Source organism: Lissotriton helveticus, chromosome 3_1 (assembly GCF_964261635.1).
Source record: "Lissotriton helveticus chromosome 3_1, aLisHel1.1, whole genome shotgun sequence".
Taxonomy (NCBI): domain Eukaryota; kingdom Metazoa; phylum Chordata; class Amphibia; order Caudata; family Salamandridae; genus Lissotriton; species Lissotriton helveticus.
This window is the reverse complement of record NC_136061.1, coordinates 894,394,162-894,466,250: the sequence shown is the minus strand read 5'-3', so window position 1 is coordinate 894,466,250 and position 72,089 is coordinate 894,394,162. Positions and strand designations below refer to the sequence as shown.

Sequence of the window (72,089 nt, the reverse complement as noted above, 5' to 3'; positions counted from 1 at the left end):
CAAAATATTTCTTCCCCTTTTTAAAATTGATGCTGTTTCAAATGTCGTTACAAAAAACCCCATGTTATTTTTGTATGTGATTTTTAATGTTGCTAAATGTTTAGCCCTTTAGCTGTTACTAATGCTAGACTGTTTGGTTTGCTTTAAGTTAGTATTTTATAAGACTGTAGACAAATGTTAATTTGAATTCATCTGAATTAGTTAGACAAAATTGTAGAGTATTTTTTAGAAAGTAGATCGTAAGGCTTCTGTGAACAGCTAGGCTCTGACCTTCAAGAGATAAGCATGCATTCCACAAAGCTTTCTCTCCTCTCCGGAGCTTTTTGTGAGGGAGGGGTTGAATACGAGAGCAGAGACATCCCTGTTTGTTAATGTTGGCCATAATTCAATTCTTTTCCGCAGAAAGATGTTGACATGACGGGAGGGGTTAAGACGCTCCTGATCACAGTGGCCCAGAAAGCTTCCTTGACTTAAGATAAGGGATGCTTGTAATATGAACAGGCTCTCTCTTAGAAATGTAAACAGAAAATTGGCAGGCGCTTCGCTCCTGTAGTGAGATCAGCATTGGCAGCGACTCAATTTTAGACTGCGGGTAGCTGCTGTGAAGGGAGGGGTATGGGAGCAAGGAGTGAGAATGGAGTAAAGCTGGCTACCAGACCCTCTGGCTGTTAAAGGAAAAATTAGAGTTTGCCCAAATAAATTTAGACAATATAATGTAGGTAGTTTTCTTAAACTATTCCCCAAACTTAGAGTAGGATTTTATAAACCACAGGGTTCTTAGAAGGAAATAAAAAAATATGTGTGCTTTTGAATTGAAGTTTGTTGTAAGATGAGTGATGCGTGTCTCTCATTTCAGGTTGCCAGATCATAACGAGGTGTGTGTGGCCCTCCCCTTCCTTTCCTTTTGTTATTTTCGTTTCTTATTTTTGTTTGTTATTTTTGTTTGTTATTTTTGGTGTGAGTGCGCCCAATCCCCAACCCCCACCCAAGCCTGGAACCAGACCAGACCGGAGCGGCCGGCGAAAAGCGGTGTCTTGGGGCTGATGGCGGACGGGTGCTGATGTTTCTGGATGACCAGATCGGATGGGATTCTTCCTTGGCAAAGGAATACAGATGAAGATGGATTATACCTTTTGGAACTTTTTCTTACACATGACAAGAACTTGAAAGCGGTGTGTCTTTCACACAGGAGAACTGCTGATGGAAGGGAATGTGTACTATTCCCCTTGAAAAGTCCTTGGTTTTGTTTTATTTTTTCTCTTTTTCATTGAAAAGAACTGTCTTTCAATAGAGACATTTTGGAGTAAAATCTTTTTAGGCTAGAGACTGACCTTTACAATCAATATTAGAATCTACAGTTGGCTGCCTTGGCAGTTCTATAGATATCAAGATTTCCTGACTCTTTTTGAGTGATCTTGATAATGATCATTTTCCCCATTCATGTAGTGAAGCTCTGAAATAAACCATCATTTAACGCATGCGTGCGGCATGATTCCCCCCCGTACACTGGATTTTGCGAAAGCGCACTTTACATGACGAGCTGGGCTCGTCATGAGCGTGCGAGGAGGCTACCTCATGACGAGCCCAGCTCGTCATGAGCGTCGAAGGGGTTAATGGTGATCATATTTGCCATGTTTTGCATTTCATCACACAAGTAGTCTGCAAAGTAAATTTTCCCGTATTAATATGGTTTTATGGCCTGCAATCTTGTGCCCAATATTTTCCCATGATTTTGCCTTTCAGTGAATGTTCCATGGACATTTGGACTCTACTCAGATGCAGATTATTTTGTTTTGATGCCACTCTTACAGTCAACAGATACAGGGCCCCAATTATAGTTTACTTGTTCCTGCCCTGTTGTTTGATTATGTTTCCAATGTTACAAATTCAAAGATGCAGTGCCTTTTTGATGTTTGAGCCTTTGGTTCACCAATGTTTGTGTATTAATGTTTGAGAGTCATGGGGTGCATATGATTAGTGAGCTGCTTTTGAGATCTGATGCCCTATGATACACATCAATCACCATCATGATGACCTGATTTTAGTATGTTATGCCATCTTAGCATTAGTGTAGATTGGCCTTGCAATTATTCAGTTCTTATCTGTCCTATACCTTTGCTGTTTTTCAGTAGGACAGTCTTGCCAGAGAATAGAAAGCTATGGGATGTTGAGGTGTAGAGTCCCGGGTGGTGGTACACACATATGCTACTGAGGGATTAGGTACATACTGTTCTTTGGGTTAGATGAGTTTTGACTTCTGCCTATTGCCTTTGGCGTGGTCTACTATCAATCGGTTTCCAAGTCTGAACCTCTTAGTTCAGTTATTTCAGTTGTAGAGTTTCCTGATCTGATGTTAGAGTTCTTAATAGACTGACCTATCTTTTAGATGAAAATGTTAAATACACCTTGATAGCTTTATCTGATTTCCTGCTTGATATGCATAGTACTAGATTTGCTGTTTTGTAGAAATGGGGGTGTTCTTCTTTCTTGTTATTGAGCTTAAGGGACCTTTGATAGAGGTCAGTGGGATTAGTTCCTAGGGTGGATACCTGATGTTTTGACTTATTTTAGGTGGTGTATCCCTTTGTTCTTTGTTTTAAGTTGCATTTTGTTGTTGTTTTCCTTATACTTTCGATGGTGGTAGACAAAAGTCACGGGTGGAATGTGGTGACCGGATAATTTGTCCTATGTGGGCTGATGGTGACTGTTATCCACCGCCATCTCAGTCTATACTCATGAATCCTTTATTTCAGCCTTATGTGTGCCTATTTGTAGGGTTTACCTATTGGCTTTGGCATGATTCTATGCCTTCTTTGCCTCTTTTTGGGCCTGGAGGCCTAAACTAGAGAGAAGCCATCTTTGTTCTTGCCTCAGCTGCCTGAGATGCTTGTAGGGTAAAGGTAATGTTTAGAGTTCAGCCTGTTATGTGCTAGAGAGGAGCCAGTGAAGACTGGTTCTTATTGAAGGAATGTGTTTGTCTCTTGGGCATAGACGCAACACGCAAGTGGCCACTGAGGTTGCGCAGAGAGCCTTGGAGTGGGCACAGGAATTCGGTGGGAGGTAGCTTGCTCCTGGAAATTTCCATGAGGAGAGAGCATTCTATATTAGCAGAGGACAAGAGAGCAGAGAGGCAGATGATTTTTGGACAGGCAGACGATCTTTGGGAGAGAAACAACACAGATGATTCTTGGACACGCAGATGATCTTTTGGAGAGACCAAAGCTCTACCGTTAATTGGTCTGTTAGAGCAGTTGGAGTTAGTTTGGAGCCAGAATTGGCATAATCAGAGTGAAGAAGTTAGTTGACGGATGGTTCTCAAAATAGTGGATTAGAGTGAAGCTTGGAAGTGAAGACAGTCCGTGGGAGAGGAGAAGCCAGTGCAGATTGGACGGTGCAGAGCTGAGAGACAGAGACGATCCTTGGGAGAGAAAGGGCAGATGGTTTTTGGAGTGTAGCTGACAGTTGGAGCGAGTGAGGTGCAGAGGCCATGAGGAACAACAGAGGTTGGCCCGTCAGTGAGCAGAGAGTTCTGATTTAACCAGAGAGGGACAGAGAGAATCGGATCCCCTTTCTGAGGGTGAGGTGTTAATACTTTCATTATATCTGTTTATAATCAATCACTTTTCTTTCAGCTATGTCACAATTAATCACTTTCCTTTTAGTTTCCCATATGTGTTGGTGATTGCATTCTATCATTGTGTCATAAAGAGCATTCATGTTTAACCATTTTTACCTTTCAGTTCTTTATATAAATGTATTTGTAGGTGATTGCCTTGTTTGTTAGTTGTGTAATAAAGAGACCCTTTTTGCATCTGAGTATTGTTTCCATGATGGAGCTAACCTTTCTTTTTAGCCAGATACTGTTGTATGGAAGGATGGGCTATTCCCTTCCAACAGGTAGCTGATGACGGAGAGTAATGTAAGTTTCATATCAGGGAATAATTCTTGAATTTAATAATTTGGATAATAATAACTCATGTGAGATAGATACTTCCAGTAGATATTAGGTACTTAGGAAATTCCCAATAGAGAGCAGGAGGTATTAATAGGATAGTGGGAACACTATAAATATATTGGAGCTGCTCCCCCAAGAGTGAGGGGGTAGAGTAGCCCAGGCCGGATTGTCGTGGGGCTACAAGTGGGAACACTATAAATAGCTGCTCCCCGAAGAGCGAGGGGGTAGAGTAGCACAGGCCGGATCGTCGTGGGGCTACAAGTGGGAACACTATAAATAGCGGCTCCCCGAAGAGAGAGGGGGTAGGGTAGTCCGAGTCGGATCGCCGTGGGATTACAAGTGGGAACACTATAAATAGCTGCTCCCCGAAGAGCGATGGGGTAGAGTAGCCCAGGCCGGATCGTCGTGGGGCTACAAGTGGGAACACTATAAATAGCTGCTCCCCGAAGAGAGGGGGGTAGGGTAATCTGGGTCAGATCACCGTGGGATTACAAGTTGGAACACTATAAGTAGCTGCTCTCCGACACGAGAGAGAGTAGGTTAGCCCAAGCCAGATTGTTGTGGGGCTATAAGGTGAGATCATAGGATGTAAGATGGAATTCCATAGTTCCTATAGGATTTAGTGGTATATTAGCTGTGTAAGCTTGTATATATTGTGGGTTCCCCATTCCCAGGTAAGTACCCCTGGTACTGTTGCAAATAGGGTCTGGGAAGGGATGAAGTTACGTGATGACTGGGTTTGTGGTGTTTGGGTGAGCTGATAACTTGGTCAGAAAATCCGGTCATTACAGATAGGTATTTTGATTTCTTATCCCATATACAGATATTAACATACTGTCTATAATAAAAGGTTCAGCACTGGAGGTCTCTTCAGCCCCAGGAATTAAGGTATTAAGCTGAGTCTTTTTTCTGCTGAATTTTAGTTTTTTTTTGTGCAGAATTTTAGTATTCAGGATGTTTGGCATTGTTTCCAACACTGATCTTACTATGTGCAATGATTAGTATCCAGTTATGGAACTTTCTAAATTACACTTGGTACTGTATAAGGCTAAGCGACTGCACTTTATGACAATCAATGAAGGCTCCTTTGCCTCATTTGACATACCTGGAAGATTCTATGCCCCCTTGTATATTAAATTGCTGTATGTATGATTTGTTGGTATGATTGCTGTGTTCGTTGTCACCTTCTCACACCTATGTATATTAAGTGTTTATTTTTCATGAACAATGAGGTTATGTAAAATTATGTCTTATATTTTAATGTACCAGGAGTAATTTGATAAAATTTGTTTTGTTTTATAAATTACAGATGATAATATGTTAAAGTGGGAATGAAATATTTTGTCCTGAAGAAGGTGTTGGCTGTGAACTTATTGCCCACCGAAACACGTTGATGCCCATATGAGTGGATGTACCTTAAGTCTGTGGAGACAATCACTTTAAATGAAATTCAACATTTAAATCAGAATTGATCTCTGTGTTGACTATTGTATTCTCCCTATTTTAATAGGAATTATTTTTCCTTAATGTTTTTTCCCATTTCTCTGTATGTTTTTTGATGAAATTTTTCTGCTTTTTTTCTAATTGATTAGAAATGTATTGATGACAGGGTTAGACTATGTTTTAAATGATGCTTGATTTTTTTAAAAATAAATTGTATATTTTTAATATTTCATTTTTACATTTCCTCTTTGTTCATTCTTCTTTTTGTGGTATAAATGGCTTTGATAAAATCTATGATGATTGTGTGATATTACCCAAAGTGGATTTTTTCCTAGGCAAGTGTCTTTCTTTGATTAGAGAGGTGCTGGTGACTGTCCAGGAGACTCTCGCTGCTCCTATTACGACAACTGAAATTCGTGGTGCCCTAAAAGAACAGGCCTATAATAAAACGCAAGGTGTGATGGACTCCCGGTAGAGTTCTATTCCACATTAGCCACTTGAATGGTCCCACATTTAGAAAAACTCTGTAACACTTCCCTTGATATGGGCCTGCTATTCTCTTCCACTGGAGAAGCAATTCTGACAACTTTGTTGAAGCCCGGCAAGCTCCCAAAGGAGCTATCCTCATATCGACCATTATCAATACTAAATACAGAATATAAAATACTCAGCAAGATCCTGGCCTAATGGTTGTTTCTGTTGCTCCCACAACTGATCCATATGGACCAGTGTGGGTTCGTTCCACGCTAAAACACCTCTCTTAATATACAGCAACTCTTTGAATAATGGATGCAATCTGAGAACACTACCTATATGCTGGAAGCATCTCACTGGATGTCTGGCAAGTTTTTGTTTCCCATGGTTGGGATTACATGCTAGTGGCCTTGACACGATTCGGGATACCTTCACCCTACATTGAAGGAGTGAAGTTGCTTTATACTGCACCCATGGCTAGAGCAAGAACGGGCCCGTATATATCCGATGCATCCCCGGTGTGGCGAGGTATGTAACAGAATAGCCCCCTCTCCCCGCTACTTTTCATATTGGCAATTGAACCCATAGCACAAAGGATTTACCAAGAGCCGGGACACTGGGGGATTCCTATAGGCAATACTGTGCATGCTGTATCACTCTATGCCGAAGATATCATTTTGTATTTCAAAGACATTCAGGAGGGGCAAATAGGGGTGGCTCAGTTGCTGTCAACATTTGGAAATCTACCTGGACTCCGAATCAATGCTAATAAATCTTGTGCTTACTCCTTTGCCGGCATTAATGTGGAGCCCATGCTCCAGTCCGGAGATTCACAGATACAAGTGGCCTGAGTACCTTTTGGTATCTTGGAGTAAAAATCAATTTGGAAGGTCCTGACCTATTGGAAGGCAACCTAATTCTTATGGCCACAGCACTCAAATCTCAGGTGAGCTTTTGGATTACATTGCCTCTGCAGTGGCTGGATGGCTGGTCCTGGCAAAGATGGTGATGTTACCTCACTAACCACTTCGTGAATTTACCCATCATTATACCGGCATGGGTGTTTAAATTATTAACTACTGTACTAATTGAGCTCAGTTTGGGACAGAGGCACCGCAGAGTCAGCCTAGTAAAATTACAATTACCAGTGGGCATGGGTAGGATGGGGGGCCAGATTTCAAGGCCTGTTGTATAGCCGTACAACTGCAATGGTTATCATACTGGTTGTCTGGTCACAATCTGTTGGAAATACATTACACAGTGGCTCAACTTAGCCGAGGCCAGCTACACAGACTACTATGTCCACAAGCCCCACTGTCGCACACAAACACATTATTATTATGCATAGCCCTAGCATACTGGAAGAGGACAATGAAATACACAGCCTTACAGGCACCCTATGAGCTTACTATACCCTTATATGGCCTGGCTACAGCTTCTGGCACATTGACACCGAATAGAACGGGCCACTGGGAACTGGCGGTGTAACCACGGTGATGAAGCTATTTGCAGATGACATACTGATGTCCAACACAAATTTTTTAAACACTTATGGTCTCTCAGAAGCCTTGCTCTTAACGCATGCCAGTATTCCCTGATATGTATGTAAAGATTGTAAAGATATATAAGTATATGTAAAGATTGGGCAGTAGATGGGCAAGAACCCACAACTCACAAGCTCCTGAGGGCACTTCATACTATGAAACATGATCAGCACCTAATACACTGGCTGTATAGGGGACTCTGGGAACATCTTATGACACCACTCACTTTCCTAAAAACCAGGTGGGAGGTGGACTTAACTCTCAAATAAGAAGTGGGCCTATATGTCGCAATATCTCCCAAAAATATCTTGTGATTCGAGATTTTAATTCATTCAATTTTCCATACTGCATAGACCATATTTGACACCACAGATGATTAAATGAATGCACCCCACAGCGTCCTCGGTGTGTCCCCCTGCTGTGCATAGGGAGCGAACCAGGTACATATGATATGGACTTGCCCTCAGATATCATACTACTGGGTGGAAATTGTGGAGGCATTGGCAGTGCTGACAGGACTGCACCACTGTGATAACTCTGAATAGTGCATGCTAGGATTGCCCTTGAGACCCAAAGGTTCTAAGACACGGGCTAGGTTCACAAACTTAGCAATACGATTAGTGAAATGCTTAATAACTAAGTGCTGGATATCCACAGTGGCTTCCATTGTGGATGACAGGCGGTAAGAGGTTTTGCTTTGGGGACTTGCTGAAAGTGAAGCCCTGCTGCCGGAGGAATAAAGGAGCTTGTGTAAGACACCCATTTCAATGGATTGAGATTTACTACTAGAGGGCTTCAAAGCACATGAGCTGGAGCCTTGAGGAGCTAAGATACCGAGGCCAGCATGGGCAAATCTGATCAAGCCTATTTGTACCCTTAAGTCACCACGTACTTCCAATGTTCACGTAGCAGTGGCTCCCCATAGTCCGTACTCGAGCTCCATTCATTTTTCACTTATACTTCTCCCTGACAACATTTAGATCACTTACTAGGTGACACGTTATGGTTAATTTGGATTCCAGGTGTGGCTGGGGCACTTAAAACCTATGTTTGAATATCGCATGAGAAAGGTGGCATTGTCCAATCACACCTGCACTATTGTTAAAGTATCCAAATGATTTGATCTGACTATTGGTATATATGCTCATGGAAAATATTTCTCTGCTGTAATATTTTTTGAAAATGCCATAAAGTTTGTGATAAAGAAAGAAATGCTCCAAATTAGCTCTAATGAGCTTTATTTCAAGGGCCACATCTAGAGACAGCAAGTTGGGCCTTAAAAGTCCCTGCTTAATGGCGACAAGGATGCAAGTAGAAAGAAATTAGATTGAACACTTACAGCCAATCAAAGGAGACTTTCACAGAGGTCTGTGTCATACCGATGACGTCCATGGGGTATGTTCCCGCTTTGGTGGATTTGCGTGACATGGTTCCAAATTTTCTGGAGACAAATTTTTATTTTGGGTTTACCTTGTGCATGTTTCCCTGCTGTTTACCATTGTTGACTGTTTACCTGGTGTATATTTCTCTGTTTACATTTTGGTGGATTACCTCGCTTACATTTCAATTTTTTTAGAGACGGGGACCACCTATTCCTTTTGGATATTACATAGCATAGGTGTCTTTGGTGGTGGGTGTAGTGTTCCACTTGCGTAGGTGCCATTCTCACAAGCAATGTGGCATGAAGATTCCGGGGAGTGGGGATTCTGTTACGATGGTTGGTCGACTGTGTGTCGTCTTCTTTGGTGGCTGTTAAGCTACCTCCTTATACTGAATAAATCTACCACTATCTACTGAGTGTTTGCTACGCCTCGTTCTTACAGTGGGTTTCCAAGCACACATTTCCTTTTTCGTTACTTACTTTGAGTGTTTTTCTCCGTTGGTGGTTTCCTAGCATATACTGACCTGTATGAGAGTTTGATGGCAGGTGTCTAGCAGCTTATTCATTCCCTGGGATGTGTTGGTGGCTTCCCTACATTGAACCTCACCATGCTCAGGTGAGGGCATGGTGTGAATATCCCAGTTTGCTATTATGTATGTGCATTCATCTGGTGTTGAGTTACCCAATACACCGTGTTTGGTTAGTGGGTTATCTGGCTAAGGTTTCAAGCCTGGCATTTTAACGTTGGAGGGGCTACCAGATCATTTCCCTTGTGGTGTTTACTTGGTGTGTGTTCTTTCTGGCAGGTTACAACAAGGACAGAGAACATCGTAAGCCATCGCCTCTAAACCTACACCAGGTGAGCCAAGTCAATGTTTTAAGTGTAATGTGATCAAAGAGATAAGACAAGGGAGCAGTCAAAGGGTTATGTGAATATGCCTTTTAAATTTTAAGTCAGCCCAGTTACATGTGATTATCTGCTGACTACCGCTTTGCATTATACAAACATACACCTATTTTGACTTGTACCTGTGCCAGCCGTTTTCTACTTACTTTTATATGATTGCTTCACCTGTGCAGATGGGTGTGTTAAACTGACCTCTAGTCCTGAAAGTTTGACCTTGTTTTCATTTTAACAATCAATGCCCAGAACTTGCCTCCATACCAGATGGTCACACTTACAACTGCCACTATTTGTGATGCCAGAATAACCCTTTCTCTCTAGAGCACTCTCTTGCTACCTGAATCTAGGACTGAACAATGCACCAAACATGGCTAAATGCAGCTATTCACAGCTCAAAGTCATTTTAAAGTTGCGTCTCTCCTAGACAGCCTGCAATATTATGAGGCCTGATTTAGGAAAAGGGGTAAAGATAAACCCTCTAAAAACCAATAACTGTTCTCTTCCACTCTGCCAGTGTGATACTCGCCAAATTTGAGTTTGCAGTATTTTGAGCACACAGAATGCCAAGTATTCCTCTGATAGCTGTTCCTCTAGGTTCACCATCCACTTGATCATGGTGCAGGTAAACCCATAAAAAAATGTGGCAGGTCAACTATCCTATAAATGGTGATTTGAATCTGTCCATGTCTGGAAGAGGCAGTTTTGTGCGAAAGCACAATGAACATGGAGGTAGAACTTTAGGGAAACATCCATCAGCATATTTAACCCGTTGTGTGCTTCTGTCGGCCAACGGCCGCCGCGCACACTACCTCCGTAGTGCTGCGCACGACCATGGGCCGTCTTGACTCCGCCCACTCATCAAAGCCGATGCACCACTGCGGAATTGCCGCCGCGGTAAAATGGTTAAAAGACTTGTTATTTTGGGATTGACAATGTAAACACACTTTGAGAAGTTTTTTAGTGCAACCTAGCCCTGATGGATATTCTGCTAGCAGTGCGGGCAACTGGTCGATTGTCCGGAAAGGTTTCTTCACCAGTGGTCTCCTCTGATAATAGATTCAGTCAATTTGCTGAGAAATCATTACCGGCATGGTGCATAACTCTAAGTATGTCTGAGGACCTTACACCACCTTGACAAAGGAGGTAAATCCACCACAATGCTGGACGGAAATTGCAGCAGCTATTAAGGAATCCGCCCAATATGTTTCTGTGAACAGATGTGCCTAGTGGCTTGGTGACGCCTCACACAGCATCATCTCCTGTAGCTCGAGGTCCAGCCCACATAGCTTAGCGTTTAGTTATCCGCACTCTGACGTTCAAGATGTAACTATACAGACCCCCTGGGATATTGCAACATAGATTTACGATTTTGCGGCAAAAAATTGAAATTTAGCTGCATTATTGGCATTGTTGCAGCACTTTATTTTACTTATAATCATTCCTTTTCAGTCTTAAATAAACGGAAACTGTTTTAGCAGAGTATTCCACTTTCAAATAGGCATGTTTATAGTGTCCGAGAGTATTTGTTTGCTACGCCAAGTCCCAGAGTCCTGAAATGGCTGGCAGCAACACGTGGGCAGGAGCGAGATGGCCCAAGGGAAATAAAGATCATGAGGCCATTCATAACTCTCTTAATTGGCTCACCCACTCACCCGCAAGAGTATAAGACACTTGCCAGCCTAAATGCACCCCTGCCGTGACCCAAAACAAGAAGAGAGGAGATGTGCTGGTGCCCAATGCTTCTTCCCACTTTCAGTCTACTCTCACCCTAGAATAGGGAGCAGGCACCCCTACCCTGAGCAGTGGCATCAACCCTCCCAATCTGCCGCCACCGACCCTGCTTACAAGCCTACACCATGGTTTGCTGTAATTCGATTCTCTACCGGCTGCTCATGCACTTAAAACTGCGCAGTAAACAAAAAGTTGCACACATAATTATACTGACTGACCAACACCTCACACCCACCTTCCACTGATCTCCACTCCCTCCTCCAAGGCGCAAGTCCTAAAAAAAAGAAGTGGGGGGACTAACCTAGTTAGGTAGTTTGCAAGTGACATCATGGCGCGTGCCACCATAACCCATGAGGACACGACGCGTGGCATTGCACTTGGGTTCACAGGAAGTGATCTCTCTGGATGTGACATCAGATATTAAGACCTCACACATATGTTTAGCGGGTATATCATGAGTACATTTAAGCGCATTATGAGATTTAACAAATTAGATTTTTCAAAACCTTGTCACAGAGAAATTGGCAACAAGGCATAGCAAAGCAGTAAATCTCCTTTGCTTATTTGGTTGCAAAGTCTACATTTTAAAATATTTTATGGCGTTAATGCACCTGCTGCAGAGGTGCACAGTAAATCTCAGAGAATAATAATAATGGTGATATAACTCTGGAGGTTAAAGAATTTGTTGGAGAGATCTATGTTTTGTGTAGTCCCAGATTTGCATCAAAGTCGTATAGAAGGTTAAAGTGTCTCCTGCAAAGCACATCACGTAACATGCAGATGAAAGATTTTTATTTTATGTAGTTAGGTAAGTAAGGTACTGCTTTGAACACAGAGAACCTTTTGTTAATTGCATTTCATAAATTATAATCCTTCTAATATATCACAGAGAGCTGTGAAGGACATGTGACTGCTACACCTTATACCCTCACTGACTCGTAACACATTTGTACATTGATTTACACATTTACATGATTCATCATCAATGTCTAACGTGTATGTTATGTAAAGTGCTCTGACACCCTGCATTGGGATGAGTAGCACTATAAAAGAAATAAAATAGTACTATTTAAATTGTTAGTTTTGTAAATACTTGGACAGACCAACACATCTGACATTCCTACAGTGCATGCATTTACTTACATAAAAGGACTGAAAAAGTCAAAAGCATGCATCTCTTAAGTACCTGTGAAGAGATAACAAGCTGTGGGGCATATTACCAAGGGCTAGTATCGCCACTTTATCTGCGAATTGTGCAGAGAAAGCGGCGATACAGCTAGAGCCCTGTTACCAAGGGCACTTTAAAGCCTGGGCCGAGCCCACTTTGCATGTCGGCGATAAACATCGCTAATGACATGCAAAGTGGGCGTTCCCACGTCCAACCACATGTAAAATGTGGTTGGAGGTGGGAACACCCTATTACCAAGGCAGGCGTTGGGAGACAAAAACCTGCGATAGACTCATTTATCGCAGGTCTCCCAACGCCTGCTCCGAACAGGCGTTAGGCATTGTTAACATGGGGGTGTGGATCATAAAGCTGAATCCACCCCCCCATGTTATCAATGCACACATTAGCGCATGAAAACAACGTTTGTTTTCATGCACTAATGCGCCATATCGCCGGATTTCTAATCGTCTGCCTGTTGCGCATTGATAATTGTGCGCTAATTAGGCGATGAAATCCGGCGATAGCCGGCGATACTGAGATGTGCGTTGTGCGTTTTGCAACGCACACCTCGGTAATATGCCCCTGAGTTCTTTTGTTGCCCCTCTGTTGTGTTTGCATTAAAGTGATGTTCCAGGTCACATTCAGTCAGGATACTCGATAAAAAGGAGCCGCCTGATGGCCCCTTAACATGGCCTTTATCTTCAACACAGCTGGAGGAGAAAATAAAAAAAGCCCCCCTTGCTGCCTGCACATTGTTGCTGAGAGGGCAATGCAGGAATTGCCCTGCACGTGTGGCATGGCATGTAAAAGGGATTATTCCTGTTCTGAAAGTTAACACATTCGTGGCCAGCATCTCTTCCTCAACATACTTGCAGGTGTTCTGGTCTCCATAGTTAGTTTCTCGGCTCTTCGTGCGGGAGACAGAACTGTTGCAGCTTTCTGCCGCCAAGTCCTGATTTTGCATGCACTTTTTTAAAAAGCGCTGCCTTTTTACAAAAGTGCCAATTTTGTGATTCTTTTGCAAATCGCGCAATCCCTGAAGGTCTTATAGAGTATTGCTTGTACCCAAATGTATTCAAAGAGAAATGCTGATACTTGGTAAGGACACCTGTAAAGTCAAAATTTTTTGTAATATTCAACACACAGCTATTGTGTGCCCCTTTGACTAACAAAGTATTTGTTTGTCTTTACTAAGACCCTGTGCTAGAGCATTGTATTAACTTTCCATTGCAAAAGCCATCATGCACTGTAAAAGTGCCCTGTGTGTTAGCAAAAAGCACTTGATACTGCTTTGCATTGCTTTTGTGTCAGTGGCGTTACTTGGATGTTACTTGGGCGGATTAGAAGAAACACAGGTTTTGACACAAAGCAAAATCTACTTAGACAGGCAGACCAAGCATTGCATCAAAACAATGCATCCTTGAAGCAGGCTCTAACTGGAAATTATTTCATTTCTGTAGGCTGAAGTGCCAAGCACACACCTAGTGAGTGGGATCCTTCTATATTTGGATATAAGTAGGAATGTGTAATTGGAATGGTATGCTTCCAAAACAAATCATACGCTGGTCAGTACACACAGACCTCTGTAAGGCGCTACTTATCCGACAATCGAGGTAGATCGCGTAACCAATTTATAACTTTTTCGGACACATCATCGTCCTCGGGAGGTGAAAGCGACAATAACACTAGTAGACCCAATAGGAACTGCAAATGGAGTCAGCCACAACAACAGCAGGGCGCTTCGAACTCTTTGTTAGGAAGAGGCCAACCCAGACAAAGAGGAAAGACAAGATATACACAACCGTGGGAAATGACAACCCGTCGCCAACATTACAAGAACTAGTGGCATCCCCAATTTTCAACTTGTCAACAAGAGTATTAACCACTAGGAACATAGTGTACTTACAAAAGGATTGTCCTTCGTACCCTCCAAAAAACGGATTTCGTTAAGATGAAAACTGAATTCATCGAATTCTGCCGAAAACTGAGATTAACAATGTTTTCGCAGAAAGTTCATCCACAACATCATCATCAGAAATCACTGGATTAAAGAAAAAATCAACGTTTTGCCCTCCAGGCAATAAAATACCAAAAGAAATTGTTTTGTTTGAAAAAAACGTTTTATCTGCAATCTCAGATATGGAAAAACAAAAAAAGTTTGTTAAATATAACATCTCCAAAGAACAAACAAATGCGCTAACGACACTGAGAAACGATCCAACGGTTACAATAAAGCAAGCGGATAAAGGCGGGTCTATTGTTGTTTGGGATACCAACGCATATACTGCTGAGGTAATGAGACAATTAAATGACCCGGCCTGTTACCGCAAAATCAATAAAGATCCCACACTTGAATTACAAAATCAGCTATTTTCTATCTTGAAGTTAGGCTTTGACCAGGGCTTCCTAGGTCCCAAAGAATATGAATTTCTTCAAAATAAACATCCCAAGACACCCCTTTTCTACATCTTACCAAAGATTCATAAGAATCAAACTGCACCACCCGGAAGACCTATAGTGGCTGGCTGTGACTCACTACTCGAACCAGTCGCCAAATATGTGGATTGCTTTTTGAAAGAATTCATGAACCTTGTGGTTTCCTATTTACAAGACACCACCGACTTCATCAACAAGCTGGACAACATTCATTTCAATAGAGGAAAGGATTTACTAGTCACTATGGACGTAACTTCCCTCTATACCCAAATTCCCCAGGATGAAGCGGTAGCAGTGCTGTCCCACTTTTTGGATTTACGAGTAAGACCAGTTCAGGTGCACACCCAATTTTTAGTCGATTTAGCTACTTTTGCCCTCAAGAAAAATTACTTTTGCTTTGGCAAGGATTTTTTCTTCCAAGTTAAGGGGGTAGCTATGGGTTGTCCATTTGCCCCTGAATTTGCTGTTTTATTCATGTCTGTATATGAGGATACTTTTGTCCATAACAACAATCCTTTTAAACAACACATTAAAACGTGGTTACGTTTTATTGACGATGTGTTTTTAATTTGATTCATAAAAGGGGGTGGTGATGGACAGAGTATCTGAATTAAGCAGAACACTCCTACCCAGTAGTGAAGTAGTGTGGCTCACTGGTTAGAGGCGGCAGACCCGAGAGCAGAGGACGGCCCGGGACCAGGGTTCGATTCCCGGCGCGGCAGGTTTCTGGACCAGGGTCAGCGGACTCGATAATTCTCTCGCCTCGGTGCCCACTCTGATCAGCGATCACACTCGGCAACTCTGGGCATTAGCTTGCCTCATCTTCACTAACGGCCCCACCAGACCGCCGGGGATGCCTGGTCTCACCCTGGAGATACCCATTAAGGGACCATCTCTCAGGGAAGCCAGGAAGGGTTTCGCAGCGGTCGAAGCGCCTTGGGACCCTATGGGTAAGTAGTGCGCTATATAAATGCCTATACATACACATACCCAGTCAAAAGATCAGGGCTTGATCCATCACCGTTTTTTAGCTCACTGCACCACCCCAGTTCAGAACCTGGCTACATGCAAATTAGTCTGGCCCTGGCCCAGTGCATCATGGGAACAGGGCAGACCAACCTACCAAGCCAATTCTTTACTGGAAAGGAAACAAGCAAATTAGTCTGGCCCCACCCCTTGTTGTAAGTGTTTTTAATTTGGACTGGTGGAGAAGAAACACTGTTACTTTTCCATCAATGGCTAAATGCCAGAACAGTTGACATTCAGTTCAGCATTGCACACTCAGCCACCAAAATAGCCTTCTTAGATGTGGAAGTGTTCCCTGCCGAAGGTAAACTAGCCACTAGACTCTTCATAAAGGAAACGGATAGGAATAAAGCATTACTGTTTTCAAGTAATCATCCACGGAGTCTAAAGGAAAATTTGCCTTACGGCCAATTTTTACGGATCCGCCGTAATTGTTCTTTTAATGACGATTACAACATCTATGCTGAAAAATTAGAAGCAAAACTGTGTGAACGCGGATACCCCAAGAAATTGGTCCGGAAAGCCAAAAAACGAGCAAGGTGGACCCCACGAGAGTGCCTTTTGGAACGTACAAGTAGATCTGTAATGAAACGCCAAGTGTGCGTCACCACCTTTTGTCCAAATGCTAACAAACTTAAGAAAATTATTGGACAAAATTGGCACCTCATCAAAAATTTGGATGTGAGTTTACAACAGCTACCACTTTTTGCATTCAAAAAAGAAAGCAATATTGCCAATTATGCAGTGAAGGCTGCAGTTCAAAAACAAACACAACCCACCCTAAGACAAATCATGGGTCTGAATCCCATCGTAGGTCACCACAAATGTGGTACCTGCGTAAGCTGCGACCTCACAATGGAAGGCTTCCTCTTTCAGCACAAAGGTATCTCATGGAAACATGAGACTTTGAGCAACTGTAAATCCAAATACGTTGTTTATGGAGTACTGTGCCCGTGTGAAATGCTATCCATCGGCAAAACCAACCAAGAAATAAGACAACGCATTTCCCAACACAAATCAAGAATAAAAAACAAAGTGGAAACAGCACCCCTTGTAAACCACTGGATGAGACAAAACCATCAAATTGGCGACCTTAGATGGACTGTGATTTCGAAAGTAGAAAGAGACCCACGTGGAGGGGATCTTGACCTTAAATTGTCCAGAAGGGAGGCTCACTTAATTGTTAAGTTTGATACGGCTGTATCTGGCCTCAATGAATTAACTGAGATTTATAAATTGTAATCTGACGCTGGCGCACTGTTTGACTATCATGATTTGATGTTGTGATTAGTCACGCATGCTGCAGCAACCGCTGCGTGTTATTCACCATTCGCATCATCTATCTGAGTTTGAAAATTCCTAATTGGAATTGAACCATAATATTTGGACTAAGGCAGTCCACTCTGGACTGGATGCTGTCACAATCACCGCACAGACCTTGAACTTCTTTTCCCATGAACACCGATAATGCGCACTTTCTGACGTTTCTCGCGTCGATGAAAATACATTACCCACAACTCCGGAAGTCAGTGCGTGCGTCACATCATAATCAAGGATTGATTCCTGTTCACAGACGTTGTTACAGCCATGAGTGACTACGATCGCTGGATTTATCAAGCTATCGGTAAGCGCTATTGACAATCCATTATGCCCCTGACTGTAACCTCACAACGTCTGTATGGTCCATTGTTAACCGGCTCGTCTGGTCTTTTCCACCAGGCTTAACCGAGAGCCGACCACGAAGACGCCTGTCTCTCTAAAAAAACTTCACACTGCAAGTCCCGGCAGTACCTGTTTACCGAACCGAACACCGGTAAGAGAACCCCGCTAGTCCTTATCTTTTGGTAGAAGGATCTGTCTAACTTGTGAAGACTCTATCTTTGATATTAGTCATACCTGTGTTTCAGGTCCCAGGCTGCATCGCACAGCCCCGCTGTTGAAATTGACTACGATGTTACCACCTGCTCATCCTTGTTTGTATAGGTGAGATTTTCATGAGTCATTGCCCCTGCCCATTTACCAAATAGTATTCCATACACGGATACAAAAAACTTTTGCTTTTCTTATTTTTATCACACTACTTTAGGTGACTAAAACCCCATCTGTGGAAATCACTTTTCCCTTGGCTGAAGGATTTTGTTACGGTAAGCTGAGTGAACCAGCTGGTGTTGTAGCGCCCTGTTAGACCCTTGATGTTTTGCAAAAACTAGATCCATGTCTCTTTTTCTCCCACAGAGCATACTGGCCCTGATGAGAATCCTGTTACCAGCGAGGATTCGAAACGCGTAGGCCTTCTGTAGTCTGCTATATAAGTCTTGGTTACACATGAAATTAGTGCATCTTGACTCATTGTACACTCTTATTGTACTAACTTATTTGAACTGAATACATTGTATCAAAGTGTACTGTCGTAAATTATACGAATATTGATCTTGAAATTTAGCAGACTTGATACTCACCCCACTGGTTTATATACATTTTTCCCCCAGTGGTTTGTGGGTACGTTGTTTTGAATGTTTGAATGAGAGTGGTATGACTGTGAGATGTCTGAATACTATGAATGATGTTCGTATGAGGTGTTTTATTTCACATTAGTGTCCTTGGTTTGATTATTTCCCTGTATATATTGTATTGTATTGTTTGAATTTCATTACTAATTGAAAAGTTTGGTTACATTAAATTTTTCCAAAATAAACAGCTATTTAGTAGCATACACATGTATTGAACTGGTGTTTTTACATGTGAAATTTGTTCTGGTTTCAACTAATTATCAGTAATGGCACATTTCCTTTTGTTGCTACATAGTATTTGGCTCAGCCTTACTGATTAGAGCCGGCCCTAGATGTTAACAGCAGGGCATCATGCAAGGCAGCCTTTTAAAGTGCCAGCATAAGGGCTGACAGTGGTAGCAGGCCAGTTTTAGTAGTTATGGCTCTGTGCTGTGTTTTCCTCCATTGCGCAATGCAGAGCAGCAAATTGAGTTACTGCGCAGCATTGCATGAAACATTATTACATCTAGTCTTAATGCTTTTCGAACTAAAAGTTTCAAATGATTTAATTAATCCCTGTGCATTCACTTCTTCCCTAGAAACTTCTGACACAAAGTCTAGTAATCTAAAAAGTGATTGTGGTGAGGGATGTCTAAGGCAGACTATCCAAGAGTCACAATGTCATTGCCAGGACACTGAAGTTCAAACTAGTGAAGTGGTAAATGCACTGAGGGAGGTATGGATTTACTACTCTTAAATGTACATCAACCTACCATGAAGGTATATGTATCACTAAGGTACGTAAATATGGATTTATATATAGAAAATCTAGACATACTTACCTTTTAGTAATTTTTCCCTCGATATTCTGGAAACAATATTGTGGCCCTTCAATATTCTGTCGTTGATATTCCTGGCCCAGACCCTGAAAATGAGACACTAGCTGAATAATTAGCTAAAGCGTGTTCACCATATAACACAGGTGAAGGAGTTCCTACGTTGCTCCCACTGGACTAGAGGGCAATGTCAAACATATAGTGACTGATCTAGAACACCTGTCAGTCCCATAAACCTAAATACATTTTGCACCTGTGGCATGATTTCAAAACTTCTTAAATATCAGATTCTCAAGGCAACACTACAGACAATAACTTTCTGTCAAAAGCGATTCAAGTGTAGAACATTTGAGTTTCTATAGCCAGGGGAAAATTAACTAGTTAAACTCAGCATTGTAGCTTCAAAAGACCACATCTTATTCTGAAAGGAACTGAAAACAGGACTATTCTTCCAATTTCAGCCCCAGCTAAAGACCTAAGTAAAGCTAATACTGTAATGTGCAAGTAAACTGTGCAAAAATGATTTGTTCCCTTGTATCTATTTATGCGAAAGAGCCCATCGCATTTTACATGGTTTTGAGTTTGTGGAGAAAAACTTGCTTAGGAAACCCTGTCTGGTAAATTTATCTCTACTGAACTGTCTCCTTGATTTTGTTTCTGAATGAATGAACTTAAAAGTCATTTAAATGCAGCTAAGCCAATGCCTTTCATTACAGAAATGTACCTTTTTATCCGGGATAACAAATTATTTGTGTTGCCTTTTACGCGTGCATACCCGCACCGTCCATTTCTTTTACCCAAGTTCACTGACAGATATTGCAGAGTATACATAATATTCTGGACGAATGCTGTCCGAGATGTCATCCGAGAGCTGGCACTTTATGTGGTAAGAGATCACCAAACTCTTGCCCAAATTATCTGAATGTCTGTTGACATAATCTCCAGGGCTATTGACTTGTATAAAGGTTGGGATACGGATGACAAACATGGCGGATATCCAGTACATTAAATAATATGACAGTTGTAATAAGGTGGACAGGATATCCAACATGTTTGTGATGGAGTAACTCATCCCTCAATCCCTTAATAAGACTCAGTGCTTGGTGAGGCAGGTGCTGAATAATAAGAAGAGACAGTTCAATACAGAATGTACACATTTCGGGCAGGTGCTAGTGAAAATAATGGATTGCTATGGGTTGGAAGTGAGGTGAGGTGTAGGAGGCTGGCTTAGAATATGTTGCTCACTTATGTAAGTGTAGCACCCTACACTAATCCAGACAACCCTTATGGTGATTTTAGTGGTCTTAGACAATCTTAGAAACCTCTCTAAGTGGTAGTTTTGGAGAGCACCCTTCAGGCTTTGTCCAGAAGTAGTGTAAAGCAGCTTGTTTTTTACCGGTATTTAATAATATAGTATAGGTTAAGTGAAAAAGAACAACAGAGTGTAGTTATAAAGAATATGTATTTATTATTATCACTCAGTAACACAATACAATATCTCCTACCCGGAGATATATACACAGTACACAGAATGCTTTGTCATTAGAATGCTTAAGTAGCACAGAATACACAGTGGTCTCCAGGGGGGGACCGAACCATATACTGAAATAGTGGAATGCGAACCACAACTTAGGTCAGGAATGGACCCAAAAGACATAGAAGACTTGAGGACCCAAGTAGAGTATCTAAAAACCCCACATAGGCTGTGTGCAGTTTGGGAACACAACCGCGTACTCAATGGAAGTCTATGGGTAAGTCGCAGTTGCAATTTTAAAGAAGAAGGACCCTTCAGCAACAGGGCTCTGAGAGAGGAGATCATGGAGAGGGTCACTCTCTTCCCTCAGTCCCTCGTCAGTAGCCATGAGCAAACTCATGTTGGCCCTGTCACAAAAGGTTTTAGGCGGTTCCCATGAAGTACCTTGTGGGGACTTCTTGGAGGGCCTAGCTCCACCAGGTAGGTGGCCTCACCTTTCTTTTCAAGGATTGTGTGGGGGCCACTCCACTTGTCTTGGAGAGATGCTTGGGCCACAGGATCCAGCACCCACACTTTCTGGCCAGGCTGGTACACAGTCATGTTGCAGAGATTCTGCACATACACAGAACTATGCGCAGGAAAACAGGACCTCAGTGTATAGAGGTTGTACCTTCCTACCACCTTAGCGCCCAAAATCCCAGAGCTGATTAGCTATAGTGTCTCATTCTTTCTCCAACAAAATCACGATGGCACAAATGATTAGACAACCCAGAACACAACACTACTGACTCTCTCAGGAATCGCGGTAGCAAGACATACCCTTTCTCTCACTCACTCGTACTTGTCTACAATAACGATTGTCAGTCACTGTATAGTTCAAAATGTTTATTCTAATTATTGTGCTCTATAATGCAGTATACAAGCCACTACCAGCAGCAAAATACATAAACCTAACACAGTTAGCATTGTTACAATACCATAGAATATGAAGGAGGATGTCATTATATATAGACAGTGGAAAAAGGACTATAAGGCCTAACCACCCTCCCTTGGTAGGTTGAGGTTTATTATATAAAGGAATATCTCTGGGCTTTGTCAGCAGACACCATACCTTAGAGCCTAGATGAAAGCTTTACATCATAGGAACAGCATAGCTCTTCTCCAAAGAAAGGTTTCCCTCCAAGTGGGTATGAACAACATGCAACTCTGTAATATCAAAGCACAAGGTCTCTAGCATTGCAGCTTTCTGTAGCATGTTTTGTCTAGGTATAAGGGACTGAGCAGAACAGAATAAAAAGGGGCATGCTTTTCAAACTTTCAAATCGTGTTCAGACTAAACTCCAGGAACTGCAGAGAACACAGAAAGCAGACCGCTCTCATGTGAAAGACACAAACAGAGTCTTGCAAAATAAACTCATGTAGTAATGTGCACAAAAGCAGCATCCTGGCAGCAGAGCTTATGCTAATTTAACAATGTCGAGGATGACCCTAAGGGCCACATAAAAATCAGGACAGCCTTTTGATCATGCCAAGCCAAGAGAAGGCAGGGTAGTTAGACATCTCATTTTCACCTGAGCTTTTCTGGGAATCCCATGATCATACCCTTCAGGGTCTTGTTGAACTTTTCAACAAGCCCATTGCCCTGTGGATGGTAGATTGTGGTAAACTTATAGTTCACTCCACATTCTTTCCACATTGCAGTTATGTAACTAGACATGAAGTTGGTACCTCTATCTGTTAAGACCTCCTTAGGGAAGCCCACCCTGGAAAAGATTCCCGGACGAGCCCTAGCCACTACAGGTGCTGTAGTGGTTCTAAGGAGAATTGCCTCTGGATACCAAGTGGCAAGGTCCACCACCATTAGGATGTAACCGTGTCCAGATGCAGTTGGAGGGTTCAAGGGACCAACAATGTCAATCCCTACTCTCTCAAAGGGAACCCCAACCCCTAGGAGTGGAATTAAGGGGCCCTGACTTACCACTGGCTTGGCAAGTGACACAGGAGCTACAAAACTCCTTGGTGTCTTGAGACTTATGGAGCCAGTGACAATGAGGGACAATTCTGTCCCAAGTCTTACTTCACCCAATGTGTCCTTCATGGGGAATGTCATGTGCCAGGGAGAGAAGAAAACCTCTGAACTTCTAGGGTTTTACCAACCCACTGGTGGCACCAGGCTTGCGTTCTCTACCTTCAGAATATGGAAGCCCATCTTCCCAATAGATCAACTGACATTCCCTGCCTCTGCAGCACCAGCTTGCTGTCTGAGGGGTTCAAAAGAGGGGCAGGATTGCTGCTCTAAACTCAAGTTGGCCATTGAAGAGTTTCCTGCCTCCAAGAACTCTGCCTGGTCAGGCCCAAGTTCTTCAGGGACAGTCCCTTCACAGGGACTGAGATCATCTCCCTCAGGAGACTGATCCTCACTAGGAGTTTGGGAGGAGGACAATTCTTTACCCTTCCTGCTCCTTCTCTTAGGAGCAAGCTGGTCCATTCTTTCAGGATTCAGTGCTCCCTCAGTGCTGAGCTGTTTGGCTTGTGCCCTAGTTACCGCAAAGATACTGTCAGAGATGCCCATCATTTCTGCATGAGTCCTGAACTCTACCTCAGACCAGACTGAAGTCTCTAAATCATATTGCCAAACAGAAGATCTACAGGTAGGTCTGGAGATACTACAACTCTCTTAGGTCCAGTTACCCCCTACCCAGCTGAGATTCACAACTGCCATGGAATGATCAGTCCTGACATTGCTAGCATTGGTTACTTGGTACATTTGTCCCTGAAAGCTACTGCTTCCTTTTCATTTATCAAAATCTGTTGCCTGTAATTGCCCAAGTTATTGGGACTTGCTAGTAACGTGGCAAGATCATTGCCACTATCACAGACTAGAGCAGCCTGAGCTGGAGTTCTGACTAAGTCAGAACCCATCGCAGAACCCAAGGTTAACTCAACTATTACCTTGGTTGCTGTACTACCACTTGTACCAGTGCTAGGGGATGCAGTTGCCTTAGGGGCAGTGGTAGTAGGTGCCTTGCCTTTGGCCAATCAGAATCTTGTGTCCAATACATTTTTACTTTACACAAATAACACCAAGGTTTCTTTTTTCCTTTCTTGGAATTTTGGGACTCACCCCCAGGTGCAGGTTTTTGGGGACCTTCAGAAGACTCTTTTTTGTCTTTGCCCTTCTCCCCACCCTTCTCCCAGGGTTTAGAAGAATCTTGCTTCTTTTGGTCACCTCCACCACCTTTATTTTTCTGCTTGACCCTGGTGCTAACCCATTTGTCTGCCTTTTTTCCCAATTCTTGGGAAGAGGTCAGATCAGAATCCACCAGATACTGGTGCACAAGTTGGTTCCGACAGTTATTAAGGACATGCTCCCTCATTAACAAATTGTACAATCTTTCAGAGTCCTGTACGTTGCTTCCAAGAAGCCAGCCTTCCAGAGCCTTACTAGCACTATCAATAAAATCTACCCAGCCCAGGGTGTGTGCCTTCTGGGTGTCTCTGAACTTAATCAAGTATTGCTCAGTGGTTAAGCCAAACCCATCTATGAGTACATTTTTCAAGACTGAATAATTGTCAGCATCCTCTTCTCTAACAGTATGGGGCTTATCTTTACCTTTGTCAGCAAAGGAGAGCCACAGCATAGCTGCCCACTGCCCTTGATGGACCTTCTGAACTTTATAGGCCCTCTCCAAGGCAGTGATCGATGTATGGATCTCATCCCCCTACTGGTAAGGAGGGACTATCCTGCTCAGGTTCCTAGTGTAAAAGGATGTTTCCATGGATCTTGGGACACTATTACTGCCACCATGGGTCTCTAGTCTTAGTTTCTTCCTAGCTCTCTGCACTTCTAGGGACTCCTTGTCAAGGGCCAACTGATCTCGCCTGAGCTTAAGTCTTACTTTCTATAGTTTGCTCATTTGGTACTCCCTTTCTAAGGAGCTCTCCCTTTTATTAGATATGGAGGTCCGATAGAAGTGTCTGAAGCACTGGACTCAACAGAAGGAGATCTAGACCTTCTCTGCCTACTTTTTCCTCCTGGAAAAAAGGGTACACCCTCTGTGCCATCTGACTATTCCCTAGAGAATCCAAGTTCACCAATGTGGGGTCCTCAGGCTCCTCTTGGTCAAGCTTAGAAGTTAGGGCCAATAGGGGTAACCCCTCTTCTTCTTCAACATCCCCACCCACTTTATCTTGATCCTCTGACCTGTCAGGGTTCTGGAGATCATTTATGATAAGCAGCTCTAAGTGATGGTTAGTGGCTGGGTTGGCACCTGCATTTAATTTTCTAGACATACACAGGGTCTTTAGTTCCTGGGACCTAAAACCACTGTATCTAGAAGCTTAGGCTTCATTGAGGCCCATTACTAAAGACATGGTGTACCGTGGTGTTGCACCTACCTACCCTAGTGTAAACTAAAATTCCTAAGACTGGATGAGGGATTGCGCTAGACCCTTAACAACCAATCTAATAAAAGTTCAGTAGAACTTACTTATATTATAAAATATTACAAAGGCCTAATGCTAATGGTGTTTTTTAATTAATCCTTGCTCAGATTCGCTGTTAAAACAATGCAGGATTGAATCCTAGCCCCTACACACCAATGTAGGAGGCTGGCTTAGAATATGGTGTTTACTTATGTAAGTGCAGTGGTGGCTTTTCAATTAATCAACACCTAGATTAGCTGGTAAAACAATGCAGGCTTGAATATCAGCCGCTGCACACCAATGTAGGAGGCTGGCTTAGTATATGGTGTTCACTTATGTAAGTGTAACACCCTACACTAATCCAGACAACCCTTATGGTGACTTTAGTGGTCTTAGACAACCTTAGAAAGCTCTCTAAGTGGTAGCTGTGGAGAGCAGCTTTCAGGCTTAGTCCAGAAGGAGTTTAAAGCAGCTTGTTTTACCAGTACTTTTTCTTATGGTATAGGTTAAGTGAAAAAGAACCACACAGTGTAGTTATAAAAAATATTTATTCATTAATAACACTCACTAACACAATACAATATCTCCTACCCGGAGATATATGCGTAATACACACAATACTTTGTCAATAGAATACGTAAATAGGGCAGAATACCCAGTGGTCTCTAGGGGGAGACCAAACCATATACTAAAATAGTGGAATGCGACCCAAGACTTAAGTTAGGAATGGACCCAGAAGACGCAGAAGAGTCGGGGACCCAAGGAACACCCAAGGTGAGTATCAAGGAACCCCACGGAGGCTGTGTGCAGTGTGGGAAAACGACCTCGTACTCAACAGAAGTCTATGGGTAAGTCGCGGTTGCAATTTTAAAGAAGAAGGACCCTTTCCAGTAGACCCTGAAGAAAGCCTGTGGAAGAAGGTAGGTTGGATAGCCAATTCACCCATGGATACCCTAGGAACCAGAATACATACACCGGAGATCCTGGGTGCATAGGTGCGAAGTGACGTCAGAAACCACTGTAGACCACAATTGAGGACTCCAGGAAGATGCCGCTGGCGAGGAGGGTGAAAGTGTCCGGGGAACCCAAAGGTGGATTCAAGATGAGAGGCACTTGCAAGCAGAGGGAACAGAGCCTATGCCACTCAGGAGTGACCAGGAGGCACGGGAGACGAATTCCCACCTATGTCGGAGAAGCAGGAGAGTTTGACGGTGCCCTTGAAGTTGTAGCTGTGCATACCAGGCGAGGCTGTAGAAGACCAGGAGCCGTTCAGGAACTGTCCCACATCAGATGTTGAGGGTCAAGGGGTCAGTGTCCGGCAGGGGCACCAAAAAGCCCCGGCAACGGTGAACAACATAGTTGATGAAAAAGGTACCGGGACCATCAAGGTCCAAGTGTCTCACCACAAGCAGGTAAGTCAGAGCAGGCCCGATCAAGAGGGGAGCCCACAGGAGTAGGAGAAGACATATAAGAGGACCCACAGGCTGGAGGCCCAGGAGTGGCAAGAGGACCTTGAGCAGCTCACAAAAGGATGAAGTCTCACGGTGCAAGGGATGCGGTGCAGGCAAAGATCTTAGCTGCAGGAGAAGCATTATGCTGAAGCTTCTTGGAACCCGAAGATCTGTGGAGGAGAGAGTCACCAAGCCTTGGCAACGGCAAGTCGATGCGCTGCACGAGGGTAATGCTTCAGTGGTTCTGACGAGGGATACTGGACATCAATTTACTAGGAAGACAGTGCAGGCCTCGATGGAGTTACAGAACCACCACCTGTGTTGGGAGTCCATAGGAGCTCGGGAACAGCAGACCGGTCAGCTTCGTTGCGGTGCCTGCAGATGGAGGGAAGTGACTCCTTCACTCCAAGGGGGATTCCTTCAGGTGTCATGGATGTCCACAGGCCTTGTGAAGAACCTGTATGGAGCACAGGCACAGATGTTGCAGCAGACATGCAGGACAACGAGACCAGGAACAGCAGGAGTCTTCCCAGTTGCAGTCTGGGTCCCTAAAGTGAAGTCCAGCAATGTGCAGAGTCCCTAGACAGTTGAAGTTGAAGTGGTGTTGGATCTGAATCTTGTCCCACGAGGAATCTAAGGAACCACCCACAGGTAAGCCCTTAAGTACCCTAAGGAAAGGGTTGGGACGATCTAAGGGTCTGTCCCAGAGGAAGGGCTGGACAGTGGGAAAGATATTCCCATGTCCTTTGTCCTGTTTTGCGCCACAGCGGGAGCCAATGGTTCCCTGAACTGGTTTGAACTGGAGTAGGCAAGGAGGGCACCAAATGTGCCCTTCAAGCAGTCTGAGTGGCGCTGGCAAGCACCCCACCGTGTCCCAATATGCTAAGTCCTGTCTGGGAGGTGGTCACAACTCCCTGTGACAGGATACCTATTGTCCTACCTTGGTATGCTCAAGCTTGGCTCAGCAGCAGGAGGGCAGTATCAAGCCATAGTTTGCAGTCCTGGTCTAGAAGACTGGTGCCGGGAGCACTGAGGGCCTTACGGGGGAGGTTTTCAGTGCATGGAATCATACCTCCCACACCGTTGTTGGTGTGAGAGGTATAATTCCAAAATATTTTAAACAAAACACCACAGGGTTTATTACAGCCGGTTTAGAGATGGTCATCGCATAATGACACATGGCCTCTCTATATATCGTAATGGCTGATGCACTTACAACCTGGGGAAAAGGACTCCGAGGGTGTTAGAGTTGTCCTGCTCATGCAGGGGCATCCACAAACTTAGAACCAAGCACCCTGCCTTCAGGATTCAAAGACCTGTCTCATGGGTGTCTTATAGGTTTTGAGTGCAGTAACCTCAGATATAATGAGACTGATATCTGTCGTAAGTTGTGCTAGCACCAGTTTACACAGCCATGGCAGGCCTGTTGTCACAATTTGAGTAGTCTCTCATGGTGGCATAATACATGCTTCTGCCCATTGGAGTGTACCTATGCCCTGGGTACCTTAGTACCATGTACTAGGGACTTATATGGGTATCCCAGTAGCTAATCTGGACTGTTCCTAAGTACTCACCATGTCCAATTTAGGGGAGAAGCACAGAGACTGGGGCCCTGATTAGCAGGATCTCAGTCAGATTGGTCAGTAAAATATAATTGCACCAGCCAAAAGTGGGGATGACCATGAAAGCTGATCCTACTTTCCTACATAGGGTTCGAACAAGTCAATAGAAACAGTATTCACCAAAAACGGTTTTATCTGAAAGTGCTGTAAGAAATAATACAGTAAATAATTGTGTTGTGAAAACGGTTTAGATATATGGGATTCAGCCTATTTGACAGATTGCCCACATGAATCAGAAAGAAATCTGGGGGAAATGGGATAGGCTTTATAAACAAATTTGTGATGATGTGTTAAATGATATTCTAGTTTGATATCTGTGACTGACATTGATCGAGTTTTAGAGTGTTGAAAATGTCCTCTTATGCAAACATATTATGTTTTATATGCAATACGTTATTTTGCACCGGAATACTCCCTACGATTAATCCGTGAAATCCGTCTGTCCTGCTGTCCCTCGAGGAATTGTTTACATTGTTGTTTTTCCTAATATGTTTGTTTTTGCCTTGTACAAATACAGAAATATGAGGAAAAAGGGATTGGCAGGTGGGACTGCTTGATCGTGCTCTAATAGTAGCAATTCTCCCCTGATGGAGCACTCCGCTAGGTTTTGTCTACCTGGGTGGACCTCCGAAGCGTAGAGGCTGTGCTCCACCGATGGTGATATGTGTACCTTACCCAGGTGAGGGGATGAGAGGCCCCCTCCCTAGGTGGGTGCCACTCTCCCCTTTGATCAGTGATGACAATTTATCTTATGCTTTGGGGATTGTGAGTTGGAATTGCTTTTGCTATTTTTACTTTTTCTTTAAATGACTCTACTGGGTAGAGAGGCATTATATGTATCATGACTTCTCTTTCTTGAATTACTGATCTACCTCAACATTTTTGCTTCATGTCTGTGGGTGGTTCATTTTCAATCAAGTCCTGAAACTTTTTGGTCTTCCTTAAATCAGGATCTATGACATCTGCTGAAAAATAAGCATTGGAGAAGCCAACAGGTCTGGGTTTTATTTAATTGTGCAATTCAAGTGGAAGCAGAATGATGCATTCAAATAGCCAATTGCAAAAGGAACAATTGATGGACGGAATGCTGAACAATGCAAACATTCACCCCATTCACAAAGATCTGGGTTTAATCCATCGTTCTTTTGCTCACCACACTACCCAGTTTGGAACCAGCCACATGCAAATCAGTCTTGACCCTGTGCCTCATGGGAACAATCCAGCCCGAACTGCCAAGCCAGGTCCTCCCTGGACTGGAAACAAGCATCCTGGGACCGGTTTCGGAGCATTATCCCTTATCAGCCAGGCTAGCTTGAATCCAATTTTGCAGTGAGCACAGGACCCACATCTGTGCATACCCCTCCCACTGAGGGCAACAAATGCAAAAGGAACAATTGATGGATGGAGGGCTGAACAATGCAAACATTCACCCCCTCCCCCCCCCCAGTAACAAAGATCTGGGTTTAGTCCATCGGTCTGTTGCTTACCACGCCACCACTTAGTGCGACAATTGCAAAAACCTGTCCTAGGATGCTTGTTTCCGGTCCAGGGAGGACCTGACTTGGCAGCTCAGGCTGGACTGTTCCCATGAGATACAGGGTTAAGACTGACTTGCACATAGCTGGGTCTAAACTTGGGTCGCATGGTGAGCAAAAGAACAATGGATTTAACCCAGATCTCTAGACTGGGGGTGAATGTTTTGATTTGTTCTGCATTTTGTCCATCATTTGTGTGTCTTTTGCTTTCAAATAGCCAATAGCATTATGTGAAAGAAGAATACTCCACGGGGCTGAGCAGTCAAGACATGGTTGACAAAGTCTCAGGCCTTTGACTGTAAGAGCCATGTCTATAAAGCCCAACTGTTAAAAGAGGCAGACCCAAAAGCTCACTCTATATAATTTGTTAGCAATAGCTCTGTTTCACATCTGTGCTTTCAAGCCTTTACATAAAGGGCTTACAAGTTATAACAAGGGTTCATAGAAGTAGGATATGGAGTCAGTGTCATGACTATTCTTGTTTCATCAGAAAACCTATTAATGAAGTGTAGTTTGATATTACTCTTTTGTGTAAAACTGCATATCTTTCTTAGCTCCTGTATATTTTTTAAGTGACCTAAACATAACCCAATATGCTTATGGCAATCCCATAGTGTTGCCTTTTGCTTGATAGACAGTATAAGCACTACGCTGGTTTATATATGTACTCTACCACCTTTGTAATTGTAATTGTATTTATATAGCGCTTACTATCCGTGACGAGGCATCAAAGTGCTTTCCTGCAAGTAGCACTCTACTCCGGAACACAAAAACAATTAGTGGTGGATTAGTATATGGAAATTTGGGTGGTGAACATGCAAGTCTGTTAGCTGGATTAAATAGGATAATGAAGGCTAGAAGGGGAAATAGTCTAGAAAGTGCTAATAGTGGGGTTGCAGCACGTACTCTGCCACCCTCATAAGTAGCCTTTTTAAACATGTCTCAGGTCTCTGTGTGCAGTTTTAAACTGCCATTTTCACCAAGTGAAATAAACCTTTTGCCACGCGTAAACTTTCCTTTCCAATCCATAAGTCAACCTTAGGGCAGGCCCTAAACAACCCAAATGGTAGGGTGCATTGTAATTAAAAGGTTAGACATGTATTTTCAACTTTTACACAGCCTGCTAGTGAAAAATTCGCAAATTCGTTTTTTACTACTGTGAGGCCTACCTCTCCCATTGGATGAGTTACCTTATTACATTAATAAGTGGTAACTTTTATTTGGCAGAAGGTGAAACTGACATGTTTGGTGTCTGAGGAATTGTAATTTAAAACCCTCTTTAATGGTGAACTCAGATTTAAACCACAATTCTGCAAATGGCACTTTTAGAAAGCGAACTGAAGTGAAGCCTGTGTAGACCCCGTTAACCTGCACAGCCATATCAACAAATAAGTCCAATAAATCAAATTTATATTTTTCTTTTTTCTTCATTTAATCCTTATTTTCTCCATACTTTTATCAATCCTTTTGTCCTTTAATTTCTTCAATTTATTTTACTCATTTCGCTTTCTTCTCAACTCCTTCTTAAACAACACAGGAGAAACGTATTTCCACAAGTCACCATTTATTCCAGAATACCCAATGCATTTCGGGATTTCCCTTCGTCAGGGGTTTATCTGAGAGAAAAAATGTATACTATCAATACAATCCGACTTGTTAACATCAGTGCACAAGCATTAAACTAAATATCATCCATCAACACTACCTATTAAAACTACTGTTCATTAAACATTGTTTTGTTTACTTAAAATTATTTAAACAGTATTTGACATTTTTTGCTCATTTCTTCCTGATTTTAATGTATCACATAGCGCCTTTTTAGATATGAAAACTGCAACTTTCATATGCTTTTCTTGTTAGTTCACTCCATTAAGACAACTTTAAAGTTAATCCGAACCCCCAGCTTTCACTATCTGCTTTCTATTCCAGTTTAAACTAAACAATTCTGCCCATACCCTGCTTACCGTGACTCATGTGCGTAAACTGTTTGCCTTCATCATTCTAATCTGCTTTACACATGCTTTCCTGGTTGATGTAGTTTTACGATGAGAACAAGACATAATGTACGTTTTTTTGGAATCCAATTTAAGTACTAATGAACATGTCGTAGAGCGGGAGGGTAGAATTCCGGTTCATATCTTAGGTGGAGCACTGATTCAGAACACCTGGGGAAGGGATGTCAGGGTTAAAAAAATGTAGAAACAGAGCAAAGCCGAGCAAGTAACAAGAGTGCGAGGGTAACCGCAGTCAGACCGTGAGATGGCGGGAATAAGGTTCGATAAAATGTGTAAAGCAGATTAGAATGATGAAGGCAAACAGTTTACGCACATGAGTCACGGTAAGCAGGGTATGGGCAGAATTGTTTAGTTTAAACTGGAATAGAAAGCAGATAGTGAAAGCTGGGGGTTCGGATTAACTTTAAAGTTGTCTTAATGGAGGGAACTAACAAGAAAAGCATATGAAAGTTGCAGTTTTCATATCTAAAAAGGCGCTATGTGATACATTAAAATCAGGAAGAAATGAGCAATGAAATGTCAAATACTGTTTAAATAATTTTAAGTAAACAAAACAATGTTTAATGAACAGTAGTTTTAATAGGTAGTGTTGATGGATGATATTTAGTTTAATGCTTGTGCGCTGATGTTAACAAGTCGGATTGTATTGATAGTATACATTTTTTCTCTCAGATAAACCCCTGACGAAGGGAAATCCGAAATGCATTGGGTATTCTGGAATGAATGGTGACTTTTGGAAATACGTTTCTCCTGTGTTGTTTAAGAAGGAGTTGAGAAGAAAGCGAAATGAGTAAAATAAATTGAAGAAATTAAAGGACAAAAGGATTGATAAAAGTATGGAGAAAATAAGGATTAAATGAAGAAAAAAGAAAAATATAAATTTGATTTATTGGACTTATTTGTTGATATGGCTGTGCAGCTTAACGGGGTCTACACAGGCTTCACTTCAGTTTGGTTTCATAATTGCAGCGCAATTTGGGCGGAGCGCGGAGAAGGTTTGCACGCCGAAAAAGGTTAAAAATGAAAATGAATTAGTATGAAAAAGCCAAAGACGAACTTAGAATATACAATTGAAAGAAAAAGGAGTGCATCTCACCACAACTGTCTTTACTTTTAGAAAGCGGCCATTTTCTTGTCCTAAGCCTTTGGTGCCTGCAGCCTGTTTCCTGGCTAACATGACTAGCTGGCAGTTGGCAATTGTGTATTCCTCCCAGACAGCGACACAATAGAAGGTCTGGGTGTAGGCAGGATGAGCCATCCTGACTTGATCAGAGGGGCAAAGCTGTCACCTGTCACACTTGCACTTCAGAGACAATGCATCAGTTCAGACACAAAGAGCTTAAAACTAGCCTATTGTGCATGCAGACAGACTAGGTCCCGGGCAGAATGGCAGGAAATTCCTGACACTTCTGTCCGTGGAAGAATCCAGTTGTAAAAATGGGACATTCAGACCCACTGTTCACTCCTGTACTGAAAGCCCCCCACTCACTCAGCCATAGAGTCACTGACACATCCTCTCACTCACTAATACAGCCACTCACACAACATTCCACTCACCCACACAGCTACTCATGCACCCACTAATAGACCCATGCAACTACGTCCACACCCATGCACACAAGGATACAGTCACACAGCCACTCACATAATATATTTTACAAGTAGTATCACTCAGTAGTAGTGCACCTAGTATACTAATTTAACTTTTGGAGTAGGTTAGTATATATGTTTAACACCCATAAACTCATTTGGGATGTCATCAGTGATGTCATCAGTAATGTCACTGACCATGTCATGAGTGCTGTAATATTTGAGGTCATAAGCAGTGCATTGTGGGGATATATGTTATAGTTAGCTCAGGTAATTATAACTGCTGAATTTCACTGGTTTTGCACAAGTGAAATCTTAACCTAACATCCCTGTAACCTTTGGTTTTTTCATATAATTTCTAAGGTTTCTTTAAATTCTGTTTCCTAACTATAAAATCCCTTTACCTTTGGTTTTTAAAGTGAATTTCTAAAGTTTTTCAAAGTCTGTTCCCTAACTACAACGTCTGTGTAACCTTTGTGTTTTTTGAGTGAATTTCTACGTTTTTTTTTAACTAGTAGTCATTTTTGTGGCATGGTGGATAAAGGAGACGGGGCCTCCAACTAGCTCTCAGAAATGCCGCTGTTTGGGACTTACTGGAGGTAACAGCAGGGCTTCTTGGCCTCCAAGGTCCCTCAGCATCCAAGAGAACTTCATCCCACAACCAGTAGTGCGCCAGGAGGCGCGTTTGCTGAGTGGTGGAGAAAAAGGCATGGGCTCCACAGACCTCTCAGCAATCTCGCTGTGTGATACTTACTGGAGGTAAAAGGAGGGGTAGTTGGCCCCCAAGGGCCCTATGGAGTAAAATGCACTTCATTCCCCAACCAGCTGTGTGCCAGAAGACATGTTTACAAAGTGGTGGAGAAAGCGGGCAAGACCTCTCAGCAATCTTGCTGCCAAGAGGACTTCATCCCCCAACCAGTTGTGCACCTATATACATATATATGTGCATAAATATGTAGATAGATAGATAGATAGATAGATAGATAGATAGATAGATAGATAGATAGATAGATAGATAGATAGATAGATAGATAGATAGATAGATAGATAGATAGATAGATAGATAGATAGGTAGATCAATGTTTTAAGGTTGAAGAGAAAGGATATTTCTACACACAAGGTTGAATTAAAGTGTGCCCTTGTTGCAATTTCTTTAAAAGGAAAGAACACTAAAGAATAGCCAATATGTGTACATAATCTTAACTTGACATTTTTAAGATAGAAATAGTTCCTTAATGTAGTCCAGGTAACAAGTGTGATGAAAGTATAATAGAATTTATAGAATATAGAGTATTAGACACATTTTTATTAATTTTAATATTGTTATTACTGTGGTTTATATAGGCATCATTTCCATTGCTTACACCAAGAAGACCAAGCAGGCTCCTGAACTGAAGGGTGTAGTTGATGCATGCCAGACTCTCAGTGGAAGTCTCTGTGGAAGTCTCTCTTTTTACTCACTTCCCCTTCCCCCTGCTGGTGTGTTGTGATGAGTTTAAAAGATTCTCCCCGCACAGTGTTGTAGTGGAATTGGGAGCTACTTCTGTTCCTGTAGAAATTGCTGTCTGGTATCCTGACACCATAAATATTTGAAATTGCATATCTCCAGTCCTACTGATTGGATATTTTTCATTTTGGTGTCAACGCATTTTTTAAAGTTTACTTTATTTTTCAAAATTTGTGTGGGAATTTTCTAGTGTTGCCTTTTCACTTTATTACTGTTTGTGTGCTGCTTAAATCATTACACATTTCCTCGGAGTCCAGCCTATTTTGTGTCAAGCTACCAGGGGCTTAAGCACCGTGTAATTTAGTGACATTTGTGGTTCACCCTAACAAGGATTGTGGCTCTTGCATAAAAAGAGCTCACAACCCCCTCAACCAACACAATTTCACAGGCCTAACCAAGGCCTAACCAAGGGCAGAACTCAGATACATTATCTATGTTTTAATTTGGGGATTTTATAAAGCACACTATCACTCTTTTACAGGCTCTCTTGGTACTAATACAGACACAAGGTAATATCAGCATGACTGGTCCACATTATTACTGGAAGTGTAAATAAGTTTGAAGTTTCAGTAGAATTTAAGCAGACAGAATTCCACTCAAATAGAGGATGGCAGTGAATTCCAAAATGATGCTTCTAATACGAGGAGTGAATTACAGCTCCAGTTTTGCAGCTTACATTTTGGAATGGTGAAAATTAAAGTAGTAGAGGGTTTCAATTGGTGATACGGGGGCATATTTTCGAAACATTTCCTATAGAAAAGGCAATGCAGACCCATAAAATGTGTTGCACATTAGGTATGCAGTCTCACATTGTTCACGTGTATTGGCAGGAAGCCAATAATGTTGGTCACAATAAGAAGTAACATGGTCATTTAATGTTGAACACTAGCCTAATTGTGGCATTTTTACTTTTTTTTAATGTGCTAAACCCACATATTATAAATAACAGTGAACCCAGAAGTATACATAAAAAGGATGGTGCCTCTAAATGGCAGAATGGGCGAACAATTGAAGGCTCAAGTCAAAGGTCTGGCTCTGGAAAAGCTCGAGGTGCTCTGGCACTCAGGAGACCGCAAGAAGCTGGACTTCCATGTGGCTTCTGTCTGCCACCAGGATTCGATTAGGATCAAAAATCGGCCCGGGCACACCAAAAAAAAGAGGCCCACGTTTGCGCATAGCGACGTTTTATGAAAAGAAAGGGGGTTGGGGGCATGTTTTAACTTCGCTTATATAAGAAAAAGTATAGATTAGTTCACACTGCTGAGCCGCACATGAATGCAAGTACGACCACTTCTGCTCAGTCCCCCTCTCAATCGGCATACATTAATGGGCAGGTCCAGCGAGAGAAAGGGAGTGAAACCCCGCCCATCTGCCTCTAGAAAGGCCACTCAGGCACCCACTATGCGGCTGGCGGCATCCTGACAGCACAGACAGCCCCCAGGCTGCCCAAAAAAGCAGCCCACGGCCATTTCCTGAGAGCCCGTATTACCAATCCGACCTTGTCTGCCACCCACACTCCAAACGAACCTCATGAGCTAAGAACTAAAAACAAATCATTAAACTTTGTTGTAAAGCAGGAGCAAAAAGAACAAGTTACCTTTGGTAAAGCTCTTTCTGGTGGATATTAAGGATCTCTCACATTTAGAATATGCTCAGGCTAGATCTGAAATGCCTAAAGTGGAGTGGTGTGGCTCACTGGTTAGAGGCGGCAGACCCGTAAGCAGACAACGGCCCGGGACCAGGGTTCAATTCCCGACGCGGCAGGGTTGTGGACCAGGGTCAAAACGGACTCGATAATTCTCGCCTCGGTGCCTTCTCTAACCAGGGAACACACTCGGCAACTCTGGGCATTAAGCTTGCCTCATCTCTACAACAGCCTGCCGGGGATGCCTTGTTTCACCTTGGAGATACCCAGAAAGGGACCATCTCACAGGGAAAACCAAGACGGGTTCCCCAGTGGTCTTCAGCGCCAGGATACTCCATAGAGTCACAGTGCACTTTACAAGTACACCCACATTTAAAGAGCATTGCTCCCATGCGCAGATAGCTGGCGCTGTACAGCTCTGCATTGATGTAGCTCTGCCCCAGAACTGATATGCATACATTTAGTAAAAGGCATCATGATCAGCGAAACACAAAACTACACTGAACATGTAAGTTGTTTACAATCATTTTTGTATGTTCATATGTTTACCTATTTTTTTCTGGATACAAGGTCATATTTTATATTTGTTTAGCCATGTCTGTAGCAGATGGGGTAATTCTATTGTTGAACCCAAACTATTTTATTTTATTTTCCAGCAGGGTCAACACAGTTTCACTCTTAAATAAATTATCATTTGGTGGGCTTAATCTCTCACTTAAGAAAGCTCAAATACAGCTAGGAGTAGGTCGACGCTTAATTTTAATTTAAGAAAAAAGTTCAACATTAGAGTCAGTTCATTAATCTATTAAATCAAACAAGGGAAAATACGCCCAGGTGGTTGGAATAAGCACCCCGAATCCAACAGTGATATTAAGAAGTAAGAGGAAGAATGCAAGAAGGCTGGTGGCACAGAGGTTCCAGATCTAGGCCGCTGTGGCAAAGCCCACTTGGTTGTTGGTGACGTCATAGATTGAGTAGTATTGCCGCAGGAAGACGTCACCCAGGATCCAGAGGGGCTGTCCGTTCTGGGAGGGAAGGTAAGTGGGCATGATGCCAACGGAGCACTCGCCATTGCTCTGTTGAAAGACAGAAGAAGACATTTAAGCTTTCATAATAATTCTCTTACATGGAGAGACAGTGAAAGATTAACATGCAGGGGTACAAAAGCGCATCTGAGTAGAACCCATTGCTTTTTGGAAAAAAGGGTTCTTATGTTGGCATTGCCTCTTTGGTGTCATTTAGCATTTATGAAGTAGGTGCTAGACCCAAAGCTTCAAATACCTTCACAGCATGGCTGCTATAGAGATAGATAACGACAGTGAGAGAGAGAGAGAGAGAGAGAGAGAGAGAGAGGGAGAGAGAAATAGAGAGAGAGAGAGAGAGAGAGAGAGAGAGAGAGAGAGAGAGAGATACTTTGCCTTGTGCACACGAAGTACAAATATGAAGTGCAAACCAGGTAAAACTGCACATGGCAATCAGAGACATACTAAATAGATGTAGCCAATGGAGACTGATATGGTTGTGAGGGAGTGCCTGTCATTAAAGGTCTCCCAAACGAAAATGGCAGTTTTCATGATTAGGCCAGTATAGTATGGTAAGGTGGCAGCTTTCAGTGGATGATGATGTGGTGCAGTGGCTAAGAGCCTGTTGTTTTGTGTAAAAGTCGATTTTTAGGTGAAAAGAGTGCAGGTAAAAAGGTGTGGCAGATTACGCCAGTGTGGATGCCCAAACTGGGTAACAGGGTAGCATGGCTTATCAGGGATTCATAATGTGTGTCAGGATAATTCAGGTGAAATGTGCTGTGCCTAGTGTAGTAGGATGTACCAAATGTGGTTCTACAAGGCCCTACATAAGATACCGGGTGTGGGAGGTGTGGCTGGAGTGGCCGGATGCATACGGAGTGCAATTTTGCCACATGTGATAGGGTCTATAAGGATGAAGAGGTTGGATTGAATGTGGAACAGGGCATCAAACTGAGCACACTGTGCCAAGGTGACCAGGGTGTACTATGTGTTGCACCATTGTTACTATGTCCTTGAAGGAGATAGTGAGTACTTGGAGCTGCAAGTCTCACACAGTGTGGCATGGGTCACCAGGTATAGCAAGTGCTTCTCTAGTGCAAGGTGGAGCGGGTGTGGCATTGTTACGAATGCGCTGCAGGGTGAGTCATGGATGGCAGGTTGTACTTGATAGGGTAGGGATTGCCAATGGAGGCAGTGTATTTTGAACAGGGTGCTGCAGAGGGCCCAGGAGATTGCAACGTGTACAATCATGCTATGACAAGGTGCAACATATATGACAGGAAGTACTAGGAATAGCATGGTTGACTAGGTATGGGAAAGGACAATATCACAGAGCTTTCAAGTTCCGCAAATAGCATGTAAAAGAAAGTAATCTAGTGTGGTTTTTATCTTTGCATTCTGGTATTGCAAGTCCAGCCTATTTGGTTGTGAATTCAGGAATTTAATGTTGCAAAGCTAATATCTGAAACCGAGGAGCTTCTCAAGCATGGAATATAAAAATATGAGAGATCTGATGTCATGCACACTGAATGAACTAAGAATGTTGAGAACACCTGAAATGTCAGGGTCTTCCAGGTGTTTCATAGTGATGTAAGTGTGGCAGGGTGATTCAGGCGTGGCAAAGTACTTTATGTGTAGAGGCATGTGTCAGATGTTGCCTGGTCCTTTATGTGAGGCAAGATGATTAATGTAATGGCGCCTTCTAGGATTGACACATTGTACCAATATCTGAAAACAATTACAGTATACCATACCTGGAGAATGTATGCAGAGGGGGGTAGGGGTAGTGAAGTGCCTCCAATGGTGAAGCTCAGGGTGGGTAGACTGTCAATATTGCCGCAGCTGACCACATACTGTGAACAGAAAGTTGACAACATTAATAGAAGCGCCTTTTCTCTTGTTTGGATGTAGACCAACATACAAATCAAAGGGGCAGAAACCCATCTTACCCATGAAGAAATTCTACTTCATCCATCAGGTTGCATGCCAATGTCAATAAAATTAACCTGGACATATATTGACTGCACAATATGGAAGACTACCAACTCTGCAAGGTAAGCTTGTATAAGGAAGTTTATATTTACTATTCTAACCTGCATTTACCTACGCTGGAGGTATGGTGGTAGTCATAATTGTGAAGTTGATATATGTGCAGGACATTATTAAAACATGGACCTTTTAGTATCACACCCTCAGGGACATTAGAATCCCCCATAAGTGGGAAAGGTGTTGGGGAGGGGGTTATCGCGGGTCCCTACCTCTCCATTTGAATTCTGAGTTGCTCCAATGTCTTGCATCAAAGCAGCAATGTATGTACTAGGGGCAGTGAGCAGGGACGTGCCAGTGTCCACGATTCCTTGGCACCCCTGGGCACACCATCCAGTCGGTTGACCATTAACTCCAAAACTGATGAGAAACATGGCAGAAAATGAGTTATTGTGCATGTTTAACATGTAATCTCACACTACATCATGTTTTCTAGGTCTGTAAGATGTCTGTGATTCCCACAACAGAATGTATGTTCACTCCTTCCATTCCCACAGGCCCCAGTGTACGTTCACTCACTGTTAATGACCACACAGCCATAGGGTAATCTCACTCACTGGATTGCCACGCCACCGTAGTACATGCACACTTCTCATGATCCGACATATGCATAGAGTAAGCTCATTTACCATGATACCATACCCTCTATTGAACAAAGTCACACACAACTCCAGTGTAAGCTTACTCTCTACATTCCAATACAACGCCAGTATAAGCTCACTCGGTGAGTTACTTTGCAACTAAAGAAAGCAACATCTCTCTTATCCGCTTGCAACGATGCTGCTTCAACTGTCAAACCACTGTGTTGGAAATGGCTCTTTTTGCAGGGGTATCCCAAAACTTTTTGCTTCTTCCTCCCTTGTTTTTTCTGACCTGTGGTTGTTGGCTATAGGACTCTGGGCACTTTCCCACTGCTGATCAGAGCTAAAGTGCATATGCTCTCTCTATAAATTGTTATCATGATTGGTTAACCATGATTGGCTTATTTGTCTTACCAGTAGGTCCCTAGTAGAGCGCACTGAGTGTGCCAGGGCGGGTGATACAAATGCTACTAGTGGGCCTGCAGCACTGATTGTGCCACCCACATGAGTAGCCCTAAAATGGTGTCTCAGGCCTGTGAACTGCCATGTTGTCCTGGCCAGTGTACACACTTATCCTATCAATAACAAAAGGTGGAGAGAGAGAGTTGATCGAGAATGGATTTGTTCTCCCTAAACTAATATAAATAAACAAAAGGAATCCACTCCTTGGGTGTCGGGTGTGTCCTCCAATGATGGGGAGCACCCTTGTTGTTTTTGGTCCCCTCTCACACCAACAGGCCCCTTGGTGTCAGGCTTCATCATCGGGGTCATCGTACCCCTCTACGGGGTATGGCGTGCTACAACCTGCGAATACGCTGGAGCACTTGTAATTACTATGTGTGGTGTGGATGAGGTATTTTTTATGTGAGTGTGTGGTGTTTTTTTTATTATTATTAGTGAGTGAAGTTTAAAAAGTACCTGGCTCGTGGGGTGGCAAACATTTTTTTTAATGGGCCCCCGGGCTGGTGCTATTAAAATGAAGTGTGGTAGGTTTTGTACGCAAAACAATGTGCGTCACCTCCTTCCTGTGTGCGTCGACATGTTTCGGTGTAAAACACCTTCTTCAGGACGGGGTACACAAATCCCCACCTTACTCATGTTTCTCTAACTTTTTTTGAGTGTCTCTAAAAAAAGTGAGATCTATAGTGCAGGTAAAACAATGTACCTAACAAAACGCCGCTTAGTAGTCGACTGTTTTGAAGGGGTAGAGATGCCCCATGAGCCAATAATCCAAATGTCAGGCCCGACCTTTCCCTTTTCTTACACATCGGACACCCCTATGGTAGGCCCAAGATACCCCCCTGGGCAGGGTGCAGTGTATGTGAAAGGTAGGACAGGTATTAGTGTGGGTAACCGGTCCTGATAGTGAAATACTGCCAATTTCGTTTTTCACTATTGAAAGGCCATCTTGCCCATAGGCTAACATGTGGAATGCTGGCAAACATGTTTACCTGCATATCTTCCCATAACGGCAAGATAGACATATGGAATCTGGTATCCCTAAACTCAGAATTTAATAACACATCTTTTAGTGAGGATGGTCTTTAAATTCTAAGTTTGGGAATAGCACTTTTAGAAAGTGGCTACTTTCTTGTTCATCCTTTCTGTGTGCCTCTGCCTGTTTGTAGATTGACTGTCTGGTTTGTGAGTGACAGGGGCTGGGGCAGGGGGTGGCTCCAGGAGACTGGGTGAGTCAGCGCTAGGCTGAATAGACCCATCTGCATGTAGAGTGGTGGGGAGGAGTAGCACCTGGGTCTGAATAGTGCTGTGCCTGCCTGCCACAAAGATGCCTCCACGTCCTGCGGTGCATCTGATGGCCCTGGCCCACACTCACAAAAGAAGAAGAATTGCCCTGGCAGAGTGCACTCTGAACTGGTTTGGACTGGGTCCAGGACCCAGAAAAGGGGGTGGTGATGAACAGAGTGTCTGAATTAAGCAGACCACTCTTACCCAGTCCAAAGATCAGGGCTTGATCCATCACCGTTATTTAGCTCACTGCCCCATCCCAGCTCAGAACCTGGCTATATGCAAATTAGTCTGTCCCTGGCCCAGTGCATCATGGGAACAGGGCAGACCAAACTACCAAGCCAATTCTTCACCAGAAAGGAGACAAGCTTCCCGGGACCGGTTTCTGCCATTTCAGGCGTCGTCGGCCCGGCTTGCTTGAATCCTGATGGAGCAGTGAGCAAGGGACTCATGTCTGAGTATACCCTTCCACGCTTATGGTGGACAAAATGATTCAGAAAAGGGGGTGGTGATGAACAGAGTGTCTGAATTAAGCAGACCACTCTTACCCAGTCCAAAGATCAGGGCTTGATCCATCACCGTTATTTAGCTCACTGCCCCATCCCAGCTCAGAACCTGGCTATATGCAAATTAGTCTGTCCCTGGCCCAGTGCATCATGGGAACAGGGCAGACCAAACTACCAAGCCAATTCTTCACCAGAAAGGAGACAAGCTTCCGGGGACCGGTTTCTGCCATTTCAGGCGTCGTCGGCCCGGCTTGCTTGAATCCTGATGGAGCAGTGAGCAAGGGACTCATGTCTGAGTATACCCTTCCACGCTTATGGTGGACAAAATGATTCAGAAAAGGGGGTGGTGATGAACAGAGTGTCTGAATTAAGCAGACCACTCTTACCCAGTCCAAAGATCAGGGCTTGATCCATCACCGTTATTTAGCTCACTGCCCCATCCCAGCTCAGAACCTGGCTATATGCAAATTAGTCTGTCCCTGGCCCAGTGCATCATGGGAACAGGGCAGACCAAACTACCAAGCCAATTCTTCACCAGAAAGGAGACAAGCTTCCGGGGACCGGTTTCTGCCATTTCAGGCGTCGTCGGCCCGGCTTGCTTGAATCCTGATGGAGCAGTGAGCAAGGGACTCATGTCTGAGTATACCCTTCCACGCTTATGGTGGACAAAATGATTCAGAAAAGGGGGTGGTGATGAACAGAGTGTCTGAATTAAGCAGACCACTCTTACCCAGTCCAAAGATCAGGGCTTGATCCATCACCGTTATTTAGCTCACTGCCCCATCCCAGCTCAGAACCTGGCTATATGCAAATTAGTCTGTCCCTGGCCCAGTGCATCATGGGAACAGGGCAGACCAAACTACCAAGCCAATTCTTCACCAGAAAGGAGACAAGCTTCCGGGGACCGGTTTCTGCCATTTCAGGCGTCGTCGGCCCGGCTTGCTTGAATCCTGATGGAGCAGTGAGCAAGGGACTCATGTCTGAGTATACCCTTCCACGCTTATGGTGGACAAAATTATTCAGAAAAGGGGGTGGTGATGAACAGAGTGTCTGAATTAAGCAGACCACTCTTACCCAGTCCAAAGATCAGGGCTTGATCCATCACCGTTATTTAGCTCACTGCCCCATCCCAGCTCAGAACCTGGCTATATGCAAATTAGTCTGTCCCTGGCCCAGTGCATCATGGGAACAGGGCAGACCAAACTACCAAGCCAATTCTTCACCAGAAAGGAGACAAGCTTCCGGGGACCGGTTTCTGCCATTTCAGGCGTCGTCGGCCCGGCTTGCTTGAATCCTGATGGAGCAGTGAGCAAGGGACTCATGTCTGAGTATACCCTTCCACGCTTATGGTGGACAAAATGATTCAGAAAAGGGGGTGGTGATGAACAGAGTGTCTGAATTAAGCAGACCACTCTTACCCAGTCCAAAGATCAGGGCTTGATCCATCACCGTTATTTAGCTCACTGCCCCATCCCAGCTCAGAACCTGGCTATATGCAAATTAGTCTGTCCCTGGCCCAGTGCATCATGGGAACAGGGCAGACCAAACTACCAAGCCAATTCTTCACCAGAAAGGAGACAAGCTTCCGGGGACCGGTTTCTGCCATTTCAGGCGTCGTCGGCCCGGCTTGCTTGAATCCTGATGGAGCAGTGAGCAAGGGACTCATGTCTGAGTATACCCTTCCACGCTTATGGTGGACAAAATGATTCAGAAAAGGGGGTGGTGATGAACAGAGTGTCTGAATTAAGCAGACCACTCTTACCCAGTCCAAAGATCAGGGCTTGATCCATCACCGTTATTTAGCTCACTGCCCCATCCCAGCTCAGAACCTGGCTATATGCAAATTAGTCTGTCCCTGGCCCAGTGCATCATGGGAACAGGGCAGACCAAACTACCAAGCCAATTCTTCACCAGAAAGGAGACAAGCTTCCGGGGACCGGTTTCTGCCATTTCAGGCGTCGTCGGCCCGGCTTGCTTGAATCCTGATGGAGCAGTGAGCAAGGGACTCATGTCTGAGTATACCCTTCCACGCTTATGGTGGACAAAATGATTCAGAAAAGGGGGTGGTGATGAACAGAGTGTCTGAATTAAGAAGACCACTCTTACCCAGTCCAAAGATCAGGGCTTGATCCATCACCGTTATTTAGCTCACTGCCCCATCCCAGCTCAGAACCTGGCTATATGCAAATTAGTCTGTCCCTGGCCCAGTGCATCATGGGAACAGGGCAGACCAAACTACCAAGCCAATTCTTCACCAGAAAGGAGACAAGCTTCCGGGGACCGGTTTCTGCCATTTCAGGCGTCGTCGGCCCGGCTTGCTTGAATCCTGATGGAGCAGTGAGCAAGGGACTCATGTCTGAGTATACCCTTCCACGCTTATGGTGGACAAAATGATTCAGAAAAGGGGGTGGTGATGAACAGAGTTTCTGAATTAAGCAGACCACTCTTACCCAGTCCAAAGATCAGGGCTTGATCCATCCCCGTTATTTAGCTCACTGCCCCATCCCAGCTCAGAACCTGGCTATATGCAAATTAGTCTGTCCCTGGCCCAGTGCATCATGGGAACAGGGCAGACCAAACTACCAAGCCAATTCTTCACCAGAAAGGAGACAAGCTTCCGGGGACCGGTTTCTGCCATTTCAGGCGTCGTCGGCCCGGCTTGCTTGAATCCTGATGGAGCAGTGAGCAAGGGACTCATGTCTGAGTATACCCTTCCACGCTTATGGTGGACAAAATGATTCAGAAAAGGGGGTGGTGATGAACAGAGTGTCTGAATTAAGCAGACCACTCTTACCCAGTCCAAAGATCAGGGCTTGATCCATCACCGTTATTTAGCTCACTGCCCCATCCCAGCTCAGAACCTGGCTATATGCAAATTAGTCTGTCCCTGGCCCAGTGCATCATGGGAACAGGGCAGACCAAACTACCAAGCCAATTCTTCACCAGAAAGGAGACAAGCTTCCGGGGACCGGTTTCTGCCATTTCAGGCGTCGTCGGCCCGGCTTGCTTGAATCCTGATGGAGCAGTGAGCAAGGGACTCATGTCTGAGTATACCCTTCCACGCTTATGGTGGACAAAATGATTCAGAAAAGGGGGTGGTGATGAACAGAGTGTCTGAATTAAGCAGACCACTCTTACCCAGTCCAAAGATCAGGGCTTGATCCATCACCGTTATTTAGCTCACTGCCCCATCCCAGCTCAGAACCTGGCTATATGCAAATTAGTCTGTCCCTGGCCCAGTGCATCATGGGAACAGGGCAGACCAAACTACCAAGCCAATTCTTCACCAGAAAGGAGACAAGCTTCCGGGGACCGGTTTCTGCCATTTCAGGCGTCGTCGGCCCGGCTTGCTTGAATCCTGATGGAGCAGTGAGCAAGGGACTCATGTCTGAGTATACCCTTCCACGCTTATGGTGGACAAAATGATTCAGAAAAGGGGGTGGTGATGAACAGAGTGTCTGAATTAAGCAGACCACTCTTACCCAGTCCAAAGATCAGGGCTTGATCCATCACCGTTATTTAGCTCACTGCCCCATCCCAGCTCAGAACCTGGCTATATGCAAATTAGTCTGTCCCTGGCCCAGTGCATCATGGGAACAGGGCAGACCAAACTACCAAGCCAATTCTTCACCAGAAAGGAGACAAGCTTCCGGGGACCGGTTTCTGCCATTTCAGGCGTCGTCGGCCCGGCTTGCTTGAATCCTGATGGAGCAGTGAGCAAGGGACTCATGTCTGAGTATACCCTTCCACGCTTATGGTGGACAAAATGATTCAGGACCCCTCACACAGAAAGTACAAAGACTTTCGGGGTATAAAAGTAGAGCTGAGACCACTGTAAAATTAGATTAGGAAACTTTGTGATCAAGAAGGAATCCCTGCCAAAGAAGAACAGTCAGGAAGACTAAGAAAAAGTGCTGCCATTGCTGAATGTCTGGAAGCTGACCTACAGTTGCTGTTACTGCCGACGAGAAGGACTAAGGGACTCTGCTGTGTGCTGTGTTCCCCTTGCTTGAAGAGGAGCTGCACTGGGTTCTTTGCCCCCTCTGAAGTCCACCTATCTCCAAGGGCCTGGGTAGAGCTGGCCTCCTGTTGCCAAACTCAGGGACACAAAGGTTTGTAGAGGAAACCATCGTGCTGGCGCTGAATGCGTGTTGCTGTGCACTACCTGGGGCCTCGTGACCTTGACCCTGCCTGCCTGCGTGGAATAGACTTGGTGTGCTTTCGGCACACAGTTGAGCGCCGTGGGAGATCGGCCGGCCCTCCTAAATAATTTAATCAGCGCCCAAGGGTGCATCGCTTTACACCACCTGAGGCCATCACCAGAGGGGTAGAGATCACCGCCGCAGGCCCGGTACAGAAAAGAACCGAAGCGCTGTGCCAGGAACAATCACCGCCGCCGGCCAGGGAGCTTCATCGGCACTGATTCCCTTCCTCCGACTCCGTCACGGGAAGAGGCGCTGGGATTGGCTCCCAGCGTCACCGGTTGCCTAGCAGCAAGGGGCTCATCTATTACGGGCGCCACTGCGAGATCAAGGAAGTTGAGTGCCCCAGCGATCAGCTGTGCAAGATGGAAAGGGACCGTGCACCCAAGCAACGGCTTCGATCAAATGACGGAGCAAAGTAGTGTTGCCATTGGGTACAGGGTGTGCGGGTCTCCGGGAGAGCATTCTCAGCCTCCAGCTTCTCAGTGACTGAAAGGGGCCGCCAGGTGCAAGGGGCAATATTCAAGGAACGCGTCCCTTGTTGTGGCTCGGTGCGCTCGCAGTTTGGAACTAAGGAAGTGAGCAAACGAGTGTAACAAGGTCCGTGTTACATCGGGGGCCAGATTAAGGACAATGTCCTTCATGGTGTTCTCCGGGTACCGCGGGGGCATTGTAAAGGAAATCTTATGTGCAAAACGGCAGTTAGTAGTAAACGAGTACCTTGGTGAAAGGGACTTGCCGCATGTTGACAACCAGAGTTTGGCATTCAAGAGAACTTGCCCGTTTTTTATACAAAGAGCATTTCTAAGGTGAACTTTGAGCATACAAAGGTTGTTTTTGCTGAGAGAACTGTGAATAAGACAAATAACATCCCAAAAGACCCAGTGATTTTTGAAGTAACTTTATAAGAATGTTCATCCTTCTGACGTGTTAATCAGACATAAGCTATATAAAGATATTGATATTTTTATATTAACTGGTGTAGTGTCCATTTGTGGTGTGTCACTGTGTTACTGTGAGTGTTAGTGCAAATACTTTACACATTGCCTTGGGGATAAGCCTGTCTGCTCATGCCAAGCTACCAAGGGGGTGAGCAGGGGTTATCAACAGTGTGTATCCCCTTGCCCTTACTAGAGTGGTGGTTTCTGTCTGGCTTTGGTGCAACCCTTAGCCAACCAGAAATCCCATTTTTACACACAGCCTGTCGCGGACACTCCAAAAGACATCCAATTGGCTGTGAAAAACTCGACTTCAACACGCCAGTGCATCTCTGTGTAATGCGGTGTGCTTATTCAACATGGTGGATACAGTTTCCAGCTTCCCTTACTTGAGTGCACGTTAGACGGTGTACGTGAGAGTAATATACGGATGCCAAATAACTGCCACTTCAACGGAATGGGTAAGACCCCCGAACCATTTAATTGAATTATCACCTTAGTAGTACATCGCTTAACTCTATTCTATCAACCTAGACATCTAAATTTCGTACAAGTACTACTAAACATACCGAATCAAAGGCTGACTACAAAATAAACACAAACCGTTCATAAATTACCCAGATGCTCCTATTATTAAAATATATGCAATTATTTTAACAGAATGAATAGCTAAAACCCACCAATTGAAAGGCAGCATAGGATATTTATCTACCTCAGGGCTGCACAATAGAAGAGGAAAAAAGGAGGATGGAGTGTTTATGTGGGCAGGAGTGTGCTATTGTGTGCTCAAATATGGTTCGGATGTTCTTTTGGTTTCTTCTAAGTGCTGCAGAGCAGTAAATGTAGGGTGACATGCATAATACTAGCCTCCTTGTTTTTAATGAAATCTTAATTGTTTTACACTCACGTTTGGAGAATCAGCATTCCTATAAATCCCCATATTAAACTCACTCACCAGTGACCCAAACAATCCTAGCCGAAAACTCTCTCCTTGAACCTTTCATTTCAGGTGTACGCAAACCAGGCAATCCTGTTTATCATACGTAAGCATATATGGTAACCTATCATCTCTTCCTTGTGCCATAACCTTTGTAAGAACGAATAAACCATGAACATCCATGATTTGACCATATTATTCAGGTAAAACAACAGTCAACCCTGGATGACTATGTAGTCAAGGTTAATAAACCATAGTCACCCATGTTTCACCATGGAAACCATATTAAACTAACCTCATCTGTACAATCTAAAAAAGTCATGGCCATCCATGTGTTACCATGTAAAGGAAGATAAACAATGCCTGACAGTTTATAAATTGTGGTGTGTTCATGAACAAATAGAAAGAGACAGAAGAAAAACATAATGAAAGAGAAAAGTCAGACTAGTACATTTCAACTAAGAGGTGCTCACCCTGAAATCCCGATCTGCCAGTACATCTGCTGTGTGACCGGTGTCCAGGTGATTTGACCAGTGTAGTAATTAGAATCCACTCCACCAAAGACAAGCTCACCTCCTGACTGGCTGCCTTGTTGGCTGACAAGAGATAACATACAAAAAAGATAAATTAGACATGATTTCGGTGTTATTAAACATACCTGTGGAAACATTGCATTCCTGCAACATTCCTGACCCTAAGAAACACTGTAAGTGCCACTGATTCATATGACAAAGGAGAGGGCACTGGATTTTTTCAGTACACAACATCACATAGCATTCTTACATCTAATTTTCAAAAACACCACACAGCAGGATTGTTGACCAGAAAAGATAGGGAGACAGGAATACAGCATTAATATCCACTTGCATTTCAAAATATAATATATTTTTTAACGTCCTGCGATAAAATTGTATCCAGAATATCATATCGGCTACTAGCATTTCACTGTGGTAAGAGCATATGAGTAAGAATGGATTTACTAGTCTTAAAGTCGCATCTACGTGTCTTGACAATATATGCATTGCAGCTCTAGGAGCTCACAGTCACATACCCCAGGTAGAAACCAAAGATGTTTTGGGACAGTAGGCCTTGGTTCATCATGCCCTCCATGATGGTGCTGGCACCATCAGCTGCAATTGAAGGGTAGGCCAAACCCAAGATTCCATCAAACTGAGCATAGACAAAGTTGGTGCCAGGTTCGTTGACACTCAAGGCAAATTCTTGCTGTGTGATTGTGATGCCCTGGATCTGAAGAAATATAAAAAAAAAAAACATTGTAATCAAATCAAATTTCACAGAAATTGCATCTGGAGGAGGCACAGTGCGTAGCGTGATTCTTTCATGAGCACAGAGCTTATTTCTGGAGACAGGAATATTTTGTGATACGAGCAACATGTTAACCAGACAGTTTGTTCCATAATTTTGTGAAAAATGCATGCTCTACAATCAGGCCAAGAATGAGACATGATGCAACAGTAGTGTCTCTTGGCCTAGATATATTTGAACATCACAGTCATTCATCTATCATTGACAATGGCATTGTAACCCAACATGCCTCCATGCAATATACTGAGTGATACAGAATCTCACCCAGCCTGACACATGCTAGAGCCTCTATTGGTTGATTTTATTTTTTGGAAGTGGAACATGCACAGATTAGTGAGATGTATGTTTCTGCGTCCTATCTTGCAGCCCATGTCTAAGCATACCTCCTATGCTAGCTGAGCCCAGGCCCACCCACTATGCGTGAGCCCAGACTCTGCAAGCACCTTCCACATTCACCAACCACTCAACGCCTGGTTTGTCAGTTCTTAACCACAGATCAATGCAACACTCCAAGCATGGGAAATTGGTGATGTGACTGAGCTTTGAAAATCTTTGCAGTGGCCAACTGTAGTCTAACTAGAGTAGCTTATTGTAACGTTGGCCGTCTTTGAAAATACATATTTGCTTGCCAATATTGTGGCTATCACTTGCATAATATTATCCCATCCTTGAATTTGTAGTATACATTTTTATAAAACAATATTGCTATCCGTGGCAAAATAGTAACCCATCTGTGGGAAGCTGGCTCTTTATATGATATATCAGAATGAGATATATTGTGTAAAGAGTCCAGGGTTTCCCTTATGTGTGGACAGGGAGCTTTCTATGGCAATCCCAAGGTGCTCTGCTAGGGGATGGTGTGGTTGAGCAGTCTTAGGCTTAACACAGAGGGGTGCAAGACATTTGAAAATACACACAATGGTCAACAAATGACACATGACTCAAAAAAAAAGATGCACACCAATTTATAAAACTGGTAAGTATCTTTATATATGTTTAAGCATCAGAAGACAATTGTTAATGTAAGTATGTTTTTAAATATGAATTATTTTCAGTTCTTCAATATTATCCTATGGGATGAACATTGTGTGCGGTTTACCAGTTCTTGCCAGCAGAACACTACCAGTTGCACAAGGGCTGCTGGGTGCAGAGGTGCCAAACAGCATTGGGTGCCCAATGTTATTTTATGGAGAATGGTTCTGGTAGAAAGAGGCTGCAGGAGAGGACCGGGGAACCAGTCCGGTGAAACTAACAAGTGGCTTCGGTTCTTATGATATTGGGGGAAATGGGGACACCTTTGGTACGCTTATTTAATTTATTTAATGCAAATTTATATAGCGCAAACTTTACCCGCCCCTTCTCCTCGGGTTGGGCAATTTGGGTGTAGAGGGTCTTTGGGGTGTCAGGTTTCTCCATCCAGCAACACTTGCGGTTGAGGGGGCCTGCCAACAGAGGCTGCAGGCGAAGTCGGAGAGTTCACGAGTAGTTACTCCACAGTGGATTCTTACCTTGAGGATTTGGAGACCACGCTGACACCTTTAAGTCCTTGCCGATGTTGGGTTTTGAAGGGGCCAGAGTCCTTTTTGTCTTTCTTGTGCTGTCTGCAGAATGCAGGGGACAGTTCCACTGTTCCTCAGGAGGCCTTGGTTCCTGGGCAAAGGTTGGCAGGTCTCCTGGGTTTTGTGGTATCAGCAGCTTCAGGACAAGTCGAATTTTGGGGCAATAGATGAAGTCAGTAGGAAGGCTGGCAGAGGTGGAGCCAAGTCAGTTGCAGAGTCTTCCTCTCCTATGAGGGGTGGCACATTTGCATTTCAATTGCAGCAGCTCTTTGAAGCTTGCCGGCTTAGGAAGGCTAATCAGCAGGTCATCCTGTGGGAGGGGGTGTGACACCCTCTTCCCGGACCGGCTTTTGTTCTGAGTCTCGTGAGAGCAAAAGGCTTTCACCCTAGAAGGTTAGAACAGTGTCTCCCAAGTTAGACTGGCAGAAAACAGTCCCTGACCACACCAGAGTCTGGTAGGTTTTCAGGGGCTCCTCTAAGGTGCCCTATGTGTCCATGTATCGTTAAATCTAACACCGGAGTCAGTGTGCGTTTATCAATATGAGATGTTTGATACCAAACATGCCTATTTTCAGTGAAGCCATCATGTAGCTGGATAACTCGTTTTCACCAGTGTCCAGCCCATGTTCTAAAATGGCTTCCCTGTTTACTTGCACTGGCAGTAATGGAACTGACCACCATTGGAGCATATCTGTTCATGCAGGTATACCCTCACATGTAATAACAAGCACCCTACCTTAGGGCTGTAAGGCTTGCTATAGGGGTGACTTTCAAGTAATACATGCAGTGTTAGGGAGATGTCACACAGGGATGTTGGTCAGGTCGTGTTTTCACTATTGTTTGCACCAAAACACACAGCCTGCTATCGCAGCCCAGCACGAGTTTTGTTAGGGGTCTCTTAGGGTGGCACAATTCATGTTCCAGCCCATGGGGGACTCTCTTTGATTCTTCACACCCATTTACTAGGGACTTATAGAGGTTGCTAAAGGTATTGACACTTTGGGGAACAATTGTTCAGTTTTGGGAAAGAATACTGGCACTTGGGACCTGTTTAGTAGGTATACCCAGTACACTACAGTCAAAGTTGCATCGAATGCTAGTAAAAAAATGTGTGGAGTGGTACTGTAACAACAACCAAGTTTTCTACACCATCCTTAACGTTTTGTGGGTGTTCCTGACATATTTGGTGCTATTCATTATGCAACAGTGACACTTTCGAATCAGTGGTCATCTTTGTCATAGTGCCGCCATTTTTTACATAATTCAGGATATCCCTGATGTAAGGGTGAGGAAAATCTCTGGCATTAGATGAACATCTCTAGTATTTGATGATTGTGCTAAATTGTGTCACAGGTACAATCTACCATGTGACAGGTGAAAATAAAATGCTGTTGTTTGGGTGCCAAACTTGTATTGAGTACAAATTTAAATTTGGCATTCAGCATGAAATTGTGCGGGGTGAAGATGGGAAGTTAGACCTATTTACCCTAAAGAAACTTTTGAATTTCAGTTTGAAATGTCTGTATTTTCAGACACTGATGTTTCATTTACCACAAAGAACATGTTATGTCCGTGAGTGTGTGGGCTTCAGGTTATCACTGAAAACTAAAAAGTCCTTTGTTTGCTTATTATTTTTTTTAAAAGAACAAGCATGCAACTAACATGAACTGGGGTACATGAAGTAGTTAGTACAAGGAGGATAGTAATTTAGCCCTTAAAAGGAAGGCTGAATACTTAGCTCCAACCTAACGGCTACTGGTGAAATAGTAATGATGGATAGTTCAAATAATGCTGTTTTCAGGAATTATCCCCCAGATTCATCAATGTCCCGATTTGTGAGTCCTTAATAGCGATTATTAAGGAATCGCTATTAATGACTCGCAAAACGGGATTCATGTAGGAATCGCAATATTATTTGCGATTCCTACAGCTTCCTTATTTGCGATTATCAAATTGCTAATCGTAAATAAGGATGCGATTTCAAGGGTGCCAGGGGTGTCCAAAGGACACCCTGTAGCACCCCTGAAATGTAATAGTAGACTGATGTTGCGCACACACATGTCCAAAGGACATGTGTGTGTGTAACATACAACTTAGAAAAATGCACTAAAGTGCATTTTTCTAAGTTTTCGCTATTTATCACAAAGTCAGACTTCACGGTAAATAGCGGCCAAAAATAGCGATTTCGCAATTCTAAAATGGTTCATGAATTGCATTTAAGTAATTGCAAATTGCGATTCCCTTAATGCAATCGCAATTTGAGAAATCGCAAATATTTGCGATTTTTCAAATTGCGAGTTCATGAACCATTGATGAATCTCAAATGCCATTTTTGTGGGCGCAAACGGGCGAATTTTGCGATTCGCACCGTTTGCGCTCGCAAAAATGCTTGATGAATCTACCTGTATATTACCACCAGTAACAACACAAGATGGCTGTGATACGTTCCATTTTTTTATTTAACGAAACATTTTGCCCTACACATTATCAGACACCACATGAGATAGGTAGTCATGGGCAGTGGTGGCCCGTGCAGGTAATTGTGGTGGGGGCAAGGGCAGGGCGAGGGCTTGGGTGGAAGTGATGAATGATGGAATAGTGAAAATAAAAGAAAGAAAGAAATAAAACCACGTACCTTATGCTCGCTGCATTGTATAGTCGGCGATGCAGTGAACGCAAGGTAAGTGGTTTTATTTATTTATTTTGTTTTCGCTATTCTGTCATTTGTAACTTCCACCTCCAACCCCGCCTCACTGTGCTTCCCTGCACGGGCCGCCACTGGTCAAAGGGTAGGTAGTAAGTAAGGGCCATGTGTCTTGATGTATTGCCGCTGACTGTTTAGTGGGTACAAAATGTCAAGAAACATTCTGACTTAAAGGATATGACGTGTGATAATCAGCCATCATAATCAATCCTCTTGGTTTAAAAAAAAATGCTGTGTGAAGACACCAATAAAGTTTTCACATTTGGTCTACCATGGGCAATTTTAATAAACAGGCCCTATTCTTTCATAAATGTACAGATCTGACTATTTCCTATCTCCTTGTGAATACAAGGTGAAAACTAAGCAACAGTCAAGCGCTCCTCTAAACATAAATCCAACTCAGGCAATGTGAGAAAACCTGGGATGATGAGTAAATGCCATAGGATGAAGCAAGCAACTTAGGTTGGTGAGGGTTTTGGGTTCTTTTAATAGTGAGTGTCTTTAATATCAGTCTCTGTCTCCATCAATAGAATTCCCTAGATCTGAGAGGTTTTAAACAAGGAAGCATCCAGCATAAAAGCATTCACACTTATGCCATAACAGATCGTCTGTGACTAGTGAGGTATAAATTGGGATGGTGCCTGGACAAGCCTTAATTTGTATCTCCCTCTCTCCTCCTTAGTGGTAAAGCTGATATTTCAGACCAAATGAATGTATTTTAAAATTGTATTTCACAATTACATTTTAAGCTTGTATTTGATGGCTAATTTATGCATAGCTCGGTAGTATTATTGTTAATCTTTGTTGCTTGGTCACACCTACTGCTTTGCTTATTTCTTGTTATGGTAATATATTTTATATTGCGCTCGAATACCCCAGTGGTGGCTTGGTGCTGCCTTAAAATCAGGTAAGAAAGGAGGAGGTTCGGAAATTAATTCAAACAGCTATTGTGGCGGGTCCAATAATCCATGGAAGTGCACGGGCTGTCTGACACCAAGCATATATTGGGATATTTTCTTCATGTATCCTAGAGCCTCTGGATTTGTAGTCTATTTAAGTGTAAATTCTGCTGCAAAAAGTCACTATTTGGTTCAGTTCTCAGAAGGAGAGGACCGCCCCAACCCTCCAAAAAACAGATGGACATGACGCTTCACCTGCTTGCATGGTCCTGTTCAAAGGTAGATATTTCAACCCCACCATTTTAAAAGTTCACCAACTCCATCACTGCTTCTGGATCAGTCTAGGGCTAACAATGTAGTCTGTGGCCAGGGGCACCAAGAGCGGCAGTGTTGGTGCTAGTCTGGAAGTAGGTATACCCAGTAGTGGTGAACAAGACAACCTCCGGAGGAAGGTTGTGGGCGGTGGCTCTCGTTAGTCTTTTATGCATTATTCATTAGTGGGTGGTAAATGTGGTACTCACGGACACAGTATCGAAACCCAGGATGCCAGTCAGACTGCCTGTCCCATACTGGATTGAAAACTGCTGGTTGTTGCTGGTGTAGGTGGATGATTGGCTGGGGTTGAAGGTTGCGTGGTTGGCTGTATCAAGAGAACAGAACAAGGTGTCAATTACCACTGGGGGGGTGCAGGTGACTGTTTTCCAAGGCTCTATTCTCTACAGGCTAAAACATTACACAGCTTGGACAGACATAGCACTGACTAACATGCAGACACAGATGTGCTGGAGTAGAGTCATTCATATGTCAGGCCAGGAAACATCGGTGACTGTCCCCCACCTAAACCACCCATCAGAGGATCCAGCATGTTGGCAAACAGCTCCTTGTCTCCTTACTGCCTGGTCTGCCCTTGTCACCCCCCAACCTCCCACCCACTTGCCATTGACTCAGAAAGGACCACAACTTCAGAATTGTAAGCATCATCTATATGTCCAACTTGTTAAACATAGAGGTAAACCATCTTCGCTTTCAAAAGTAGGTGTGCATTGTTCAGGTTGCGAAAGGCTGTGATCCATACTTACTGCAAGCAGTGCTAGAGCAGTAGGTTGAAGCCACCCAGAGGTTGGAGGAGCCAGTGTCAAAGAGGACCAGGAAGTTTTGGGGTGGTGTGCCGATGCTGATTTCACCATAGTAGGACATCTGTGGAGGAAAGGAGAGGTCATGAGGAAAGCCACCTGAACCCCTCCACCTGTGCCTTCAGAGCACCAGGTACATTAATGATTCCAGAGGCTCCATGTTTGGAATCAATTATCACTGACAACAATGTTTACTTACTAGGTTTTGCAAAATGGATTTCAAGACACATTAATCCCTCTAAAATAGAGAGTCCTACTGAAAATGAAGAACTGTTTAGTATCTGGGATTACCTCGGTACCTACTAGGCAATTAAAAACACTAATCATCTTTCTGCCGCCATTATCTTCCTTGACTTCCTAGAATTCTTTTAAAACGTTGCACAGTTTTCTCCCATTCAAAATATTTTTGGGAATCCAATGTATCACTGCTCTTTTGGCTTCATCGATAGTATGAACCACATCTTTCACCCAAAATATCAATCCTGGCGTGGCTAACGAGTGTGATTCTGCCAACAGATCATTTCTCGGCTCCTTTCACACTGGTGCCATTTTGTGAATTCCTTTCTCCATCAAAGGCCCAATGCACTCATTGTACAATGCAGATACCCAGCCTTTCTTTTACATTTTCAGGTATGGTGTCCATCGCCAATCCGCTGGTAGGAGCATGGTTCACGTATTACCTTTGACTCTGAGCGTAGTTGCCATGCTCCCTTGCTTACCACACTTAATAAGTTAATCCCTTTTGGAAATAATTTTTGAGGGGGATGCTGAAGAAAATATGCTAGGAAGTAGAAATTGAGAAGAAAGGTCAAGAGTGCAAGAGAGAATAGAAGAGAGGCATAATGAAAGGGACAGTGAGGCAAAAAGTGAAATGGAGAGGTTAAATGTGGTGAGATAGTAGAGACAGTGATAAAGATAGTGTGAGAAAGCAAAATCGAAACAGTCAGACAGAAACAGACCAGTTCGTGAGAATGATTTAGGCAGTGACAGTGATGCAGCAAGCCTTATATATTTCAAGTGAATGCATGAGGGTATTTCCATAGCCATACCAACCCAAAAAGGAGACACTTTGATTTTTTCCCCCAATATCTTTGGATTGTAGGGAGAAAATTAAATTAACATTATTTTTGGCACCATACCTCGAGTCTCCCTGCTTAATCAGAAGTGTTAGCATGTGTGAGATTGAGTGATTGAGTCAGTTTGCACATGAGAGTATGATGGATATTGATAGAGTAATATGTGACTTTACATAGCTTTGAAGAAGTAAACATATGTAAAAGGTATAATTCATTTTTAGAAACATTAATTAGTATGGATTTAGTAGAACAATAGAGACAACTTAAAGGATCACAAGATAAAAGAGGCATCAAAAATTATGAAAAGAGAAGGGTCAAATTCACATATGAACCAGCTGCTTATCACAAAGCACAGGTAGAATTTTCTATTAACAACCAGGGAATGGGTGTTGCTGTTACCTTCCACAGAGAGGTGTTATTGATTCAACAAGATAAAAGACTGAGACAGTTTTGCAGTGGCTCAAACCAGTTACCCAAAGGTTACACAAAGATCTTTTTAACATGTGGGTGAACTTTAGAGTTACTCTATTGGCTTCAATAAAGAATGACGACTGGAAGAATGAAACATTGAGATGAAAAAGGGATAATTTAGAGGGGGAGAGATTGAGAGTACGCAAGGGCTCAGGGCTAAGAAGCTGAGAATATAGAGAAAGCGAAGAGTATCATGTGAATAAAGTGTCACTCACGTCCATGTAGTTAGAGAGCGGTTCATAGCCCACTGCAAAGTTATTGAACCTATACTTGGTCCCAGGATCCACCCGGGGGGCCTTCACTCCATGTTCAGCCATCACCTGCCGCATGGGCTTGAACTTGTGAAGAGGGACCCTGCATCAGGAGAAAGAAAAACTCACTTGAAATGTCCTTCTTATGCTCCTTCACCACCTGTGGTCCCAGAAAAAGTAGTGCTCAACCGCCTTTCAAGCCCAAAATTCATCAGAATTTATCAGCTACCAAAGGGGCTATGTAGGCTCTAACAGCAATTGATAGGTAATCCAGAGGCCAGATTCAGTCTCCAATATTGCAAACCTGAGAGAATAGATGTAACAATTCTCTTTTGAATGAGAAGTCACCATCTTCCTTATTACTTTTGATACCCGCTAGTATAACAAATTGCCCAATATCTCCTGTTCAATGGTCACAAATACATTCCTACAGAAAATTAAGGCATTTATGAAAAAGGAATGTATACACCACAGATCTACATGGCAAACCACTTTGATGAAGGCAAAATAGGTCTTGAAATACTGATTTTGCAAGATATAGCAGGTGGTGGTTCAGCAGCGCCTTGCAATAAGGAAAAGAAATGGGACCTTTAGTATTACAGAAGAACCATTTAAAGTATAAACGAAAGCATGTTTCTTTGAAAAGTGAACCCCCACTCTTCACAAGCAGCCATAATGGCTTCACTAATGCACAGCTCTCTGGCATACACACCTGACTAGCCCTTCGGCGAGCTGGAGGCAGACCAGAGCAAGGATGAGGAACTTCATGGTACCCCCAAAGGACCAGCCAAATTCAGGAGAAGAATGAGGCGCTGGATGTAGGAAAAAGGCAACAACCAAGCTTTTATAGGAAGCTGGACCGCCTCCCCGCCCGCCCACCCCCAACCCCTGTCAGCCAATGACCTACTGGTGCGTCAGCTTTACCCTTCAATGTCTCACGCACTTCAAGGGCAGCCTGCTCACATTAGGCCCCGCAGCGGAAAAAGTTGATAAGGAAGAAAAGGTGCGCGCCCGTGTACATTTTAAAGCTATTGTAGTTCACTTTTGACCTCTGTTGTCTACTTTCCTTTCAACGTTTATTTTTACTTTCCATTTAATATATTTGTATGGTAATCATCAATGATAAAGGCCCTTTCAGGGTTTGATGGGCAGATTGTGGTAGTGCTGTTGTTACTTCGACGACCTAGGCTTTATCTTTTTTGCATTGCTTCAGGTTCACTTATGTACACGCAGTCAAACAGAGGTTGATGGTAGTACACCTGAAGCTGGAGATATACACTTAGGTCAATGCCTTTTACTGATGTAGATGTGGGGGAGCCAGTCATTTTAACTCAATGTAAAATTTTGTAATAAAGCCATACATAATAATTTTGAAAGCATTTAACCATGTGTAAAAAAATAACAAAAACATTTCAATAGATCGTTAAAAAAAACAGATTCAGCAAATTTTTTATTTTTTTTTAACATGCTAGTCTTGAATAAAAACCCCTATCATAAATCCTGCATTCCCATTCGCCCTACATACTAAAGGGGTCTTTTGGAGATTGGCAGGTGTGGGACATCCCTCATCCACTACTCTTGTTTTTAAAAGTGGCGGTACTGATGGGTCCCCATTGGTGGAGCTTCGGCCATATCCACCACCAAAAACCCCTAGCCAGTAACCCCTTACCCCAAAACTGCCCTTTCCCCTTTGGGTCAGGACAACTGCCTCTTATTTACCTGCCCAGGAGGCAGTGCTGACTTTGTGGCGGTGTGACCAGTGCCACAGTGGTGGCCGTGAAGCTCGTGGTGGAGGGCCAAGGGGGGCACAGCATTTTGTAATATCTTATGGGGTCAAAAGCACCTACAGCAGAGTTCGATGGGCAGTAATTTTCAGGCAATACTAAAACTGTCAAGATAACTCTGGTGAATAATTTACCTACTTGAGAGAACTGAGTTTTGTCTAGTCACAGCTTTGAATCATCATAAATTAGTGCAGAGGGTTAATGTGCCTGCCGCAAAGCACATGGAACATGCTGGTCAAAGATTTGTTTTCATCAATAGCTTGGTGAGTTACTGATTTTGTCACACAAATCCTTTTCTTTGTAAATCCCTTTCTTTCTTTGTCTATGATGAGTTTGTGCTTCTCCAGACCAAGCACTCTTAAAATATACTGCCTGCTGGTATGGATGGCATTTGACCACTACATCCTGTAGTCTTTGTAGTCCTACGTAACATTTCCTATACATTGATTTACACACTTGTTTGATTCATTGTTTCTGTAAAATGTGTGAGTGGTGTGAAATGCTCTGACATCCTACATTGGTATAAGTTGTGCTATAAAAGAAATTACATACAGGTGAGAGAGGGACTATGGAAAGGTTAAGGGAAGCCTTTTTTTTTGCAGTTGTTATAGCGTGGCTCGACCCGAATGTCTTGCAGTGCTTTACATGAGCACCAGTTACATTACACAAGGTCGTATTCATTTTGAGGCACAGGTAGATAGTTATTTGCCCAGGATCACAGAATATTGAGCCAACACAGAGACTTGAACCTGGTTCCCTAGTTCTGATGACGGCAGCTTTGGCCATAACGCTACATCCTCTCCAATTGAGGGTAGTGGTGAAGGAATACGTAGAAAAGTAGGTCAATGAGGGCACCAGCAAATAAGTTACACTTAACGCCATCAGCGATAAAGCCAGGCTGTGTGGGATGGATGAGCAAGCATGACACTGCTGTCATACTGGTGACATCAGCGTACTGATTGGCTTATGGGAGCCTGGGAACGTGTGTGCTTCTGGGAGTCAGGACAAGAAGAGGACGTAGGAGAGGCGGTGGCCGTTCACATGTAAGTGATCTTTTTTTATTTTTTCAACCCCCCCACCGCACGCACCGCACCAGCCATGTTCCGTAGCAGCCGCCACTGATTAAATGGCTGTCAGTATTTTAAAGCTATCCTAAAGAAAACACTTGGAGACTTGTATAAGCCCAAGTCATAATTTAGTCTACATGTTTCTGTCATAAGAATGTCTTACTCAGAAAAAATAAATTTCATGAAGTAAATACCCCCATACTACAGTTTTTGCTAAATTCTTATTCAATCATTTGTAAAAGCAGAAACTCCCTTTTTGCCCAGATCTTCTATTGTGATTTCCAATTCCAATGTGTGATAGACAAAAAAGAGTGTCCCAGTTTCTTGCATATTCACAAAAATTTGACAAATACACCAGGTACCCATTCAAAGCAACCCTGAGAGCAGTTTAATAATGTTCTCTGGTGCATTGCATTAAAAGATGCTGTGGAAGGAAATCACCCAAAACACCTATATTTGGAGGGCTCAAGTTAAGGCATAGATTCAAATAGCAACTCTGTGATAACCCATAACACAATGTGGTCTGGAAATTATTAACATTAGTGTGCCAGGTTTTTCTGGCAAGAGTCCTACTAAATGAAAATATGGAAAAAAAGATGGACCCTGTGTACAGCACAGAATTTCGTGTCAACCAATTTTAACATCTAAAGTTATCCCATATAAGAAATAGACATTGTATGTACTTTCTTTACAACTGGCTCCTTAGCTCTTATGGATTTTATTTTTCACACCTAGGTTTTCAGACACTGGTCACTAAAGGGATGATTTAAAGTGTGAGGACAGTCTGCCGATCCGAGAAGGGGTCATAGCCTCTGCCTTTCCAGCAAAAAAACCCATGGCTACATTGGAGGGACTGAAGCTGTATAGAGCAGACTCTATGTTTGAGGCTTCCATGCAGCAAAGTAAATTGCTTTTCAAGCATAAACTCCCAAACCCGGAGTTTCTTCATGAAAAACAAAACAATCCGTGACCCCACCAAGCGGAGCACTCTCTCCATTTTTGTTTGGGCTAAAGGGTGTTTATTTGCCTGCAATCACCACCACTTGGATAGTGGTACCAAGAGTGGAAATCAAGTAGTAGAGCACCACCAACATTGGGAGGGACATGCACTGTCACCTGGAGGCACTGTGGCATATGAGCTGTCAGGTCACAGGTTTCTGAAGGCGGAGTCATCAGAGGCTCCACCGACAGAGAACAAGCACTTTTCCTGACACTACCTGGAATGCTTGGTATAGCAAGAGGGCTGCTGATTTACACAATTACTCTCACTTCCGTCAAACAGTTAATGGATGCACATGTGCAATGAAACCAAGAAATATACATTGGAGTCTATTGCGTTTTAGAGGCCTTTGTCAGCCCTGTCCAAATACATTATCCACATTTCTTCTTCACCACTTCTCAGGCTCATTGCTATACAGCCTTCTGACTCCTCTTATTGAAGTAAATCTTTCAGTGACTTCTCCTTGCATGTGAATCTTAATGTAGAAAATAGTTGGGCACAAATGCTTTTTAGGATGGTCAATAAACCATCTACACTTCCTAATTTCCTTTAAAAAACTCAGAGTTTGGTCCGATTATGATCTCATAGGCTGCAGATAAATCCAAGAACCCAAGCTGGATCGTACCTTTATATTAAGAGTTCTTTGTTTTTCTACTGACAGCAGCAGTTTCTGGGAACGATCTACTATAACCACATTTGTCTATCAACTGAAATAAAATTAATGTCTGTCCATGTGTACAGTCTTGCAGTAGCAGCTACGGTCTTTTCTGTCTCCTGTTTTAAAAATAAAATAATAATGGGAGATGTAGGTCAGGGATTCAGAAAGTACCTGTAGGATTATTGTTAGACCTGCATCTTTGGCATGTTCTTCTCTTGTCTTTTCACTTCTGACCTGCTTTTTTGATTTTGTCATTCATTTTGTTTCGCTGGTTTTAGGACTCCGGGCACTTTAAAACTGCCGAAAAGTGCTAAAGTGCAAGTGTTACATTTGTGATTGGTTTATCCATGAATGGCCTATTTGATGTACTAGTAAGTCCCTAGTATAGTGAACCAGGTGTACCCAGGGTCTGTAAATCAAATGCTTCTACTGGGCCTGCACCACTGATTGTGCCACTCACAGGAGTAACCATGCAAACATGTCTCAGACCTGCCACTGTTGGTGTGTGGAGTTCTAAACTGCCATGTCGACCTGGCAAGTGCACCTACTTGCCAGGCCCAAACCTCCCCTTTTACCACATGTAAGTAGCCACTAAGGTAGGCCTTAGGCAGCCCCATGGGAAGGGTGCAATGTATTTAAAAAGTAGGACATTTACTGTTGTGTTTTACATGTCCTAATAGAGAAATACTGCTAATTTCGCTTTTCACTGCAGCAAGGGCTATCTCTCTCCTCTGTTGTCATTGGAGCTGCCTTCTAACATCTTACAAGTGTATCTTCCAATTGGGAATAGATTGAGATTTGGAGTTTGGGGTCTCTGAACTCACAAATGAAAAGTACATCATTTGGTGAAGTTGGTTTTTAAATTACGTGTTGGAAAATGTACATTTTCTTGTTTTACCATTCTGTGCCTCCTCCTGTCTGTAGAATCCACGTCTAGCTATGTTTGACAGGTGGGCTCTTGTGCATTCACTCTGGACATCACACAAATGAAGGTGAGGTGTGCCTTGCATTTCCGGTAGGGCCATCAGGAGGCAGATGGGCCTTCCTGAGCTAGAGTGGCGGGAGGAGTTATCACTGACACCTGAATAGGGCTGTGACTGTCCTCACACAAAGCTGTCTCCAACCCCCTGTATTGTACTTGGAGCAAGGTCAGGCAAAGCCAGGGTCTTGTGCACTACAAAGACTTTCCTTGGACCATTGACCCTCTCAAATCAGAGCACATCTGGACTAAAGGACATTCTGTTAGGAAGAAGAGCAGGATGCTGTAGGAGGGGCTGACACTTTCCCTTTTTATTTGTTGTGCTGACCTGCTGCTTGCTGCGTCTGTTCTCAGAGTGAAAGGACTGGCCTTTACTTTCTACATCCTTTCTACATCCTGATTCCAAGCTTCTCCAAGGGCTTGGGCATGGTTGACCCCTGTTAAAAAGGGTCTTCAAAGACTTCACCTACCAATGCTTGGGGTCTTCTGCTGAGAATCCTGACTTGAGAAAATCCATGGATCAACTCTCAGTGCCCATTTTCCCAACACAGCAACGGCATGCGGCTAAGGAATCGATGAAGCACCGCTGTGCAGCTGAAGCTTCTACGCTGCGCCTGTAGTATGGCTGGGGAATCGATGCTTCTCAATTGGAAACTGGCGAACGCGCTGCCTTGCTTATTTCGCGGAATCTGATTGGATGCTTCAGAGCACCTGTGACCGGAGGATTCTCTACGAGCCTCCGCCTGCCTTTTATGTTAATGCCCTCATCTTTGGGACTCTTTTTGATCGCGGCTTTCATCCATTTTGCCCTGACTGCCTGATTCCTATTTGATTTCTGTGACCAGTTGCCTCCAGTCGAGCTTACCACCATTTTTTCAACCATTGGGTATTCTGTGTGTATCTGTCTCGGCTATTCCACACTCAGTTGCCTGACAACCCTGGATGCTCCGGTTATCTCTGAACTGCGTACTCCCCATCTTGTAGTTCTTTACTTGCTATTTGTTTGGTAAAACACTCTTCGTGCTGTCCATTTATCGTGTTTGGCCATGCCCATCTTATGTTAGTCAGTATCTATTATTCAGATACCCCCACTATTGTCTCTACGGAGACACGTGCCCTGGGGAAGGTGAGACCTGTCATAGGTCACGCACCGAAACGTACGTCGGCACCTTTACAGAAACAACCTGGCGAAGCTAACCACATATTGTCCTTCTTTGCAATTGATTGTCTTTGTTTGCTTATTCCCTTAAATCTTTGTTTGACAGTTTAATTGTAATTATTATATGATTGTGGTTACATTTTGTTGAACTTCGATTCTGTGTCTACTTTTAGACAAAACAATCTCTTTTTAGGAAGGCTACTTGCCTCCTAGGCCTACCATTGAGAATTGTGGTCCGTCGTCTTGTGTAGCTTTAAGTGTTTTAATTGAACCTGAATGATTGGATCCCTTAGGATCAGGACGAATGGGATGGAGTGAATGAAGAATATGAGTTGAATGAGTGTTTGAATGATTGTGTTGTGGGGTTGTATATCTTTGTTTCAAATGTTTCTTTTGTGATACTGCATGTATAAAAATGTATTTATTGTATATATATGAATATTGATTAAAACCTATTCATGGATATGTTTAAAAAAAAATTGTGTTTATTGATTGTTTCTTTCGGGAGGGAGATTGTACCTTTGGTGACTTTATCAGCACCTTTTTGATTTAACGGGTGGAGACATCTTTGTATATTATATTGGGGAATCGATGCAGCACCTGTAGTGCGTCTGAACAATCAACGAATCGCCTGTTTGTGGCTGTGAAATCGACGCCACACCTCCATCGCTGCTATTGCATCGTCACAGTGCATCTGGATTTTCAGCGCATCGTCATTCTACCCCATCTCCTCAACCACGCTGGGTCATAGTAAGGAAGTGAGTCCTCGTGTCCCGAATCGATGCATCACCTCCCCTTGCAGCAAGGAATTGCTGCAGCACTTCCCCAGCCTAGCAGTAAGGAACTGAAGCCTCGCTTCCCCTGGAATTAAGGAATTGATACATTGCTTTTGTTTTCCAGCACCTCACGTCTCCTGCGCCTGTTTCCGTCTTTGATTTTGATGCATCTAAGGTACTTTGTGCTAAAACAACATCCATTTTTTTCCATAAACTGAACTTAGTTAATCTTTTAAAAGTGACATCTTTGCTTGTGTATGTTTGATTCTGTCGTTTTGGTCATGTTAATGTCAGATAAATATTGGTGATTTTCAAGTCTCGCCTAGCAATGCAGCGCATGCGCTGCACGCCTTGGCGAGAGCTATTGTCATTGACTTGGTTGCTGAAGGGGGACAGGAGATGCGCACTTGCCCAGACAGCCAATGTGCACGCTCACGCCGTCTCTTAACTGACAATGTCAGCTTGCAGCCGGACAGCAGATGTGCACGTTCACGGCTTCCACCGCGTTTTTACTTTTGCGCGCTCAAACAGTGCCCCCGCTGCACTTGTGACGGCTCCGTGGGCTGAATATTTTATGGTACCGGGAGGGAAAGGCTGTGAAAGGAGGCAATGGCGAGCGTCCGTCCGGGCTGCATCCAGCTCCCTGACCGGCACCACAGCCTGCAGATGTAGCATTGATGCCGGGTGCCTACTACGATGAGAACCTGTTTATATTTTATTTTACTATGTGGGAAGGGAGGCTGCCTGTTCGTTAGCCAGGAATTGGCCTTCCGCAATGCCAACTGCCTGTAGCCATGGTCTTCCAAAGAAAGCACAATAATGTCATTATTTTGGGGCTATTGCTTCCTGGATTGATATCTAAGGGTGTGTGATTGTGCGAGCGTGCTCACTTGTGGTAGAGAGAGCCGGCAAGGTACATGCATGTCTCGGGTGTGAGGGGTAGGCGTCATTAAAATAAACGCCCATCAGTGCAGCGCGACTGAGATTAATTGTGCACACTGGGTGAGTCAAGGGAAGCTGGGATCACTGGTCACCTGTCTGCCAGCATCATTAAAAGCCGCCGAGGAGGAGGAGAAGGTCCCTGTGCTCACGCTCTGGCCGCGGCTGGGATTCCTATTTTTGGTGCTGGCTGCTGCGCTCGAGGGAACAGGAAAGGAGTGACCGCGACTGCACATGAAGCTGGAGCATCAACAATGCTCAGCTGGAGGCTGGTGCCTGAAACCTTTACCAATCTGCCTCAGCGCAGAGGGGAGCGCTGTTCGCCGTCAGCCATCTTAGCTGAGGCTCCCTGTCTCCTCCTCCTCACCTTGCCATCCCTCGCTGCTGGCGATGCTCTCGTCCTCCAGGAGGACTGTGCCTTCATAGCTGTCGTTACAAAATCAGTTTAACCATTTCGCAACCGAATGACTCTTTGGAGATTCTGATTAACGTAATGTTACAATCAATGCTCGAAGTGCGCTCTACCTGCTATATGATCAAAATCTATCGGATTGGTTCCTGGTCTCATTTGCAGGGAGAAGTTTCATTTTCACCCAGCCTTGAGATAACGCCTAAGCACATGTATAGGTGCATGAGTGTGTGTGCACGCGCAGGTACCCTCAGATATTTGAGGAGTGCACACTCAGATCCGCAGAGAGGAGACTTGCTCGGCTGTGCCGCATTATTCACCCAGCTTTGATCATTTCTGGGCATTCAGGAAGCGCTCTAGAGAGGCGGAAGAGCGCTCTATGAGACCATCGTCCTAAAATGGGGGCCGTACAGAAGATATGTCTAACTATAAGCGCCTGAACCCTGCTGTTAACCCCATTCAAGGTCCTGACAGTGGGAGATGGGGGGTCCTCCTGCAGAGAGGGGGCTGAGCGATATTAGGGGGATCCTCCCTCCTTCCACCTGTTTAACGTCGGTTAATGCAAATACACCGCGTGTGAACCCCCCTATGAGACCCCCGAATGCGGAGCGAGAATACGGTTTATAGACTTCATCTGTGAATCTCAATCGCAAACTTATAAAATGAGGGCTTTGGCTGTAGGTGTCACAGTGAGTCCTATAGGAATCAACATGGGTACAATTCACTTATGGGACTTCGCCTCGTACAGGTTTTGCCGGGAATGATGGATTAGTAATACATTTTCCAAGTTTTAGTTGTAAAGCTGAATGAAAGTTTTGACATGTATATGCAGAAAAGGGTAGGGTTTCAGAAAATGTGTTTCTTTTGTGAGAACAACGTAATCCTTGATTAACTAGTTAATATTAGTCGCTGCTATTTACTGTAAGCTCTGCGTTCTTCTCATTGGATCCTTCCAATGGGCTGTAAAGGGCTTCGATACTCCTTTTATGTCATGGTCCACGCTATATCAACAACTGTTATACATGTATGATATAAAAAAATACTTATAGTGCCTGCGGGTGAAGATGCATACCCTCAACAACGCAAGACTTTGGGACGTGCCATCATAATAAACAAACATGCACACGGGTCTTGCTGAGTTCATCCCAATAGTCCAGTATAGATAACTTAATTATTCAAAGCTTACTGCCTCACTACTTCCATGTTGCAGTCACTCAGCCTCCAAACTGTACTGGTCCTGCCAGCACAGGACCTGAACCCAAGGCACAGACACTGATCACGCTTTACCCTCACAGTCAGAACTGACTGGAGCTCAGTGTTTCTGTTGCTCTAACCGCGCTCCTTCACTTAAACCGATGTCCGCATCAGCCACCACCTGTACCTGCTGGATTTGGGCAGTGAGCAGAGGTCTAAAGAACATCCAGAGTGTAGCACCATTTTGAGATGGTGTAATTCTTGTAAGGGCGCTGTCACTTCCATGTTGCTAGGGCAGATCTCTCTCTCTCTGGCAATCCCTGTTGCTCGCTGTGAGTAATTTTGTCTGTCAACCTCTCCTGCTCACTCTCTCAGCATGCGTCTCTTATCTATGTCTCTGTTTTCAACTTTCTCTCTTTGTTGTCTGCCCGACTGATGTTTGAGGACCCACACTCAAACCGCGCTCCTTTCTGAGTACACTCAAATGAAGCCGGTACAGAGGACACCCTGTCTTACTGGACCCCTTCTGAGGACGGGGCATACACGCCGGGGTCCCTTCTTAGGAGGGATGGGACTTCCCTTGGGGTCTGTGAGGTTTGCCTCCTTCAGCATGGCGCAAGCACCAGAACTGTCCCTTTTTGGGGACTATATTTGTGGACAGCACCTTTCATCTGAAAGAGCAAACAAGCATTTGCAATGCAATTGGTCTTGCATTTAAGCAACTTTGAGCTATTAGCATTGAAAAGAACAATGCCATTTCTTTTTGTTTTCATTATTAAAACATAAATAAAAGGAATTGTCATTTACAATGCCAATAGCTTAAACTTGTGTAAAGGTGAGATCTATTGCATTGCAAATGCTAGTTCTAAACTGGTGTGGGCTCAGTTTGTTGTGTTTTTACTGTGTTAGTATGTGTGTTTGTACAAATGCTTTACACATTGCCTCTGAGATAAACCTGACTACCAAGGGGGTGGCCAGGGGTTATCTTAGCTGTGTGACTCCCTTGCCCTGACTAGAGTAAGGGTCCCTACTTGGACAGGGTGAAAACCACTGCCAACTAGAGCCACCATTTCTGCACCATCAATGCATTAAATGCTCCTGTCCATAGGGGTACATACAGTTCCACATTATACCTGTACACATCTAGGAGGATACCATATGTGTGTGGACTTTTAGAGTGTGACTTCCATTGAGACAATAGAAGTTCTAAAGACATTTTAAAGTTTTTCTCATGAGGGACATTTGTGATCTTCAGGATCCTGCTGGGTTTCTAAAAAGGTGTTATACATTCTGGAGATGACTAGCCCAGGTGTTTCCTGGTGTATGGACATCTAAAGCTCGATTCAGCTCTAATTAGGTCTCTTTAGAACGAACAATAGCAACATCTCTTGTCCTATATTTGGCTAAAAGTTTAATCCACTTTGTTATTTTATACAAAGCTGACTTTTGATGAGTGCTCTTGACCAGCAGGTTTCTTGGTGCTAGGGTTAGCATGGCAACTGCTTCTTACTATTCTTCAGGATTCCCATACATATGTCACGGCATTTATTAACCTCCTCTTTTTATAATCTTTATTTGTTATTCTGAATCTTCCATATTTTTTTCTGATCTTATTGCATGACTTAGTAAACCGCTTATTAGTAGTAGACAACCAGTTTATGCTCCTATACTTGTGATCAATCAGTTAATTTGATACTGTTTGGTTAATTGCTGGAAAGGAAGCCATAACCTTATATCTTTTACCGCTTCCACTAAACAAGCTAGATATTCCGGGATTGTGGTCTTTATAAATTCTACAAAGAAAGCGTTATTGTTAATCATTGGCAAATCATTTTTTTTTTTAGATTCAGTGTGTGTTGTTCTTTTATCAGTAGGAATTATAATTTAGAGACTCACTTTGTCATTGTTTTTTTGAAAATGAAGGATTTCGGATCGTGAGCACTCTCTGGTCAATTTGCAATACTACTTTTAGGTCATGCTTATTGACAAACAGAAATAAAGAGGCAAGAATAAAATCAAAGATGCCACTTGCTTCAGTAGAAACAAATGCTAGCTTGGGAGGTTTGTCTTATGTAAAATGGCCATTTAAAGTCACCAAATAGTGCCACAACATCAACCAACTCTAATAGAGGTAATTCTTTCTACACGGAAATTATTTGACTTCATGTTCATAAGTGTCAACTGTTTCTCAGTACTGTATCCCACCAAGAATACGTTTTTTCCAAAACCCATCTTTGAATTAAAATCCCCTGCAAATACAGCACCTTTAGTGGTATTTTTGATGTCTCAAATTAAATATATAACCTCGAAAAGTATGTGTGCACGGACTGAAAACTATTGGTAAAGAAACTGACAGTAGACACACTAAGACCAGCACGTTTGACTTCCACAGATTAGATATTTGTCAATAGTGTCAAGAGTTGAATCCCAACTCCAAATGTACTAATATGTTCGAGCCCTCAGTAGGACAAGCTGGATTTGATGGCATGACTGGCATATTAGAAAATTGTGACCCTTCTAGAAAGCAGTCTGCTAGAGTCCATTTACCCTGAAAAAACTGTGATTTTATATTTGATTAGGCATTCAACCGAAGTCTGTGACTCCAGCTTGCATCTGAGTCTATTCAAACAGAAGAACTAAGTGAATCTGAAAATTTCGGGGAATATAATAAAATGGGACTTCCCTTTTTTCTTTTTAGTCTGCGGCAGTTATGAGACGATGAAGTGAAACATGGACTCCATTAGTGAAAGCATCTTGTTTCCATGACAATGGGTTAAAAATATCAGAAACTACCTACAATGTCTGCGTAAAATACCATAACTTCTTTCACCTTAACCCCTCCCACAGACCTGGGGAACAGCAGAATTTTTTATTTAATTTGCCTCTACTTCACTGGACTTTGGGGGGCAGCCAACTAGAAGGAGGTGTGTCTCTTAGGGGTATTAGGAGAGTGGCACATCCCAGGCTCTTTTTGGGCTGTACCATATGTAAAGGATAGCCGAAGTATATAATTCGCTATTTTTAGCATACCAGCACATTTGGAGGAAGGTGACACAGTAGCTGGTATAGTGAGGGAAAGCAATTTCAATTGTAGAAGATGAAAGACAAATGGGTTTTTATAACCCTGTTGCAGAAGGCGGGCAGAATGGATTTACTGGCCCCAGGAGCAGGGGTGATGACTCGCCTGGTAAAGTACCTAAAGAGGTCATTGATTTTGAGAAAACAGTACTATCTGCCATCGCCGCTCAAGAAAAAAAGAATAAAGGATTTGTCAAACCAAATTTATCACGAGATCAGAAACAAGCATTGCTTTCTATCAAAAATGACGAAAATATCATCGTAAAACAAGCCGATAAAGGCGGTTCCATCGTCATCTGGGGAACAACGGAATATGTAGCAGAAGCTACTAGACAACTTACAGACAAAGAATGCTATCGGAATATCAATACTGATCCAACTCTCGAACTTCAAAACGAACTATCTAAGATTCTGACTAGAGGTCTGGACCAAGGGTTTTTAGGAAAACATGAGTATAATTACTTAGCCAATAAACACCCACGAACACCGCTCTTCTATGTGCTTCCCAAAGTACATAAGAATGATCAAGCACCGCCAGGCAGACCTATCATCTCTTGCTGCGACTCACTATTCGAACCGGTCTCTAAATTTATCGATTTCTTTTTGAAACCTTTTACAACTTTGGTAAAGTCCTTCCTTCAAGATACTACTGACTTCCTAAACAAATTACATCAACTACCATTCGATTCGGACCATGACCTCTTGGTCAGTATGGATATTGTCTCATTATACACCTAAATTCCTCAGGACCAAGCTTTAGAGGTTTTGGAGATGTTTTTTGAACAAGCGGGAAAGGCCATTACAAATCCCCACTGAATTTATCCTGGAACTAGCCAAAATGGCTCTGACAAAAAACTATTTCAAGTTCAAGGACGACTTTTACTTTCAAATAAAAGGAGTCGCAATGGGCTGTCCATTCGCCCCAGAGCTGGCAATATTGTTTATGAGCCAATACGAAGATACATTCATTCACAATAACAACCCGTTTCATCAATGGA

The 72,089-nt window shown here is 43.4% G+C and overlaps 1 protein-coding gene across 1 annotated transcript; it reads right to left on the bottom strand.

Moving 5' to 3' along the window:
- Nucleotides 1-37,524: 37,524 nt before the first annotated feature.
- On the bottom strand, nucleotides 37,525-58,855 carry LOC144823062 (gastricsin-like). The gene is made up of 9 exons (XM_078681226.1): nucleotides 58,761-58,855; nucleotides 58,013-58,151; nucleotides 56,197-56,314; nucleotides 55,639-55,757; nucleotides 49,681-49,877; nucleotides 49,103-49,225; nucleotides 39,932-40,079; nucleotides 39,423-39,526; nucleotides 37,525-37,725 (listed from the first exon to the last, which is right to left on the bottom strand). The coding sequence occupies exons 1-9, from the start codon at nucleotides 58,814-58,816 to the stop codon at nucleotides 37,575-37,577; spliced, it is 1,155 nt and encodes a 384-aa protein (XP_078537352.1). The 5' UTR covers nucleotides 58,817-58,855; the 3' UTR covers nucleotides 37,525-37,574.
- Between the last annotated feature and the right edge of the window lie 13,234 nt (nucleotides 58,856-72,089).

Coding starts and splice junctions, on each gene's coding strand:
- LOC144823062 (XM_078681226.1), bottom strand. CDS start 58,816: ATGAAGTTCCTCATCCTTGCTCTGGTCTGCCTCCAGCTCGCCGAAGGG. Junction 56,315..58,012: donor CGCTCTCTAACTACATGGAC/GTGAGTGACACT, acceptor TTTCCTCCACAG/ATGTCCTACTATGGTGAAAT. Junction 40,080..49,102: donor TGGCAGATCGGGATTTCAGG/GTGAGCACCTCT, acceptor GTTTCTCATCAG/TTTTGGAGTTAATGGTCAAC.